General features: G+C 49.7%; 1 protein-coding gene across 1 annotated transcript; it reads left to right on the top strand.

The window, feature by feature from the left end:
- Window positions 1-12,792: 12,792 nt before the first annotated feature.
- On the top strand, window positions 12,793-49,963 carry LRRC38 (leucine rich repeat containing 38; the record flags this gene model as incomplete). The annotated part of the gene is made up of 2 exons (XM_082614490.1): window positions 12,793-13,435; window positions 49,710-49,963. The coding sequence occupies 2 exons, from the start codon at window positions 12,793-12,795 to the stop codon at window positions 49,961-49,963; spliced, it is 897 nt and encodes a 298-aa protein (XP_082470616.1).
- Between the last annotated feature and the right edge of the window lie 22,126 nt (window positions 49,964-72,089).

Genomic DNA, 72,089 nt, shown 5'->3' with positions numbered 1-72,089 from the left:
AAAATGCCATCAGCCAAGCAGTTGACAGGTAACTTCCAGCATCTCCCTGCATCTGTGTCTTCCTTTCCTGCCCCTACCTCCTGCCAGGGAGTGGGGGTCAGCCATAGGTACAGGTGAAGTAGGCAGTCACTGGAAATGCAGTGACCTCCAGGGACACCCAGGAGCTTCCAGCCCCCAATCCCCCCACCCCCTCATCACTGCTCCATCTTCATCTTCCACTGGCTCAGATTCTGCTGTTTCCAACTCCACTGGGCCAGTTAGAGTGCTGCTTCCCGAAGCTCCTGCTGCCCTTACCAGTGTCAATATTGGCCATTTCCTGCTATGTGCTTAACTATTTTCCTTACATAAACTCACACTTTTAAACCCGATTACCAACTTCTGCTTTGTGGTAAACAGTAAGATCTGTGAAATGCCTAACTTATCCATTGAGGATCAGGAAACGCAGGGCTGTGAGTATCTGGGGTTCAGAGCACAGGTCAGTGGGACTGTGGTGGGCAAATCCTCCCACCATCCTCTCCCTCATGGCTTTCTGTCCTCTCATCCTCCACGATCAAGACCCTAGCTCAGGACTCCATCATCACTCTTGTTTTAAATAACTTTATTCAACTATAACTTATATACCACCAAATTCACTCATTGTGACTGTCCAACTCAATGATTTTTAGTAAATTTATAAGTTGTGCAACCATCACCATGATCCAGTTTCAGACTATTTTCACGACTCCAAAAAGTTTCCTCATGCTTGTGTGTGTTAATCCCCACTCCTACCATTTTCTGTGGGCAGATCTGCTTACTGTCTGAAGATTTGCCTATTCTGGACAATTCATGTAAATGGAGTCATACAGTTGTGATCTTTTGTGTCTGGCTTCTTTCACTTAGCATAATGTGAGGTTCATCCATGTTGTAAAATGAACCAGTACATTATTTTTTAATTTTTTTTTTCTGTGAAGGGTCTTAGTTGTGGCATGCAGGATCTTCGTTGAGGCATGTGGGATCTTTTGTTGTGGTGCACGGGCTTCTCTCTAGTTGTGGCGTGTGGGTTTTCTCTCTCTAGTTGTGGCGTGTGGGCTTAGTTGCCCTGCAGCATGTGGGAATCTCAGTTCCCCGACCAGGGATCGAACCCGTGTCCCCTGCATTGGAAGGCAGATTCTTTACCACTGGACCACCAGGGAAGCCCCTCATTATTTTTTTATTGCTAAGTAGTATTCCATTGTATGGACATACTGCACTTTGTTTATCCATTTGCCAGTGGATGGACATTTGGGTTGTTTTCAGTTTGGGGCAATGATCAATAATGTTGCTGGGAGCATTAGCTTAGATGTTTGGGGGGTACACTTACCTTGCTCTTTCTCTTGGGTAGAGCCCTAGGAGTGCTGGTGATATCAACACCCCCTTGAATTGCTGTGAAAAAGCCTTGCCTCCCCCCAACTCAATCTCTATGCTGTTCCCACAGTCATCTCTCTAAAAGGCACACTCAGTTATGTCTCTTTCCAGGATAAAACCTTTCAAGACCTCAGAGCAAAGTCCAGACTACTGACCACAAAATATACAGTGGCCTTCCTGGTGCAGCTTGCTTTTCCATCTCAAGCCCCTCTCTCATGCTGGGGTTCAGGCCAGGTGGGGTTGTCACTGTGTCCCCAGCGTTCAAGTCCATTTAGAATGAATGCACTCAGCCAGTATTGTTGGGTGAATGCATGGAAATAGCAACTCTGTGATCAGAGCTTTTAAAATGCTTGTACAAAAACTCAGAGATTGACCACCAGACCCTGGGACAGCTTCAAAAGAAGATCCAAAACTAGTGTGGACTAGGAATCAGGAGGCCTGGGTTACTTTCCAGCCCTGATTTTAGAGGTTTAGTAAGCCTTTCTCAAACGTTCATGGCCAAATTCTAAATTATTTCATAAGACCTCTATGTCTTTATGTACACAGCTCCCTCTTGCTGGAACATATTTTCCTTACCTGGAACAGATTCCCAATCTGCTTGGAGAATTCCCGTTCATCTTTCAAAACCTTAGTCAGCTATATGTGTAGTAACTGAATCACTTTACTCTACACCTGAAACATTGTAAATCAATTATACTTCAATAAAAAAAACAAAAACAAAAAACCAAAACCTTAGTCAGGTGTCACCTCTTCTGTGATACCTTGACTGATCCTTTCCATCCAGGTAGAATTATCATTCTCTTCTTCTGCCATATGATTGTATTTTGTACACAGTTTTATCATTGTTTGCTTTACAAATCTTTTGCTTTTATGTCTGCATACAACACTAAGCTACCTGTCAAGGTATCTGAGGGAACCACGCCCCATTTGCCTTTTTAAAAATTTTTATTTATTAATTTATTAATTTATTAATTTTATTCTTGGCTGCGTCAGGCCTTAGTTGTGGCATGCAGGATTTTTCATTGTGGAGCACTGGCTCTTTGTTGCGGCGTGAGGGCATCTCTCTAGTTGTGCTCTGAAGGTTTTTTCTCTCTAGCTGTGGTGCGCGGGCTCCAGAGCGCATGGGCTCTGTAGTCTGTGGCACGTGGGCTCTCTAGTTGAGGCGCACAGGCTCAGTAGTTGTGGTGACGGGCTTAGTTGCCCCATGGCACGTGGGATCTTAGTTCCCCGACCAAGGATCGAACCTGCGTGCCCTGCATTGGAAAGCGGATTCTTTACCATTGGACCACCAGGGAAGTCCCCCCATTTGCCTTTTTATCCCAATTCCTTGGCACAAAGGAGTTCAATGTAGTTTACTTTCTAACTGAACTCATCATTCTCAAGTCTCAAGTTCCTCCATTGTCAAAGGGGGATGACAGTACCTGCCCTAACTACCTTAAAGGCCTTTTAAAAAGAGAGTAAGATGACTGATAAATAATAATACCTCAGTAAAAGGCATGAGGGACTCTATGAAGGTCAAATCCAATCAGCTCTTGCTTAGCCAGAGCCCCTGGTTTCTCAGCTGGACGTGAATTGACTTTGGTTCAGGGAGTGCTTGGAAGTCTCCTAAGCCTCACCCTCACTGCGAGCTCGGGTGTTTGTTAAGGAGAGTGATTAAGAGCTCATGACGGTCTAAAAACATGACCCTCCAGCCCCTTCCCCTGCTTTGTTTTTCTTCATTGTGCTCATCACTCTCTGACATTATCCAGTAGAGTCATTTGCTTGGTGGGTGTGGTTCCACGGCAAAGGCGGATGGTTGCCCACCCAGATCCATCCTCTCCTCCTCCTTGGTCCCCGGCCAGACCCTGATCCCTAGCCCCTCTTGAAGTTGGATGTGGCCAGGGGCTAGGCTTTCACTCCCAAAGAGGAAACGGAGCGATGGTTACATTCCCCTCCCCCACCCCCACCCCCAGCCTGGGCTTTAGCTGGGGTGGCCCCTGCATGTTCCCTTCCACCCTCCTTGACAGCTACACAGACGTGGCAGCAACCCAGCTCCACGCAAGCGGGAGAGGACAGCATCGTATGTGCTTAGCAGAGCAAGGACTTGGAAGGAACCTGGGTTCTCCCCAGTGACCAGGTGGAGTGGGGCTGCCCACCAGCCTGGGACACACATCTTAAATTACTACTGCTTGAGAGAGATTCACTTCTTTGTTCTTTAACTTTTTTCTTTTTTTAACTGTTTGGCTGCATCCCACGGCTTGCAGGATCTTAGTTTCCCGGCCAGGAATTGAACCCAGGCCCCAGCAGTGAAAGCACCGAGTCCCAACCACTGGGCCGCCAGGGAATTCCCTCTTTGTTCTTTAATTTAATGAATGTTGGGGTCTCTTTGTCCAGCAATCCAACCTCACCCTAACTAACATATCCTGATGCTTTCTAACAGCTGGGACTTTGTCTTCTTTGTTCACTGCAGTGTTCCCTGCAGTGTTCCCAGTGCTTAGAATAAAACCTGGCTCATAGGAGGTGCTCAAACTAATATTTGCTACAGAAACGAACCGAGCCAGACTGCCCGTGTTTGAGTCACTAACAAGACATTTGACCTTAACCCCATGGAACTCAGTCTCCTCACCTGTAAAATGGGGATAGTTATTGGACCTTTTTGATTACTGAGATTAATATATTTAGAGCTCCTAGAGCAGTGCTTAAGACACAGTAAGCACTCAGTATGTGTTAGATATTGTTAGCATGATTATTGCATAAATGTTGTGTTTTCCTTTGAGGTCTTCAGTAATTCTGAAAACAATTTCATGTTAAATTAGAAGAAACTTCAGGGATAAAGAAGCCATGGCAGCTTGGATAGTAGATGTGTCCATATCTGCCATTGGCTGGCACAGATGAAGTGGATTTACCCATTAATTGTTCATTTCATGAACAATTCATTTCACTTCATGAACTCAGTGTGATGGCTTTGGGAAATGCATGCAGGTATGTATGCAAATTACATGGAAATCCACATAAAAGTAGCCTGCTTTGTGCCTCTGCATTTACTAGAAAGAATTATGGTGGCTTTATACTCTGTTTGGGTTATGTCACGTTCCGTTCCTCATCTGCACTCTCAGAAAGACACACCTGGCTGGAAGGAGGGAGGTGTGTGCAGGTGGATGTATGCCTGTGGGGTTGTGTGCACGTCTGTGGGATGGAGGGCAGAGGTGGCTAGTGAGGGCAGCTGAAATACTGCTCTGCAATCAGATATATGTGGCTGGTCCAAAATAAACTTTAAAATTCCAGGCTCTGAGGCCCTATATCCAATCAGTCAGCGGTCCATGTAATCAGCAGCCATCTAACCACCACCCATTATTATTAAACAGCTCCCTTTAGACCACAAGAGCTGCAAAAGGAGCACAGGAAACTTGTCCCTGGAGCGGGAATGTCAAATATCTTTGGAGTTCCCCAGCCGTGCAATCTGAGTAATCAGTGAGTCATCTGAGGCTCGGTTTCTGTAAAATGGACACAATGACGCATGGCCTGCGTACCTGACAATTGCTTTGAGGATCAACTGAGATTATGGGTGTAAAGGGGCTTTGCAGTCCTGTGAATGGTTAATGAGAGGGCTTGGGATCACTATCATTATTACTGGGGGAGGGGGAGGATTTGCAAGGAGCAGCTGCCACGGGGCCATAGAACAGTGTTTAGTATTTATGGGGCTGAATGAACAGTTCTGTAGTATAATTACAGAGACTCATACCTCTTGAGCTTTCCAAAGCAATTCAGACTTCAAATAGTGTTCGCTCGATTATCATTCCACATGACAGAATCATTCATTCATACAGGCATGTACTCATTTGTTCATCTAGCAAAGACATTGAGCATCTGCCCTGGGCAGGGTCCTGTGCTGGGTTCCAAGATTAAAAGATGGAAAAGACACGATCTTTGCTCACAAGGACCTTTTCCTGCTGTCCTTGTTCCTAAGGACCTTTTTCTTACACAAGAGCTCACTAACCATCCAGCAGGGGATGACAGGGGAGACAAACATGTCATCGATAAATGCCACACCACATGCAGGGGGCAGTGATAGAAGCCTGGGGAGCAAGAGAGGGGAAGGGGGATGCACCTCGGAAGGTCAAGGCCCCCTGGAGAAATGCATGATGTCTTGAAGGGCAAGCAGGCGCCTGCCAGGTGGACCGGCAGAGGGAACGCTGCATGCCAGGGTACAGAGCATGAAGCCACATGGCCACGTGCTCCAAAATCGGATTTGGAAAACATGGTTAATGGTGTCGAGATGTACCTTTTCCAGTCACACCAGTCCAGGCATCTCTGACTCCTCCAAATGCCTGTGACATTTATAAACTCATAAGGCTTGTTGGCAGTTATCATACACAGTGAGTCCTTGAATTGTCTGCCCTCTGCTGCTGCTGTGTGTCCTGTCTCTTCAGAGAGATTGTGAGTCAGCTGACAAATGAGGCTTTCTATTCTATCTTTAGCTCCCCAGAACCCAGGTCAATGCCTTTCTTGTGAATATTAAGCAGGCAAAAGATGTTTGTTGCAGGAGGCATCCAAACGGATGACAATATCAGGATGCTGCTACTTTTGAGCACCCACCTGGATGTTGTGCCGCATGCTAATTTGTACATTATCTCATTTAATCCTCACAGTAACCCTAAGAGGTGGATACTATGAGTGTCTATTTTACAGATGAAGCAGCTGAGGCTTTGAGAGATTACTTGCAGAAGAGATGCAGTCTAGAAGTGATGGAAGTAGGATTTGAATGCAGGCCGACTGGCCCAAGAGCTGATGCTTTTAGCTCTGACTCTAGCCAAATTTACTGCCCCTATTTCAGTGTGCTTAATAAAGCGGCATGAATTGGAGTTTTCAGGCTGACAGGTAAGTCCTGAACTCTAACTAAATTGTGATTACCTCTTCCTATGGCTGCCTCCTAAGCCAGGGGCTCCTTGAGCATGGGGCTGTGCTTGCTTCATCCTTGTACCCCCATACCTAGCATAGCACGTATTCTCCTGGGATGGATAATAAGGGGACCAGGAATTTGTTCAGAGCAACTCTGGAAGGCTTCCTGGAGGAGGCCAAGTTTCCTTGAGTCAAACTTGGAACATGGTGAGAGGCAAGCTGGAAAGGGAGTGCGCGTGAAGGCTTGAAGGTGGATGTGTTAAAGCGATTTATGGGGTGCTGTGGGCTTGATGGAGTAGAGAGAAGCTAGAAATGTGTTGGGGGGAGCCCCAAACACCCAGGCTACTTCAGGGGTACAGCTGGCACACTTTGTGCTCCACACATGAATCCCTCCCCCTCCATGGGCCCAGAGCCAAGACCACCTTTGGAGGAATGAAGGTCCTTGCTCCCCCTAGGAGGTAGATAGGCATCTCCAGGTGAGATACCACTGGAAGCTGTTGAGATACTGGTGGCCTAGTTGAGAAGCATCATTTGTAGGTGGCAATTAGTTAATTAAACGTTTTTCAAATGCCTATTATATTTTTGGGGTGATTCTACGAACTGAGACAATGTAATGGTTCTCATAGAAGTTCTATTTTAGTGCCAGGAAGTAAAGCAAGTAAGTAAACTAACAAGCAAGCTAGATAATATCAGGTGGTAACAAATGTTCTGAAGAAAATAAAACAAGGTGGTAGCACAGAAGTGATGGGTGGGGGAGAGGGATGTCAGTGGAGGCCAGTCAGAGGAGGTGACATTTGGGCTGAGAAGAGCCGAATGACCAAATGGCACCAACCATGCCAAAAACTGGGGGAGGTGAGGGCGGGAAGTATTCCAGCCAGAGGGCACAGCACAGGCAAAGGTCCTGGGGTTGGCACAAACATGATGAATTAAATGTATGAAAAGACCAGAGTGGCTGGAGGGTGGTGAGCCAAGGGGAGAGGGGTCCAAAATAGGGTGAGAGAAACATGTGGGGCCAGAGGATGCAGGGTCTGGTGGGATGATTTTATTCCAAGTGCCGAGGTGTATTAGCTAGCTGTTGCTACGTAACAAATTCCCCAGAAATGTAGCAGCTTAAACAAAACACATTTTCAATCTCACAGTTTCTGTGGGTCAGGGGTCTGACAGGCCTTTGCTGGGTTCTCTGCTTGGGATCTCTCACAGGTTGCAACCAAAATGTTTGCTGGTCTTATGTGGTTGTTGGCAGGACACAGTTTCTCATGGGCTGTAGATCTGAGGCCACCTTCAGTTCCTCACCATGCAGGCCCCTCCAACACGGCAGCTTGCTTCATCAAAGCACACAAGCCAAAGAGGCAGCCGAGTCTGATAGCAAGATGGAAGTCACCCTCTCTTGTAACCTAATCATAGACATGGCATCCGTCACCTTCGCTAAATATGTTAGAAGCAAGTTACGGGTCCTGCCCTCACTCAGGGAGTACCAAGACGTGGGGATCATTGGGGGGTCATCTTAGAAGTCTGCCTACCACTCACAGGAAGCCACTGGGGGTGTCTGAACTGGGAGGTAACATATTTTCAAAGGCTCACTTTGGCTTTCTTGAGTGTTGGGAGCGTGAGTGGGGAGCATGAGTGTTCCCTTGTTGGGAACAAGGCTGGAAACAGGAAGGCCAGTGGGACTTCTGTAAAGGACGATGCCAGTTTGGACTAAGGAGGTCCCAGTGGAGGCAGAGACATAGCACCAAAGGGTCTTGCTAGTGGACAGGAGGTGGGTGTGAGGGAAGAGGAAGCGGGGGTGAGTCCCGAACTTGCTGGAGATCATGTGCCTCCTGCCTGTGGAATGGTGGTGCCCTTGACTCTTGGGACGTGCGCTCTGTGTTTTTCTCCTGGAGAGACAGGGTGGCAGTATCCCCATCCTCCTTACCCAAGGTCACTCATTTGCTGGATGGCTGGCCAGCATTAGGAACACCGGCTGTGAGCAGAGAACAGATGTCTCCTTGTGCCAGGCTGAGGGACTGACCCCATGTCCTTGGTCTCATTGGTGTGCCCACGCTCAGGCCAACCAAGCCAGGATGCTGGAAGCTGCTCACCTATAACTGTGCTCACAAGGTCAGCCAGAGCTGGAGAGGGCTAAAGGGGTGTGTGTGTGTGTGTGTGTGTGTCTGAGAAATGCTACATTTGGAATAAGGTTCAGGGCAGAGAGAGTTACTAAACCCACTCCTAGAATGTAGGGTATCCCTAGCAAATACATTCCAGATAAATACTTTAATTATTTACCTAAAGAATACCACTTCCATTAAAAAGTTACCTGCTATATGTGAAAAAACAAAGAAATAAATAATTATGTGGCCATTTATGATGTCAAGACTCACTGCTAAGCACTTGATAGATCTCATTTAATCCTCATAACCACCCAGTGAAATAGGCACTAGTATTATCCCATTTCATTGATGGGAAAACTGAGGCTTAGAGAAATTAAGCAACCTGCTCAAGGTGAGAGAGCCAGGGATCAAGAGAACCAGGTTTGTCCCAGGTCTGTCTGACTCCAAACCCATGTTCTTAAGCACGACTACCACCCTGACTCCATTGAGGCTGGTTAAGGATTCGTTTCCTAGTACCAGGGGTAAAACAGGGGCAGGAGCTTTTCTTCTAAAAAGTGGGTCCAGCCTTGCCAGAGGAGAGCAAAACAAAAGCAAGTTTTATGGGAGGAGACAGAGCTGCTGCCTTGAGAGAGGAAGGGTTCAGCTCTCACCTGTACAAGTGGCGGATGGTGCCCCCTGGTGGTGGTGGTGGAGAAGGGCAGTGGGTGGGAACAAATTGGAGCTTGGGGTTTGCCAGTTAGTGGGCGGATGGATACAGAGCAGTGTTGTCCGTGGAGCAGAGAGCCGGTTCCACTGAGTCATCCTGCCCCCAGGCAAAGGGCCAGAGCACATCTCCCTTCCTGGGGCCCACGGGGTGCCAGGTCAGCCAGGCACTCATCACAGGTGACACATGCCAGTAACCCAAATGACATCACCAAACACCATCCACAGTCTTATCATTCAAACCTAGCCTCTGCACCTAAATTCAGATTCCTGCACATACCATACTGGCATTATCTTGTTTACAATTTAGGGCCTAGGACTTGGGCTAATTTAGAGGCAACCAAAGGGGAGCCCTCATGCCCGGTTTGATTTTGCTTTTGCTTAGGGACCAGCCACCACGTGGGGGATTTCCTGCAGACCCCAACCATGTAGCTCCCCAAGACCCAACCTCAGGGGGAGTCAGACAGGGGCCACTTACAAGGTAAGACAGGAAGTGTTCTGTAGCTCGGGGAGCATAGAAGAGGGGTGAGGGATTCTGCTTGGTGATTTGGGGAAGGTTCCGAAAACATCAGGATACCTCCGGTATTTGTCCCACCCCTGTTTTGAACCTCTTGATCAGGCATCACAAAGTGTGTTGACTCTGGGAATAAATACAGAAAGGAAGCCGATAAACTGAGTCTCTGAAGGTGTCTCTCCACATCACCTGCAGTGTTTTTCCTCACGCTGTAAGAGGCCCCCTTCCCAGGGAGGCAGCAAGGTGAGTGGGGTGGCAGGGGAGTCAGGATGCCTGGGTTCTATTTCCAGCAGCTACCACTGACTCACGGTGTGACCTTGCCGAGGTCACAGCTATGTTTTCCTTGCTGGGGGAAAATCAGAGGTGGCAAAGCTTGCATTTTCCCAAGGCATGGGAGTCTTGGAATATGGGGGGCCTCCCTGCTCGCCACGAACCCCAGCCATGTCTGCTCCTTCTGCTATCCATGAAAAAAGCCTTTCGATTTGGATTCAAGGCACCTTGGGGGACACAAAGCAAGAAGCAAGGCGTTCCTGCCACAGCACGACTTACGGCCACTTTTATATGCAGTGTCTCTCCAAACACTTTTCAGCTCACGTTCCAAACCAACATTTCCCCACGTGGCCTTCACAGTGGCTGTGGAAGGGGAGAGGGAAGGTATTTTCTCTCTAGTTTCAAGATGAGGCAATCAAGGTCCAGAGTGTCATTTCTCAACATTTTCATTCCTGGGGACCCCTGTGATTATTTTACAACTGTGCAACCCCCTGTTTTGCAGCCCCTTGCTAAATGCTCTGAACTTATTAGGTAGACATTCATCTGTTTCCATTCATCAAAATCACCAGTTTCTGCTCAATACAAAAGACCTAGGGCTATCACGGAGTTCATTGCCAAGAACTGCGGCATTTGCTCTGGGTGACCTCCTTATAGGAAAATGCCCAATTTTCACCAGAGTTTTTGAAATTCTGAAAAGAGTTGACCCTCAGGTGGCCCAAGGATCCCCGACTGGGAAATATTTCCCTCGAGAGATCGAGTGGCCTGGGAAAGGTTCTGTGGCCAGTGGTAGGGCCAGGACCAGGTCCAGGGGCCTGACATGCAGGCCAGGGCTCCAGCCTACCAGACCACTTGGCAGGGAGGTATGGCGCTCTCAGACACACAGGCCCAGGGGGGCACGTGTGTAGGATGGCAGCCCAGCCAAACTCAGATGCCCTGAGCAACGATGCTGGGGGCTCAGACGGGTCAGGAATAGGTTCCCTCAGTACTAGAGCGAGGAACCAGAGCCAAGCCTGAGGCTGGAGGGGCGGAGGGTATAACAGATCGTTCCAGGGTGTACCCGGAGAGTTGTAATGCGGGGACCCGTTTGTTCAGCCACCTGCCTTTGCCTTGACACGGCAATAATGCATTATTTATGCAGCCTGGGGTGTTCACCCACTCCGGGACGATTCAGACGTTTCCCCGAGACCTGCCTTATCAAAGGGATGAGACCAGAATGGGGGCTGAGCCCTTGCAGCTGGGGATGACAAAGACAAACTGGGGACCCTGGGAGAGTGGGGACACAGACAGGAGACTCAGGAGGTCTGGTGTGGAGGCCTGGGGTGTAAGCAGGACCCCAAGTGTCTCAGAGCTTCCCTCAGGGCTCTGTACCCCTCCTCACCCAGGGCTCTGTTGAGCCCTTGGCTCGGTCCCAGAGGCTCAGGTTTTTGATCCATCGGAAGGCATCAAGCTGCGTGTACCTTTGGAAAAAGGCCAGGGCTTAGCTTTGTGGCTTCAGAATTCAAGGCTCCATCAATCTGCATGGGGCCAGGGGCCAGGGCAGGGGCTCTGGGGGCCTGCTGCCCAACAGCTGTTCCTGGGTTATTTTGGTCCAGGGGGAGTTTATCAATTCCAGGACACTTGGACCAAAATAGCCAACAGCAGGACAATCTCTTGGTGGCTCTGTGGGGACTTCTCCTTAGAAAAGTTTCTAAATGGGGTTGGGAAGGGAAAGGAGTTTGACTTGGGGGTTGGTGAAAGGTCTGAGGCTACACATACCATTCCTTGCTGTCCTTCCAGCCTTAGCACCGCCCTGACCACCTTCCTTGGGGACCAAAGCTGGGGGTTTGTTGAGGATAGAGTAGAAATTAGACGGAAAAGATCATTTTTAAACTTTGTTTCTTGACTCTGTGCTCCTCCTCCAAAGCTGGTGTCATGCATATTACCTTTTCCCATTTAACAGATGGGACACACGGGGTCTAGAGTGTGGAAGCACTGGAACTGAGGCCACACAGCTGGGAACCCTGGCCTCTGAGGCCTCTGAGGGTGCCTCTCGGCTGGGCCTTGGTTAGATCAGCAGCAGATCCGCGCCCGGGTGGCTGCCAGTTCCCCGACAAACTCAGGGCCAGCGTGGAAACTGCTGACTGGCCCCTGGCTTTCCTTCGGGCCACAGCGGGGGCCCTGGCAGCGCCCACGGGTTGACCCCGCCTGCCTCACTCAGATGGGTTAAGTGCCGGTGGGGGAAAGGAGGAAGGAAGACCAGCCACCCTGGAGCTCCCTGGAGCCCCGCCCACCCCCGGATCAACAGCCCCTGGCGCGGCCCCCGAGAGCCCGCCGGGAAAGCCCTGGCGCAGAGCCAGAGGGACCCAGGTCGCGCTCCCTTTTGCAAGGGGTGGCGCGCAGGGAGCGCGCTTTGGCACCAGGCGGGCGCGGAGGTGCGGGGCGCACGGCCGTGACACGCCCTCTGAAATCCACTGGGGCTGGGGGCGCTTGGTCACTGAACTTGGTTGTCGAGTGTTCCGCGCCAAGTCCGCGCGACAGATCTAATTGCCCGGTGTCGGAAATAAGCTGCCCGGGCGGGGCCGCGTTTGGGACGGCCACTCTGCCACCCCTGCCGCTCCCGCCTCTCTCCCGGGATTTTCCAGCGGGTTAATTTCTTGTTCGGGTAAATCCTTCGCGAGTCCCTCGGCCCTCCCTCCCCGGAGCTGCCCCCTCCGCCCGAGCCTCCCGGGCTCCCCTGGTCGGTCCGCGCTCCATCGCCCCCGCGCGCCCGGGCGCAAGCCCTCCCCGCCCCGGCAGCCCTCCGGCTCCCCGCGCCTGGCCTCCGGGACCCCGCGCGCCCGGGCGCAAGCCCTCTCCGCCCCGGCAGCCCTCCGGCTCCCCGCGCCCGTCCTCCGGGACCCCGCGCGCCGCCCCGCGCCAGGGCTCGGCCCCGGAGCCGCGTCCGCGTCGCCGCCGCTCGCGTGGGTCCCGGCTATGAGCCCCCGCGCCGCCCCCCGCGCCCCCGCCGGCGCCGCCGCCGCGCTGGGGCTCTGCAGCCTCCTGCTGCTGCTTCCGCCAGGAGCCGCGTGCCCCGCGGGCTGCGCCTGCACCGATCCGCACACCGTGGACTGCCGCGACCGCGGGCTGCCCAGCGTGCCCGACCCCTTCCCCCTGGACGTGCGCAAGCTCCTGGTGGCCGGTAACCGCATCCAGCACATCCCCGAGGGCTTCTTCATTTTCTACGGCGACCTGGTCTACCTGGACTTCAGGAACAACTCTCTGCGCTCTCTGGAGGAGGGCACGTTCAGCGGCTCGGCCAAGCTCGCCTTCCTCGACCTCAGCTACAACAACCTGACCCAGCTGGGCGCCGGCGCCTTCCGCTCGGCCGGGAGGCTGGTCAAGCTGAGCCTGGCCAACAACAACCTGGCGGGCGTGCACGAGGCCGCCTTCGAAACCCTGGAGTCGCTGCAGGTGCTGGAGCTCAACGACAACAACCTGCGCAGCCTCAACGTGGCCGCCCTGGCCGCGCTGCCTGCGCTGCGCACCCTGCGCCTGGACGGGAACCCCTGGCTCTGCGACTGCGACTTCGCCCACCTCTTCTCCTGGATCCAGGAGAACGTGTCCAAGCTGCCCAAAGGTGAGCCTGCCGGCCGGACCGGGAAGCGGGAAGGAGTGAGGGAGAGTGCGGGGAGAGGCCGACAAAGCCCGGGAGCCTAGGGCAGCGAGCGGCCTCGCGTTGAGCCTGGAAGGGGTGGCCTGGGCGCCCACGGCCACTGCCCTGGATGAGAGTTGCTCCCGGTGTAACCCTCCCAGGTTCCCAGTCTGAACTTTTCCTGGGACTCTGCTAGGGAAGGGGAGGGGGGAGGGACACATCTGGAATTCTCTGGAGATTCTGGGCCTGTTGCCCTGCTTTCCCCCCCTGTTTCTCCAACAGTGTTTGGGACCTGGATTTCCGAGACCATCCTGTGGGGCTTTGGGTCCTAGTACTGGTGGGTGTGGGTTATTTCTGGGCCCCTCCTAAGTGGAACACACCCTACTCTGTGGGTAGCATTTCGGCACCCACCTCACTACACTGAACATGGAGAGACAGCCGGCCGGTTCTAAGAGCTCCCCAAGGGCTTCTGTAACCTGAGTAGGTCTTCGTTTCTCAGCTCCCAGTTTGCCCTTCTGTCTAAAAGGGGTGAGGAATACTCCTGGTGAGGAAAAGCCGCAGCCTGCTAAGAGCCAGTAATGCAGTAAAGATTTGCCGTTCAGTAACTTTTCAGCCCAGACGTGAAATTGCTGAACAAAATCTTGTGGGCTGGGGCACCCTTTGCTTGCCTGGTGCACTTTTCTGGCAGTGACATGGACATACGTCCCCACCTGGCAGACAGGAACATAAGGGCACAGCAGGTAAGAGACCCTGTGAAGGCCAGTGGGAAGGAAGCAAAGGCAGAGCTGAGAAGAGGGGACCCCAGCATCCATAAAGATGAGCCCCAGGACGGGGAGCAGGTGAAATGCCCTTAGTTTCAGTAGATTCCAGGCTTCCACTGGTGAGCATGTGAGCGTGGGTCCCAGCAGCGACCTCTCAGAGCCAGACTCCACCTCCCACCTTGACCCCAAGGGTTTGTCAGAACAGGAACCAGAGCTGAAAGACCCACAGTCTAAAAGGTGACATAGATGTGGATTTATCATGGGTAAATATATATTTTTTCCATTTATTGAGAATTCAAAAATGCTGCTCATTTATGTCCGGAATGCCTGTGCTCACTTATTCATTCTGTGCTGTCACTAAGCACAAATCCCAGGCATTAGGGGCAGTCACTTCTCTGCTGACACGGGCCCCTGAGCTGGCAGGTGAAGCCCAGGCTGGCTCTCCCACATGAGCAAGTCCTAAAAAGATCTGACCTGCAAGGTACAGAGTCGCCTAACTTTAAACTTTGCCTTCATTCACTCCCCAGACCCTCCCCACCAGCAGACTGGAAGGTCCAGATGCAGGCCTCACTGCTGAACGGGGGTTCCCCTTGGTTCTGATGGCTTCTGCCTTTGCTTCTTGGTAGAGTTGGCATCATGAACCCCAGTTGTCAGTTGAGGTGCTGTCATTGGCTCCCACCATCATTCACTCGAGGGCTAGGGGTTACGGGTCAGGAGCTGTGGATTTCAGTCTCAGTTCTGCCATGGATGGCTGTGACCTTGACCAGGACAGGTATCCTGTCTGGGCTTCGGTTTCTTCATCTTTACAGTACTTTGATTGACGTCTGAGGCCTCTACAGAGCCCTGGATTGGAAGGTGTACACTGGAGTCCTGGCTTAAAAGCTGGGTGACTCTGGGAAAGTCCTTTGAACCTCCTCTTCCTCCTGTGTGAAACTGGGACACAGTGATGCTGACCCATCCATCTGACCAGTGATTGTCAGGATACTGTGGGTAAATTAAAGAACAAAGAATATAAAATGTTATCCTTCCTACTGTCTGTAATGCAGGAAAGTGAAGAGCCACCAGATGAGGATGTGTGGCTGGGGGGTAAGGATGGACAGGTCCAGAGCAAGGAACAGTGTCCAGGCCCTGGGGAAGGGTTGGTCTCATTCAGGGGGGAGAGGATGGAGGCAGCAGGGGGGCTTCCGGCGCCTCCTGGGCTGAAGCACCAAGAGCAGCTCTGACCTCACTGCCCACGTTCTGTGGCCAGAGCAGTGTCCCGAGCTCTGTGAACCGAAAGTGGGGCGGTTGTGGAGCACCTAGCCCAGGCCTTGATGTGGGAGAGCTGGGTTCCCATGTAGACTCAGATGATGACCCTGGACAAGTCCCTGACCTCTCTGTGCCTCTGTTTCCCTGCCTCTGACTTCAGACTGAAGATCAGAATCCCACAGCGTGTTTGCGGCGAGGGCTGTACGAAGTCAGCTCTGTCAAGGGTGTGGTCACCTTGGCAAGGAGTAGGTGATCGCTAGGTGTCAGTCACTCCCTTCCCTCCTCCTCCTGCATTTGGGCCTCTCATATGTTCACAGATGCAGCAGGCAAGGGGGCCAAGTGCCTAGACTCTGGCACAGAGCTGCTTGGTTCACATCTTGCCTCTACTTCTTACTAGTTGGAAGGATTCAAAGGGTATTATCTATAAAGTACTTAGAACAGAGCCTGACACACAGTGAGTACTAATAAGCATTAGCGCTGTTACTATTACCCCGTTTTCTCTGGGAGGCCCAGAGAGGTGATGCCAGTGACTGGCCCAAGGTCACACAGAGGCTTAGAAACAGCTGGGAGTGCACCAGGACCTCCTGGCTCCCCACCACCCGCCCCTGGCCATGCTGACTACCCACTTCCCACCAAGCAAAGCCAGGCACCATGGGGCACAAGCTCCAAGGCTTCCTAGGCAGGCACCCAGGGGAGGGAATTCAGAGGAAGGCGCACAGGGGACCCGCCCTCACTGTCTTTCCTTCACCTCCCCTGTCCCTCCTCCCCCAGAGAAGCAAACTGCATGGAGCAAGTGACCTTGACGAGCTCTGACAGCACAAAAAATGTGATCGTCTGCCAGTGAGCCTCCTTGCTGACGGGAGCACTCAGTCACCCGTCGAGGGCAGCCGGTCCCCTCTGCGCAGGCTCCTCAGGGCTCGATGGGGAAGCGGGGCACGGAGGCATCTGGGTCTGAGGACTCAGGGGGAGCCGGCCTGCTGGTGCTGGGTCTGAAGGAAGAGAGCAAGGGGGCGCCTGCCAGAATGCCCGCTGGCCAACTTAGCAACAACAGGCAAGCAAACAAACCCCAAACAAGAAAACAAACAAACAATACTCCAGGATGCCTGACTCGCTCTGAATTTCAGATAAAGGAGGCATAATGTTTTCGTATAAGTATGTCCCGTGCCATGTTTGGGATATTCTCACACACAGGATTACTTGTTGTTCTTCTGGAATCCACGTCACTGGCCGTCCTGTGTTTTACCCCGTGGCCCTGCCTTATGGTGGCGGTTTGTGGTTTCCAAGCGCCGTCTCTTGTAAGACAATACCTGAGCCTGGGCTTTACCCACAACTTACCTGACAAGAAGCACACGAGGTGCAAAGAAATGAAGTGGTTTGCACACGGTCACATCGTTAGTGACTGAGATGAGCTTGCACTCAGGAGTGTCTGACCCCACTCCTAATTCTTTCTGGAGGGTGAGAATAGCCCCGGCGCTGTCCTACCGTCCCCGACTCTCATGGGTGACAGCTGACCTTCCAGCCCCAGATTCTGCACCTGGTCTGGCGGTTCCCCCAGTAGACAGTAGGTCCTGGGCCAAGTGGGGCAGTATACCGTCAAGGGAACAGTGACCATCCCCCTTTCAGTAGAAGGGCTCCAGACCTGGAAGCAAGAGACCTGGGAAGTCGCTCAAGTAACCAGCAGGATAGAGAGGGAGAGATGGGGAAAGTGTGGGGAGACAGGGAAGCATTGGCACCTTCTCAGCAGACAGTGATCTTTAAAAAGCCCCCCAGTCCCTCCCACTGCCTTCCCTGTACAGCAGCCCAGTGAGGTGGGTAGGGAATGAAAACACACGGGTGATGAGAAACCAGTGTGCTAATCACCTAGGGCGCTTGTTTGACATGCAGATTCCTGGGCCCCCAGACCTACTGAATGTGTGCCTGGGGGGTGAGGCCCGGGGATCTGCATTTTAATTCCCCCCACCCTCAGCCCCTGAAAGGGGCTTGCAGTGCACACTCACTAAAGCTTGAAAACCACGCTGGAGGGGGACGTCATTTTGCTGCAGCTGTGGAAACGCTGTGTGACGTTATACGACTTTCCTGTCTCTCTGTGTCTCAGATTTTTCTTTGGTAAACAAAGGAGTATGGGTAGGAGGATTTTAAGGTTCCTTCCAACTCTAAAGTTCTATGGTTTCAAGGGAAGGGAAGACTGTCTGTGTCTTAAAGGTTGGGACGTTGAGGCCTGGGGAGACCAGGTCCCTCCAGAGACCCCTCTGCTGGAGTCCAGGTGGCTGTAGTCTCTGTGCGGTGGGGAGAGGGCGGAGCACACAGGCAGCCCGGGGCTCTGGGCTCCCAGGACATCTCCCGTGTCCCAGCCTTGAGCCTGGAGCCTCAGGCAGGAAAGGCCACTGGGTATAAGGAACCATAGCCGGCAGGCAAGGGGCTGTCTCTGTGCTCAGAGGTGCATGGAGCCAGCAGGCTTCCCCGGGGACACAGACCACACCGCGCCCTGAGAGTGTACTATGGGAGAAGCCCAAGCAGGAGCTGGGGCCTGGGGGTGAGGGGTGCCGAATAGTGAGGCACTTTCTGTCACCTCCCTTTGCAGCCGTGGCTTCGTGTGGCCTGCAGGACACAGCCCACAGCCCCAGAGGAGAGATCTGAGCTGCAACTGGGACCTTGACAAGGGAGGCTGTGGGGAGGGAAGGGCTGGGAGAAGCGGGGACTGGGGGAAAATTAAACACGGCTGCATGTCATGCCTTGAGTCTGTTCACCCAGGCCCCTTGGGTGGGTACCAGCCTTCGAGACAAGGTCCACTGTAGTGCCCGGAGCATCCGGGCATTCTGTGGCTCAGCCACTGCAGGGTGGACCCTGCAGGCAGAGTCCCGTTGAGGAGGGGGTTCATGGCAAGTGGGGTGCTCACCAGTTATATCACTAACCCTGCCTGCTTAGCAGGCCAGACTCGCAGCCTTCTGGGGGAGCCCGCCCCCCATCTCCCAGTAACTCCACCTCCCTTTCCTGATGTCAGATGCCATGAGGGCCTGGTTTGGTCAGATGAGTGGGGACTTGTTGTCATACTGACAAAAGAAACAGTAATTCAGCCAAAGGGACACAAGCTGATGCTTGCCTGGAGGTCACACAGGTCCTTTTCTCCCAGGTGACTCGTTTTCTTTGAAAATAAAAGCATTTTATTTTTCTGATTATAAAATAACAGGTCCTTTGTAGACTTGGGAAATGTAGATAAATATCATGAAGAGAATAAAAACCACCCAGAATCCCACTGCTACGAAAGTTTTACTGTGTTTAGTTCTGGTTTTATTCTTATGCACATATATATATATTTTAAACAAATTGATATTATACTATATATCTTATTACTGACTCTTTTCCTCTTACTGAGTTGTGAGTTACCTGTCATTATAGCTCTTTGAAAAGTTAACATTTTATGGTCATGGAAAAGGTCATTTTATGTCTAGTCATTGAACCTGTCTCCTGTTATTAGAAATGTGCATTGTTTTTTTTCTGTTTTTTCTGTTTTGTAACATACACGGTGCTGAACTGAACATCCTCATTCATGTAAATTTGTGGACATTTCCGGTTATTTCTCTGGGGTGGATTCTTTGAGGTGGAATCACCAGGTCAGAGTCTACGGTTATTTTAAACCTCTGCATACATTTTTACCTAATTGCACCCCAGACAGCAGGCTCTGTTGGCAAATAGAAAGTACCTGTCTCACCATGCCTCTCCCAGGTTTACGTATTATTATTTTTAAACATGCTTTCCAATTTAATAGACAGAACAATGACATCCCCTTACTGCTATAATTTGCATGATTTGCTCGCCAGCGGAGTGGACCACTCCCTTATGTTTATACGCTTAAGAGAACCACGTTCCTGGCAGAGGTTGGTTGAGGTCTTGCTCGCTCTTGCAAGGGGCCTCCTCCTCCTGCTGCAGTTGACAGGCCTGTACATGTCCTGGTGTCATAGGCTCATGTGTTTTTAACTTGTGTCTTAATTAGAGTTGGGTCCCCGTGTCACTTTTCTCACCATCCCCAGTGTCCCAGCCGGGTGTCAGCTTTTACAGACACCACGATCTGGAGTCCGGGGGAGAGTCAACTGCAAACAAGACCTGAGACAACTCTGCCCTGTGTCTCTTCTCCCTGGAGAGCCCCACCCGGTCCTGCTACCCTGTCCCAAACATTGGATCTTTCTGGACATGTCAGCTTCATCCTGCTGCTCTATCAATTAACTCAAAGGGCGACCTCATTGCCGGGCTAGTGGACAGAGGACCTGCCTTCCTGCCCAGCTAGGACAGCCCCGGGGGAGCACAGGCAGTTGGGGATTTGCTCTGGAGAGGCCAGTGTCACTGTTACCTGAAGCTGACAGGCTGCCATCTGACTCAGATACCCAAAGGCTTAGGCCTTTCAGCCAAGTGGCCGTCCAGTGCCCGCTGTCCCAGAATCCTGTGGTCTCCAAGGTAGCTGGGAATGAGGTGCTTGGCAGGCCTTGTCACCTTCGAGCTGGCAGTGTGATGATGGCCCAGAAGGACCTCCTCGTGGGGGGGTTGTCGTGAGGACCGGAATTGGGAATGTTCACGGTTACGTAGGCCAAAGCGCATCCTGAACTTGGTCACTGTAGGATAACAGCAGAGTGTGTCAGTCCAGTCCTGGGAGTGTTCTGGGCTCCTGCCCTCGGGTCTTTGCCCAAACGGTGCCAGCCAGGTCCCTGACTCTTCCCTCCCGCCCTTCCCCACCTCTACTTCTCTACCTTTCTGGTTTTTACTTGGCCTTCCAGCCTCCAACCCTCTGGGCCTCAAGGCTGGGTTGGGAGTCTGGCCTGTGTGATCTCATTGGATGCTGTGTTATCTCTATGGCCACTACTTGAGCTTGTCAGTTCACAGGTCTGGCCTGTCTTGAGGACACAAACTGTGTCTTTTTCTCCTTGAGTCCCCAGCAGCTGGTGCAGTCTATGGCATGTGTGGAAACCTTTTGATGGCTTCCATTGCACTTAGAACAAGCCAGCTCCCTCCTATGTCCCACGAGGCTCCATCCCCACACCAGCCACGCTGGCCTTCCTCTGTCCCATGAACACGCCAGGTGCCAGTGACCAACCAGGACCTCCTAACTTACGGCTCCCTCTCCTGCTAAGACGTTTCCCACCCCAAATGGCTGCGTCTTCCTCATCATCATGTCCCCAGGAGATGTCCCCTCCTCAGAGAGGCCTTCCTTGACCACCCCGCCCAATCAGTCCTGTCCCCACTCTCTCATCGTTGTCATATCTGCTTGTTTTGTCTGTGGCGTCTCGCTCACTGAGTCCACATTCTCTCGTTCACAAGTCTTGTCCCTCTAGAAACATGAGCGCCAGGTCAGCATGCTCCCTGCTGCGTCCCTAGCGCCTGGGGCCATGCCCAGTGTAGAAGGGGCTCTGTGGGGCAGTAGGCATATGTGAGTAAGTGGACAAATGCACACTCCCGAGGGCTGTGTCACAAGGGCCATTGGGGGGACAGGCCAACATCACTGGCCTTGGCTTTTGTCCCCACCAAATACCCCCTCTCCGACTTTGGTCAGCCAAGGCTATCCAGATCACCTTTTAGCAAAGACAGAGACCCAGAATGGGGGTTCTCTGAGCTCCTTCAGCAGATTCTGTGTGATCCTGGTCAAATCCTGAGCCTCAGGCTCCCCACCGTGAAGGCAGGAGGGAGCCAGCTGTGCCTGCCCCATCTGTTGGAGCAGCGTTGGCAAGATGGCGGGGCGGCCATTCGTCCTGGGAGTCCGTTAGCCTCTGCTCTGCAAGGTGCAGTGAGAATGGCTGGTGGGGGGAATTCAGGACACTGAGGCCGCCGATCTCAGTTTACCCCGATAAATCGGAAACCAGCTGCCTCTGACATTAAACAAACAGAAGGGTGTCTTGTAAGCATGTGCGTGTCACCAGGAACCCAAGTCCTGAACAGTCAGGCTTCAGGGAGCTCGTGGCTGAGACCCGAGTGGCTGCAGGGAACACAGCGCCTCCTTTTTTCACCATCTGCTTCTCACACTTTTTTTTACCCCCCTTCATATACTGATGGCCTTTCTGTATTTTTCCATCCATGTGGCCAAAAATACGCTGCTCCGTTCACAAGACCAGCTGAGGCTGGGCGAGACTGTGCTGTGTTGGTCCCAATGTCCAGGTCCCGGGAGGAGGCTCTGGGGGGCAGAGCTTAGGGATGGGGGCTGGGCAGGCCATGCACTAGACATCCAGCTAGGCAGCCGTGACCGTGGCCGAGCTTCCAGTGAACTGTCTGACGGCAGATAAATCCCCCGACATTCCTGGGCCCTGGTGTTCCCTCTGTCAAATGCAAGTGATAGCATCTGCCCTTTGACCTCGAGTGGTGTCATGTGAGGGTGCTCAGAGGGCAGCTTCCTCCAGCACTGCACATAGAAGCTGTTCTTTTCTTCCTTATCCAATTCATAGAAATGGGCAAACAGGCTTACAAATCCCACCGGATTTAAGCCTTTCCTGTCAAATCCCAGATGTCTACAATCCACATAGACGGGCATTATCTGTGTGTTCACAGCCCACCCTCCCAGTGGCTCTCAGCCTTTCCCCTCTGCTTCAGAGCCTGCCCATCCAGATACCCCCAGGTGCCTCATCTCTTCCATCCTCTGGGCTGGTCATGGGATAAATGCCAAGGGCAGGAGTCAGGACCTTGAGGGAGCTGCGGGTCACTCGGGATCCAGAGAGCTAGGAATCGGGGTCCCTGTCCCCACTTCCTTGTTAGCCAGCAGTCGACCTGTGCCATGTCCTCTTTCTCAGTTGCTCTAGATCATGAGTGGTGACCCCAGATGCCCCTGGGGGCTGTAGGTGGGAGTCATCAGAGAGGGTGGGGCAGGAGGAGAACCACATGCACATGAGAAACAACTTAGGGCACCGCGCTGGCCGGATTCCCCGAACACGGTGGTGGCTGCATTCCTCTCCCCAGCCACCCGCTTTAGACCCTGAGGCTAGATGACCTCAAAGGCCTCTTCTATCTCTGACTTTGGCTTGCTCCGTTCCCTCCCCAGCCAGCCTCCTCCGGGTCATGGGATGAGAGGGTCTGGAAGCCGCTCGCCCCCAGCTCCCAGCACAGGTTTCCTGGGTGGGTTCCCTTGGCATATAGACCCCATCACCCCGGTAGCTCTCTTTCAAATCAGTAGGTGCCAAAGTATGTTCCTCTCTTCTCCCTTTTCATGTGAAGAAAAGGCCCTCCCCTCACATTATTAGAAAGAATGGCATGGCTTTTGCCCAAGACACCAACGAGATGATGTCTCCTTTTAAACATAACCAACATAAATGATCGTCTGCATCAGACGTGAAGATGTCACATGGTCCCGTTGAGGGGCTGAGAGCTTAGAGCTGACAGTCAGGACACCCTGGACCTCCTGCCACCTCCTTGACCTGGGCAGGTCACCTGACTTGTCTGGGCTGTGGTTCCCTCATCTGTTACCTCGAGGTTTATTGGAAGATCAGGGAAATACTGATGTAAAAGAGCTTTAGAAGAAAATGGGGGCATGCAGAGTAACTGTCCTGAAGGATGAAGTTTTATACTCACAGATCTCTAGAAACAGGAAGAGTGGAAGCCATGCAGGGCCACACGGGGAAGCACTAGGGATGCTCAGGAGACAGAAGGAATGAAAGGAAAAACCGGTGAGAGTCTTTATTGTGGTTTTTGCAGGAAGGAATGGGCAAGGCAGGGTAAGCAGAGGAGGCAGGTTAAGGGTTGGCTAGTTTGAGTAATTTCAGGAGGCTCTGGCTAAAAGGGTGATCCTTAGCTGTCTAGTACCTGGCCCTGTGGTGATTTAGGGCAGGTAGGTAGTGTCTTGGACTGCAAGAACCTGATAAAAGGAGGTGGGTGGGGTATGGACTTGGGTTGGTAGCTTTGCATATCAAGCGTGTGTTCACTGGTGAGGGTTTACTGTCTCTAGGAACTGGCCAACCCCAGGAGGGACAGTCCATCCCCGGTGGCAAGGCCCCAAGATGCCAAAGCTAAATAAAATATAGAATGTAAAAATCATGATTAATACAAGGGTCATTGCACATATAATTGAGTAGGATGAGGTCATTAGGGTGGGCCCTAACCCAGTATGACTGGTGTCCTTATAAAAAAGAGGAGGGGCTTCCCTGGTGGCGCAGTGGTTGGGAGTCCGCCTGCCGATGCAGGGGACACGGGTTCGTGCCCCGGTCCGGGAACATCCTACATGCCGGAGCAGCTGGGCCCGTGAGCCATGGCCGCTGAGCCTGCGCGTCCGGAGCCTGTGCTCCGCGGCGGGAGAGGCCACAACAGTGAAAGGCCCGTGTACCGCAAAAGAAGAAATACAGAAAGAAAATTTAAAAAATAAAAAAAAAGAGGAGGTTTGGACACAGATGGACACAGAAAAAAACACCAGATGAAGGTGAAGGTTGAGCTCAGTGATGCCTCTACAAGCCAAGGAACGCCAAAAATTGCCAACAAACCACCAGATGCTAGGAGAGAGGAAGCAGCCTCTCTCTCGCAGCGCTCAGAAGGAACCAGCCCTGCCCACACCTTGATCTCAGACCTCTAGACTTCAGAACTATGAGACAATACATTTCCATTGTAAAGCCCCCAGTCTGTGGTGCTGTGTTACGGCAGCCCTGGGAAGATACTGCAGGGGATAATGATAACCACCCTCTTTGCCAGAGGCAGGGGGATGGATTCAGTAGCCTCCCAAATGGCATCCAGCCCTTGGATTTTATGATGTCAAGAACCAATTGCTTCACTTCCTTTGCATGTGGGAAAACAAGGTTCTAAAGGAACAAATCGGGCTCTTGTTTATGTGGTTGAGGGTTGTCCCTGCTTCCTGCCCTGAGCAGGCTGCTCCCATTGGCTCCATTTATTGCGTGTCTACTATGTTCCAGGCACTGAGCTAAGCACTCTAGGGCAGCTCCACTCAGTAGAAATAGAATTCAACGCACGTCTAGAATTTTAAATTTGCTAGTAGTCACATTTAAATAAATCAAACGAGTAGGTGAAATGAATTTCAGTATTTTATTTAACCCAGTGTATCCAAAATGTTATTCTTTCAACTTATCAATAGAAAACTCATTCATGAGATATTTTTCCATTCTTTGTTTCATAGAAAGTCTTCAAAATCTGGGTGTGTTCTATACGTACAGCACATCTAAGTCCAGACTGGCCATGATCAAGTTCTCAACATGTGGCTGGTGGCTACTGTAGTGGACAGTGTAGCTCTAAGTCTATGAGTGTCTTCCAAAGAGGTCAGTGCCAGGCGCACCCTATTTTACAGGTGAGAACTCCAAGGCACAGACAGGTTAATGTAACTTGGCCAAGGTCACTAGCCAAGAAGTGATAGAGGGAGGGGTGAGCCAGGGTCTTTGTCACCAACCATTGCATGGCTTCTTAGATATCATGTCAGAACCAGGTCCTTTATCTGCAAGCCCACCCTCTCAGGTCCACAGCTCCTGCTCTAGGTGCAGAACCAAACTTAGTGAGGCTTGCCAACTCAGAACCTTGACTTGGAGGAAATCAAAGCTGACTTGAACATATTCGTGGAAACCAGAGTAGACTAAACACCTGTTGAAAGCAAGTTCAACTCCTACTTTCTGCTCTTCTGAGAGCTTTATCTGGAACAATGACCCCTCCCTGCTTGCCAGAAAGATATCAAGTCACGTCCTTCCTCTGCTCAGAACTCTTCAGTAACTCCCATGTCACTGAGATTAGAAGCCAAGGTTCTTCCAGGGGCTTATAAGCAGCCCTCCACCCCCATGATCTGACCTCCTCCTTTCTTTCTGGCCTAATTTCCTACTCCTCCCCTTTCATTCACGCTGATCCAGGCACCCAGACCCCTTATTGTTCCCCAAACACACCAGGCATATTTCAACCTCAGGGCCTTTGCACTTGCTGCTCCCTCCACCTGGAGCACCCTTTCCTGATGTCCACATGACTTTCTCCCTCATTCCTTTTAGCCGCTTGCTCAAGTACCATTTTCTCACCAAGCCTTTCCTCCCAGCCCCACTGAATCCTGCGACCCGCCGCTTCCAGCTCTCCTTCCCTCCCCACTTTGCTTCTCTTTCTCCATAACACCTGTCACCATCTGCTGCATAATACATATTACTGATTTACTCATGGTCGGTCTGGTTTCCCTCACTAAATTGTAGTCACAAATGATTTTTTCACTGTTTTTACCCCAGAGCTGGCCTATATTAGGTGCTCGATATGTATTTGTTGACTGAATGAATGACTCAGTGATGGATGCTAACACAAGGTAAAGGAGAGAAGAGCAGAGAGGAGGTGGCCTCCAGAACCATCCCCCTTGCTTAGAGAAAACAGTTTGGTAAACTAATTCTCAGCAAAGTGGTAGTGACTTGAGGGCTAACCAGGAATAAATACAGTAAAGGCAGAAGGAAGGGATCTCTGCTCACTATGGAGGCACAGTCTGTGTAGAATTTCAGATGCGGGGAGGCCTGGAGGGAAGGTCGGAGCCCCCAGGCCTCATCAAACTGCAGCTTGTAAGCAGTTCCCTGGGCTTCCTGTCTGTTGGAAATTGCCAGAGGCTCTTTGTATTTGGAGAATAAGACCATACTGACATAGGAAAATGGATGTTTAACTAAGGACAGACGTGGAAGGACGTAGCCCCGTCTCCTGGTGTCTGAGGAGCTGTCACTGAATGTGACCAACTTGTTTTGGCCTCCGAAGATGGACCCATGGTTACGAACTACAAGGACACTGACTGTGACACTCTGTGAGGAGGGCCGGCCAGCTGTTGGGCTCCGCAAATGGCCTTGAGTTATTCTGATCTCTGTGTCCATCCTCACATCTCCTCTCTGACTCTGACCTTCCTCCCTCTTATAAGGACCCTTGTGACTACATTGGACCCACCTGGACAATCCATACCCTGAACTTAATCATATCTTCAAAGGTAACATTTTCTCAGATTCCAGGGATTAGGATGTGGTCATTTGGGGGGCATTTTTCTGTCACCACAGGGAAGTAACTTCACTTCCCCAGGCCGGCTTCTCCACCTGTGAAAGGAGAGGGTCAGATAACGGTGCATCCTCTCCACCTGCACAGGTTGTTTCTAACGACCCCCCCCCCCCAAACGCCGCACCTGAAGTCACTTCCCAAGAGCCCACAACTCTGGCCCCAGTGACAGCAGTTACCACAGTGCCAGGACCTGCTGAAAACTTCAGGGTGAAGGTGTCTGCCACCGGGATCCTGGGGCTCCCCCTGGTCCCCGCTGCCAGAGGAAGCATAAATCTGAAAAAAAAAAAAAAAACCAGCCTGGTTCCTGACTTCCCAGAAAAATCAGAATTTCTGTGTTGGTAAATTGTTTCGGAGCCATCCGGGGCATAGAGAGAGCTTTATGGGTTGAGAGGGAAGTGCCAGCCCTCGTGGGAAGACGTCCTGGAGTGGTTGTCATGAGCAGCACAGATGGGGCAGCCACCAGGTCACTCCAGAGAGAGGCAGGCAAGTGAAGTCCAACCAATGACCCATATGTGAGTGAGCCTGATCAAGACTGAGGGCACCGTGGTGTCGTGGAGAGAGGATGGGCTGTGGTGACAGCCAGGCTTGCCCTTAAGTCCAGACCCTCACAGACGAGTTGTATGACTTCAGGTAAGTCACACAGCTTCTTAGAGCCCCGGTCTCTGCATCTAAAACCTACCCCACATTTGCACCCATGTTCGTAGCAGCATTATTCACAATAGCCAAAAGCTGAGAGCAACACAAGTATCCATCGACGGATGAATGATAAACAAAATGTGGTCCGTCCATACAACAGAAGATTATTCAGCCTTAAAAGGAAGGAAATCCTGACACACACTGCAACATGGCTGAACCTGAGAACATGAGGCTAAGTGAAAGGGGCCAGTCATACAGGGACCAATACTGTATGGTCCCACTTATCTGAGGCACCTTGGAAGAGGCAAATTCATAGACACAGAACTGTGGTTGCCAGGGTCTGGGAGGAGGGAAGAATGGAGGATTCATGTTTAATGGGAACAGGGATTTAGTTTTGCAGAATGAAAAGAGTTCTAGAGATGGACGGTGGTGATAGCTGCACAGCAATGTGAATGTACTTTATGCCACAGAACTGCACACTTGAAAATGGTTAAGATGGCAAATTTTACCACAAAATTTAAATTAGAAAAATGCGACTACAGAAAAAATCCTCTGGGCTTCCCCGGTGGTGCAGTGGTTGGGAGTCCGCCTGCCAGTGCAGGGGACACAGGTTCGTGCCCCGGTCCGGGGGAGATCCCACATGCCGCGGAGCGGCTGGGCCCGTGAGCCATGGCCACTGAACCTGCGCGTCCGGAGCCTGTGCTCCTCAACGGAAGAGGCCACAACAGTGAGAGGCCCGCATACCACAAAAAAAAAAAAAAAAAAAAAAAATCCTCCAAAGCAGGCATCCCAGCCTCGGCATTACTGGCATTACGGGCTGGCTAATTCTTCGCCTTGGGGGTCACCCTGGCACTGTTGGGTGTTTAGTAACATCCCTCCTTCTACCCAGTAGATGCCAGTAGCATCCCACCTAGTGTGAGAACCAAAAATATCTCCAGACATCGTCAAATGCCCACTGAGAGGCAAAATCACCCTCAGATGAGAACCACTCTTCAAAAGGTCTGTGGAGAAAGAGGATTAAATGACACGGTAATGGTGAAGTACTTATCATAGTTCCTGGCAAATGATGAGCTTCAATAAATATTACTTCCCCGTAGAACGTCATCTCCACAGTGAAATCTGAGGTGGCCCGCTTAACACACACACCCCTGCCCACCCCCAGGACCACTTCTTCCAGCTGGCCAGTGAGCCCACTGACAGAGATTAACTTGGGACACTGGGTGCTCAGAGGGGCAGGTCTAAGGAGGGAGGCCCAGTGGGTGTCTCTGAGCAGTACGGAGCATCAATCACCATGAGTAGTGAGAGGTACCAGACTCACAAGGCCAGTCTTAGACGTCCTCATGCTGGCCTTGCTGGAAGGTTCTAACCAGTTCATCAGTTATAATAACTAGACACGGTTGGTATCCTCAGCCCAGGGCCCAACTTGTCACAAATGTCTGTAATGGATGATGGAGGTGGGCATCAGGGTGGAGATGGCGGACGTGGGGAGGTGGGCATCAGGGTGGAGATGGCGGACGTGGGGAGGTGGGCATCAGGGTGGAGATGGCGGACGTGGGGAGGTGGGCATCAGGGTGGAGATGGCGGACGTGGGGAGGTGGGCATCAGGGTGGAGATGGCGGACGTGGGGAGGTGGGCATCAGGGTGGAGATGGCGGACGTGGGGAGGTGGGCATCAGGGTGGAGATGGCGGACGTGGGGAGGTGGGCATCAGGGTGGAGATGGCGGACGTGGGGAGGTGGGCATCAGGGTGGAGATGGCGGACGTGGGGAGGTGGGCATCAGGGTGGAGATGGCGGACGTGGGGAGGTGGGCATCAGGGTGGAGATGGCGGACGTGGGGAGGTGGGCATCAGGGTGGAGATGGCGGACGTGGGGAGGTGGGCATCAGGGTGGAGATGGCGGACGTGGGGAGGTGGGCATCAGGGTGGAGATGACGGACGTGGGGAGGTGGGCATCAGGGTGGAGATGACGGACGTGGGGAGGTGGGCATCAGGGTGGAGATGACGGACGTGGGGAGGTGGGCATCAGGGTGGAGATGACGGACGTGGTGAGGTGGGCATCAGGGTGGAGATGGCAGATGTGGGGAGGTGGGCATCAGGGTGGAGATGGCGGACATGGTGAGGTGGGCATCAGGGTGGAGATGGCGGACATGGTGAGGTGGGCATCAGGGTGGAGATGGCGGACATGGGGAGGTGGGCATCAGGGTGGAGATGGCGGACATGGTGAGGTGGGCATCAGGGTTGAGATGGCGGACATGGGGAGGTGGGCATCAGGGTGGAGATGACGGACATGGGCAGGTGGGCATCAGGGTGGAGATGACGGACATGGGGAGGTGGGCATCAGGGTGGAGATGACGGACATGGGGAGGTGGGCATCAGGGTTGAGATGGCGGACATGGTGAGGTGGGCATCAGGGTGGAGATGGCAGACGTGGGGAGGTGGGCATCAGGGTGGAGATGGCAGACGTGGGGAGGTGGGCATCAGGGTGGAGATGGCGGACATGGTGAGGTGGGCATCAGGGTGGAGATGGCGGACATGGTGAGGTGGGCATCAGGGTGGAGATGGCGGACATGGGGAGGTGGGCATCAGGGTGGAGATGGCGGACGTGGTGAGGTGGGCATCAGGGTGGAGATGGCGGACGTGGGGAGGTGGGCATCAGGGTGGAGATGGCGGACGTGGGGAGGTGGGCATCAGGGTGGAGATGGCAGACGTGGTGAGGTGGGCATCAGGGTGGAGATGGCGGACATGGGGAGGTGGGCATCAGGGTGGAGATGGCAGACGTGGTGAGGTGGGCATCAGGGTGGAGATGCCGGACATGGGGAGGTGGGCATCAGGGTGGAGATGGCGGACGTGGGGAGGCGGGCATCAGGGTGGAGATGGCAGATGTGGGGAGGCGGGCATCAGGGTGGAGATGACGGACATGGTGAGGTGGGCATCAGGGTGAAGATGGCGGACATGGGGAGGTGGGCATCAGGGTGGAGATGGCGGACATGGGGAGGTGGGCATCAGGGTGGAGATGGCGGACATGGGGAGGTGGGCATCAGGGTTGAGATGGCGGACATGGTGAGGTGGGCATCAGGGTGGAGATGGCAGATGTGGGGAGGTGGGCATCAGGGTGGAGATGGCAGACGTGGTGAGGTGGGCATCAGGGTGGAGATGCCGGACATGGGGAGGTGGGCATCAGGGTGGAGATGGCGGACGTGGGGAGGTGGGCATCAGGGTGGAGATGGCAGATGTGGGGAGGTGGGCATCAGGGTGGAGATGGCAGACGTGGTGAGGTGGGCATCAGGGTGGAGATGCCGGACATGGGGAGGTGGGCATCAGGGTGGAGATGGCGGACGTGGGGAGGTGGGCATCAGGGTGGAGATGGCAGATGTGGGGAGGCGGGCATCAGGGTGGAGATGACGGACGTGGTGAGGTGGGCATCAGGGTGAAGATGGCGGACATGGGGAGGTGGGCATCAGGGTGGAGATGGCGGACATGGGGAGGTGGGCATCAGGGTGGAGATGGCGGACATGGGGAGGTGGGCATCAGGGTTGAGATGGCGGACGTGGTGAGGTGGGCATCAGGGTGGAGATGGCGGACGTGGTGAGGTGGGCATCAGGGTGGAGATGGCGGACATGGGGAGGTGGGCATCAGGGTGGAGATGGCAGACGTGGTGAGGTGGGCATCAGGGTGGAGATGCCGGACATGGGGAGGTGGGCATCAGGGTGGAGATGGCGGACGTGGGGAGGTGGGCATCAGGGTGGAGATGGCAGATGTGGGGAGGTGGGCATCAGGGTGGAGATGGCAGACGTGGGGAGGTGGGCATCAGGGTGGAGATGGCGGACATGGGGAGGTGGGCATCAGGTTGGAGATGGCGGATATGGGGAGGTGGGCATCAGGGTTGAGATGGCAGATGTGGGGAGGTGGGCATCAGGGTTGAGATGGCGGACGTGGGGAGGTGGGCATCAGGGTGGAGATGCCGGACATGGGGAGGTGGGCATCAGGGTGGAGATGGCGGACGTGGGGAGGTGGTCATCAGGGTGGAGATGGCAGATGTGGGGAGGCGGGCATCAGGGTGGAGATGACGGACATGGTGAGGTGGGCATCAGGGTGAAGATGGCGGACATGGGGAGGTGGGCATCAGGGTGAAGATGGCGGACATGGGGAGGTGGGCATCAGGGTTGAGATGGCGGACGTGGGGAGGTGGGCATCAGGGTTGAGATGGCGGACGTGGGGAGGTGGGCATCAGGGTGGAGATGGCGGACGTGGGGAGGTGGGCATCAGGGTTGAGATGGCGGACGTGGGGAGGTGGGCATCAGGGTGGAGATGGCGGACGTGGGGAGGTGGGCATCAGGGTGGAGATGGCGGACGTGGGGAGGTGGGCATCATGGTGGAGATGGCGGACGTGGGGAGGTGGGCATCAGGGTGGAGATGGCGGACGTGGGGAGGTGGGCATCAGGGTGGAGATGGCGGACGTGGGGAGGTGGGCATCAGGGTGGAGATGGCGGACGTGGGGAGGTGGGCATCAGGGTGGAGATGGCGGACGTGGGGAGGTGGGCATCAGGGTGGAGATGGCGGACGTGGGGAGGTGGGCATCATGGTGGAGATGGCGGACGTGGGGTGGTGGGCATCAGGGTGGAGATGGCGGACGTGGGGAGGTGGGCATCAGGGTGGAGATGGCGGATGTGGGGAGGTGGGCATCAGGGTGGAGATGGCGGATGTGGGGAGGTGGGCATCAGGGTGGAGATGACGGACATCGGGAGGTGGGCATAAGGGTGGAGATGACGGACGTGGGGAGGTGGGCATCAGGGTGGAGATGCCGGACATGGGGAGGTGGGCATCAGGGTGGACATGGCGGACATGGGGAGGTGGGCATCAGGGTGGAGATGGCGGACATGGGGAGGTGGGCATCAGGGTTGAGATGGCAGATGTGGGGAGGTGGGCATCAGGGTTGAGATGGCGGACGTGGGGAGGTGTGCATCAGGGTGGAGATGACGGACATGGTGAGGTGGGCGTCAGGGTTGAGATGGCGGATGTGGGGAGGTGGGCATCATGGTGGAGATGGCGGACATGGGGAGGTGGGCATCAGGGTGGAGATGGCGGACATGGGGAGGTGGGCATCAAGGTGGAGATGGCGGACGTGGGGAGGTGGGCATCAGGGTGGAGATGGTGGACATGGGGGAGGTAGAGATGGTGGACATGAGGACGCGGTCCTCAGGGTGTACGTGGAGGACATGGGGGAGTGGGCATCATTTTGGAAATGGTGGACTTGGCCAAGGTGGGCATCATGGCAGAGATGGTGGATGTAGCAGTGGTGGTGGTCAGGATGATGGCAGTGGTGGTGATAGTGGCAATTCTTGGAAGCTTCCCAGAGAATAAAGCGTAAGCTGTCAGGACCATCTCTGCTCATTTCTTACCGGGGGAGGACAGTGTGGGAAAACCGCATTGTGAGTCAGTCAGTTTTCCATGCTTGTGTGTGTGACTAATGTCAGTGTTCTGAGGTTCGGGGTGGGAGTCAGGCTGGAGTGGAGGACAGCAGAGACAAGTCTCAGCCCTGGTGCAGGATCCACTCTTCTGTGCTGCCCTTTCTACAGGACATGCTCTGCGGAGCCAGGACCAAGCAGGAACCCTTGACCCAATGCTGCAGATGCGTCTTCCTCTAGCAGAAATCAGCTGATTACATAATCAGATGAAGTATCTGCCGGCTGATACAGTGAGGAGAACTGGGAATTTTCCCCTATGTGGTGATACTTAATGAAAGTGGTGGTAGGGCGCAAAGGTCAGCACTATAAAAAATGAGAGCTGGTGTTCCCCGGCATCCTGCTCCCCAGAAGCATGAGCAAGCCCCGCCTGCCATCTGCGATGCCCCCGCATGCAGTCTTCCCGTGTAACAAGAAGTGGCTGCAGCAGGTGCCACGGCACATTCAACTGCAGGTGCTTGTAGTGAACTAAGAACCTGATGCCTCAAAAGAGTACTAAACGGGGAGTCAGGAGACCTGGGTTCTGTCTAGACTCCATGTGACCTTAGACAAGTTGCCTAACTTCTCTGGGCCTCTCATCTGTAAAGTAAAAGAGAGAGGTTGGGGAGGGGTATTAGCTGTCCAAGGCACCTTTAAGTCTAACTTTGTATGTTGCTGTGAAATCAGGAGGCTGAAAGTCTGGCTGTACATGTAAAAGAACCAAAGCTGCTGCTTTTTCCTGGTCCTTTGGGTTTGGGTTCTGGAAGGCTGGCAGGGAGGGCCTGGCTGGGTGTTTCACCAGCCCAGGCTGAGCCCTCTTACTGTAATGAGCAGAAGAGGAGAGTGGAAGAGGCAGTGGAGAACTCTGGCCAAGAGCAATGGGACCGACAGCTGTGGTCCTGGACGATGTCCTTCCACCCGGGTGTGGGACAGGGAACCCCCTTCCCTGGGAGTTGTAGCTCCAGCAGCGAGCTGGATGGAGGGGATCAGCCTGACTCTCCCCCCAGTGATTCTTGTCATCAGGGCCTTCTCATACCTTGGTAAGGCTTGAGAAGCTCTTAGCACAGGTCTTGGGCAGGCACTTTACAGAAAAACAACTCCAAGTGGGTGGTGAGCACACCATACAATGGTCAGCTCTCCTGGTCATCAGAGAAATGCAAATTCAATCACCAGTGTGCACGTTTATGGCTTATCAGGTGGGCAAAGATGGAAAAGTGACAAAATCCATTGTGGGCGTGAGTTCAGGGACTCTCACACAACCTCCCACTTGGCAGAATGTGTCTTGGGGAAATAACTTAAAATGGGTGCATGGTACTCATAACAGCTTTGCTTCTAGTAAGAAAAAAACTGGAAACATTCAGTGATTGGTCAAGTAAATCATGGCTCATCTGCGCAATAAAATACCTTGTAGCCATTACAACTGATGTTTGATAATTATATTGGTGGAATGAAAGATGTTCCCAGAATGGTTATCCACCAGAGTGGTGGAGTGTATTTCTACTCTGGGGATTTATGTACATGCACACACGGAAGAAAAAATCTAACAGGGTATAAGCCAGTGTGTTAAACATGCATTTGTGAGTTCTTTTATCCCGCTTCTTTTTGTTTACTTCTATTGTTTCAGTGTATACAGAGGCTTTGCATGATTAGTGGAATTAGGAAAGCAGAAATATATTTTTAATGACAAAAAGCGCTTAGGAGAGCCTGTCATTAGGCAGTTCCCAAGAGGCCAGATCAGGGGAAAGGCCCCAAGAGAGCCTCTGGCTGCAGCCCTGTTTGTTGGCATGGGCGAGAGATAAATCTTACTCTGCCTTCTGCTGTGTCACCATCTATTTCGGGAGAGTGGCAGCAATTCGCCCTCTCTGGCTCAGGTGTCAGCTGCCGGGGAAAAGTCATCAGTCAAGGGGAGAGGACCAGGAAGGGCGACAGCAGGCAGGCAGCCAAGCCACCCTCTGCACAAGGAACGGCCCATGTCTTCGGAGTGTGCCTGGTGGAAAAGAAAGAGGTGGTTCTGAAGCAAAGGAGCAGTGAACCACATTACGCCTGGACCCAAACGAGCCAGAGCCCACTTTGTTTTAGTGGAAGGTCAATCTGTGCTGGAGGAAGACCCCTAACAAGACAGAAGGTAGGAACTCAGCTCCCCATCAGTCGTGCCTGTTTGCTGAGTTGTCTCCCTAGGAGGGGAGATGGATTGCACAGAATCAATTACACTTCCTCGAGAGCCTGGAACCACCAAACACGTGGTTTTGTGGGACAGCAGAGCAGAGTGAGATGATGTGTGACTGTGGAACAGGGGCTGACCTGACTCTGTTTTCATATAATCCATTGGTTAATTGGGCCTCTTGACTGTAAACAACAGAAGCCAACTCTGGTTAATGTAAGCAAGAAAAGGACTCATTGCAGGTATGTCAGGTAATTCACAGAACTGAAGAGAAAGCTGGGGAAGCAGGCTCAGAAAAGAATGAGGCAGCCTGGGAGTCAGGAAAGCAAACACCAGTTGAGGAGTTCTCTGGGGCGGGGCTGCTGGATTGAACGGGCTCTGGCCATACTTTTTGGTCAGCCCACTCAAGATTCAGTGTACTGGGACAGAGAGACTCTGGTGAGGGGCCATGCATTTGAAGAAAGTCGCACTAGACGTACCCACGGGGTGAGAGGTGATTGCCCAAAATGAAATCTGGGAGCTGACCCCAAATGAGGAGAGATGGAGGTGAGAAGCTGAAGGATGACAAATGACTATTACACATAAGACACCTGGACTGGGTTGAATTGCATCCTTCAAAGGGATATGTCCAAGCCCTAATGCCTGGAACCTATGAAGGTGACCTCATTTGGAAAAAGAGTCTGTCCATATAACTGAGTTAAGGATCTCGAGGTGAGATCATCCTGGATTTAGGCTGGACCCTAAATCCAATGACAGGTGTCCTTGTAAGAGAAAGAGAGAGATAGGAAAGAGATACAGAGCAGAAAGCCACATGAAGACAGAGGCAGAGATCGGAGTGATGCTGCTATAAGCCAAGGAATGCCACAAGCCACCAGGAGCTGGAAGAGGCCAGGAAGGATCCTCCCCTCGAGCCCTCAGAGGGAGCCTGGCCCTCTGGCACTTTAAGTTTGGACTTCCGACCTCAGCAACTACAAGAGAACGAATTTGTCTTAAGCCACCTGGTTTGTGATTATTTGTTATTGTAGTCCTAGGAAATACGACAACACCCAGATCCTTTAGAATGACCTCTCCCTGCGGAGTACTCTGGGCTTGGGCCACCACTGGAGGTGACGTGGGTTCCAAACTGGGTTTACAAGTTTCCTGTGCAGCTTTGGCTTAAGTCTGTGACTCACTGGGTCTCAGTATCCCTACAATTACTTGTGCAAGCATTTTTAAGACAATAGGGGAGGGTAATGGCTAACAGCATAGGCTCTGGAGTCAGACCGCCTGACTCCAAATCCTGGCTCCATCATTTCTCAGCTGGAGAACCGGAAGCAGGTAACAGAAGTAGCATTCAGTTTCTTTGTCTGCTGACCGGGGTCACTATAGTACTAGCCACAGAGCTTTTTTTATGGATAAGAGGAGTGTAGACAGTGCAATGCTTAGAAGACTATCCAGCATGTGGTAACGCTGCAGGGGGTTAACTGATTTGCCCTCACTGTTTGTGGAGCTTCTTTGTTCTGCTCCACCTGTGTCCAAAGAGCGGTGAATGGGCTTCCCTGGTGGCGCAGTGGTTGAGAGTCCGCGTTGGAACACAGGTTCGTGCCCCGGTCCGGGAAGATCCCACATGCCGTGGAGCGGCTGGGCCCGTGAGCCATGGCCACTGAACCTGCGCGTCCAGAGCCTGTGCTCCGCATTGGGAGAGGCCACAACAGTGAGAGGCCCGCGTACTGCAAAAAAAAAAAAAAAAAAAAAAAAAGCAGTGAACGTTTCCACCTCCCAAGAGGGAAAAGCATGGGAGAAATACATACAGCTTCTTCCTCCTCCTAGCGAGCTGCAAGGTATATGGCGATGAATTTAGGGTAAAGGACTTCTGTCCTGCAAGGGAGGGACCTGTGCTTGTCCAGCACCATCAGCCATTAGGTGGGATGGACTGTCTGGGGAGGTGCTCTAGGAACCCCTCTGTAGCCACACAGCTAAGCCACACTCTCCAATCCTGTCTTTATTCATACATCATTCAAAAATACCTTTGAAAGTTCTAGGTACTAGGAATACAGCAGGGAACAAAACCAAAAGCCCAAACTCCCAGAGCTGACAATTGAGTGGAGAGGGGCAGGGAAGCAGGAAATAAACAGCTAGATACACATATACCATGTCAGGTGGTCTCATAGAGAAAAATAAAGCCAGGTACAGGGGATGGGGAGTGATCGTGGGGCTGGGGAGAGCATCTCTGATAAAGTGACATCATCTCTGATAAAGTGACATCTGAGCAGAGACCTTAAGAAAGTGGAGTGAGCCAGTCAGAGGGAACAGGCGCAAAGGCCCTGAGGTAGGCCTGTGCATGGGGTGTCTGAGGAATGGCAAGCAAGGTGGAGTGAGGGGTTTGCGGGAACAGTGGTAGGGATCGTGGATTTCACTTTGGGAAAGATGAGGAGCCTTAGTGGCGGCAGTGGTGGGAGGTGTTGAGCAGGAGAATGATGGGATATAAGTTTTTCTGTAAAAGACTCATTCTGGCTGCTGAAGGGAGAATTGGGACAGCCAGTAGGGTAGACAGAGGAAGACAGCATAGGCTCCTACAGTTTTATCAGTAACAAAACTGACGTTCTCACCTATTTCCTCTGAGTCCTGTGTCTCTCAATCATTCAGTTCTAAACTCAGGGCGGGAACTGAGTTATCTATTGAACCCACCAGCTATTACTAGTATTATTTCAGAAATCATGTGTAATAAATAGGAAGAGGTCTCCGCATCTTGGATGCACTTCACTGAAGAAGACAGAGAAATCACAAAAATTGAGAGCTCCCAACATTTTTGCCACTAAAGAACTTATTGTATTAATGTTTCCAGACCCTGAGTTTGAAAGATTTTGTCTACCAAATTGCATGTTTGAGTAAATAGCCCTGCGGCCTTCTCACAAACAAGTGACTGATTGGCCTTTTGACAACTAGTCCTTGCTTACAGAACCCTAGCCCACCTGCAGCACCCCAGCTGGGAACCATACACCAGGATCCTTCTCACCCAGATATTTCTGAGTTGTTTTAGATTTTCCCAGTTTTCCTGATGTTCGTGTGCTGTGTGCCAGGCCCTGAGCTGGCAGCTGTGTCTGCAGATGTGAGAGACACAGGCCACCCCATGGAGGAGTTGACTTTTTTGGAGGAGGTGTGGGGGGCCAAGAACGGAGGGGTCTGATTCAGGGGAAGGGGGAACACAGGAAGCAATCAGGGCAGGCTTCCCAGAGGAGGTGTTTCCTGGATTGAGTTTTGAACAGGAGTTGGCAAACTTTCTATGAAGGGCTGGATAGTAAATATTTTAGGCCTCGTGAGCCATAGAATCTCTTGCAACCACTCAAACTTGCCATTGTAGCTCGAAAGCAGCCTTAGATAATGTGTAAACCAGGGGGTCTGGCTGTGTTCCAGTAAGACTTTATTTACAAATACATATGGGAGAGGGAAGGAAGGGTCATTTGGGCCTGGAGCTGTAGTTTGCAGCTGTATCTCTGGTCTTGTAGAATAAGGAAACCGTCCCCGGGCTCTTGTTCCAGGTGGGATAGAAAGTACGGAATATGATGATGCTTCCCAAATGTGGCCCTTTATCAGTGGTCATTTTTTTCCAGGCAAAATGAGAGGAATGAGGGCACTGTGGGGAGTGTTTTTTAAGGCCAATGTATTAACTGATTTGCTGTTATCCTGCCTTTCTTAACTTTAATGGTGTACCAATGTTCTCTCTTTTATAAAATGATGATGGCGTGTGTGTGTTTAATGTCCTGAGAAGAATTATCAGCTGCAGCCCTGTGTCAGTCTCCTCTATTTCTTATTTTTAAAAAAATTTTTACCATTATGTAAAAGTCAAAAGCCTGAGGATCATAGCTGTAGGCTCTAGGTTTCCGAGAGATCTTAGTCACAGGCGGATGGTCTTACCCTAAACTTATGCCCATGCCTTGCAGTCCCTGGCTGCCTCTGGGATGCAGGACAGGCAGAAACCCACTGCCCCAGGGGGTTACAAACTCACATGCCTGCACAGGGGCCAGCAGGTGACATGAATGAGTGAGCAGGCTCACAGCATGTGTCCTGTCTCATTAGGGCAGCCTGACAGTTGTCTCCATGTGACAACATTGCCTTATCTGCTGATTTGAATGTTTTTTTAGATTCTTAAGATAAAAGACCACTATTGTTGCTTTGACAAAAAAAAAAAAAAAACTTTTGCAATCTGAGCCTGGCTCAGGGTTGCCATCCTTTAATCCCTTAATCCAGATTCTCAGATCCTGGCAATGATGCTCCATCGACTCCACACGCAGCCACTGGACATCAGCCAGTGGCAGCCATTTGGGGAGATATTGTATTTGGGGGGTGCTATTCTAGCCCAGGAGGGTGCCTCTAATGTCATTCTCACCCACACTTCCAGATTCCACCCGGGCCTCTTGCATGCAGTGCCTTTCTCATCCCTCCCCAGTAATCCCCTGAACTCAAAGGTATGTGTTCATTCCATAAATATGGATGAGTATTACCAGACCTTCCACACACCTGGCTCTTCATTCTCTGAATTTGTAAAGCCCAAAGTCGATTCTCAATCATATATTGTCTTCCTTCCCCATTGCTTGATGTATTTTAGTTTGGGCTCCTCTGTCAGATTATAAATTTCCCGAGGCTGAGGATGTCACTTTCTTTAGCATTACAGATAACATAGAGTGACGGGAAAAACACAGGCTTTGGAGTAAAGCAAAGGGAGAGGATAGTTTGAATTTGGGCTTCCCTATTTAACAATACGTGAATTGCCAAAGAGTTCTGAGACCCGCTTCCTCAGCTATGAATTAAGGATAATGCCTCTCACCTCCCAGATGGAGGTCAGCTATAAATGACGTGTGTTAAGGGGTGTGCACTGCATCAGAACATAACAGGTGCTCAATAAAGGCTACCCACCCCCTGCACACACATTCTTCCCAGTTTAGGGCATGGATGAAGGTGCAGGAAGTAGTAGGTGAATGATACTGGATTGGGAGATATGCCTAGTCTTCCTTTTCAGAAATCTGCCCCGTGTGCCTCTGGGTCTCCCCCAGGGTTTCTCAGCCCTGTTTTCAACCCAGGTTTGACTTACCTGGGACCAACCTTTTGCAACATGGCTGCTAATCCTTGATGAAATGCCCCATGCAGGCTGTTTAGGAGACTATGGCCTTCATTTAAAAAGAAGGAGCAGGCCAATAAACACATGAAAGGATGCTGGATATCACTAGTCAGTAGAGAAATGCAAATCAAAACCACCAAGAAAATGAATACTACTTCACTTCCATTAGGATGGCCATTTTTTTAAATGTAAAATAATACGTGTGGGCAAGGATATAGAGAAATTGGAACCCTTGTGCACTATTTTTGTTTTTTTTTTAATATTTATTTATTTATTTTTATTTTTGGGGTTGTGCCGGGTCTTAGTTGTGGCAGGCGGGCTCCCTAGTTGCAGCTCCAGGGCTCCTTAGTTGCGGCTCACCAGCTCCTTAGTTGCAGCACGTGGGCTCCTTAGTTGCAGCAGGCGGGCTCCTTAGTTTTGGCTCCAGGGCTCCTTAGTTGATGCTCACCAACTCCTTAGTTTCAGCACATGGGCTCCTTAGTTGCGGCAGGTGGGCTCCTTAACTGCGGCTCGTGGGCTCCTTAGATGCAGCTCACCAGCTCCTTAGTTGCGGCACAAGGCTCCTTAGTTGTGACATGCAAACTCTTAGTTGCGGCATGCATGTGGGATCTAGTTCCCTGACCAGGGATCGAACCCGGGCCCCCTGAATTGGGAGTGCAGAGTCTCATCCACTGCACCACCAGGGAAGACCCCCCTTGTGCACTGTTTATGGGAGTATAAACTGTGTAGCCATAGCGGAAATCACTATGGTGGTTCATCAAAAAATTAAATGTAGAATTACAATATGATCCCTCAATTCCACTTCTCAGTTACGTACCTAAAAGAATGAAAGCAGAGACTTCAACAAGTCTATTGTATGCCAAGGTTTATAAGCAGCATTATTTACAATAGCCAAAAGGTGGAGACAGCCCAAGTGCCCATTAGTAATGAATGGATAAACAAAATGTGGTGTCACCATACAATGGAATATTATTCAGCCTTAAAAAAGAAGGAACTTCTGGGGCTTCCCTGGTGGCACAGTGGTTGAGAGTCCACCTGCTGATGCAGGGGGCATGGGTTTGTGCCCCGGTCCGGGAAGATCCCACATGCCGTGGAGCGGCTGGGCCCGTGAGCCATGGCCACTGAGCCTGTGCGTCTGGAGCCTGTGCTCCGCAATGGGAGAGGCCACAACAGTGAGAGGCCCATGTACCACAAAAAAAAAAAAAAAAAGAAGGAACTTCTGATACATGCTACAACATGGCTGGACATCGCAGACATTATGCTAGGTGAAATAAGCCAGTCACAAAATGACAAATATTGTATGATTCTACTTATATGAGTAGGCAATTCATGGAGACAGAAAGGTAGGGAGTGGTCACCAGGGACTGGGAATGAGGCAAGGGGAGTTACTGTTTAATGGGTACAGAGTTTGGGGGATGACAGAGTTTTGGAAATAAATAGTGGTGATGGTCGTACATCATGGTATATGTACTTCATGCCAATGAATTTATACACTTAAAAATAGTTAAAATGATAACCATTATGTTATGCATATTTTACCAAAATTTTAAAAATACAAAGAATAAGACAGAGAAGGAAAGGGAAGGGAGGAGGAGGAGGGAGGATACGGAGGAAGAGCAGAGAAGGAGCCTCCACCAGCTCTGTAGTCAGGATGACTCTGGACATGCAGATCTTTCTGGCATTGTGAATCCTTAACGAGTTCCACCTCCCTATCTCAGATGTCTTGAGCAAGAAGAGGAAAGGAGAGTTTCATTTAAATTTCTGCCTCATCCTAATGTAATTAGAGAAGCAACTCTCCTGCTGCTGAAAGTATAAAGAGCACTGTGATGGTTGATTTTATGTGTCAACTTGACTGGGTCGTGGGTGCCCTGATATTTGGTCAGACATTATTCTGGGTGTGTCTGTGAGGGTGTTTGGGCATGGAATTAACACTTGAATCAGTAGACTGAGTAAAGCAGATGACATTTCCTAATGTGGGTGGACCTCATCTAATCAGTTAAAGGCCTGATTAGAGCAAAAAGGCTGACCCTCCTTCGAGTAGGGGGGAACCCCTCCTGCATGACTGCCTAGGGCTGGGACATCAGTTCCTTCTTGCCTTCGGATAGAACTGTAACACTGGCCCTCCCTGGGTCCTGAGCCAGTGGGCATTCGTACTGTAACTATACCACCAGCTTTCCTGGGTCTCCAGCTTCCCGACTGCAGATCTTGGGACTTGTCAGCTCCATAGTTCCATGAGCCAATTCCTTATAATAAGTATCTCCGTGTATACTCATCCTATTGGTTCTGTTTCTTTGGGGAACCCTGACTAAAAAAGGCACCCTCATCAGATACCTGGAGTCAGGCCTGGGCACAATTTGAAAACTTGAAAATCTGAATGATACTAACAGTGGCTTTTTCAAGCTTGAATGGTGGCCAGGCACCCTGGTAAGAGCTTTTCAGATATCCCCTCATTACATGCTCACAGCATCATCACAAGGCAGTGCGTGGGGAGACAGGGCCTGGGCCAGGATCATAGGATATCATGAGGTAGAGCCAGGGCCACCCTGGGGGTCTGTTTGAACACTCACAGGATAGTTTCCCTCCACATCTGCACTTCACAGTACCCATGGAGCACTTCCCCTGACCAGGGAGAGGCTATGCCAGCACCTTGACCTTTCCAGGCTATGCAAGGTCAGGGCCTGGGTACCAGGAGGGTTGCTGGAGAGTTCCAGAACATCTCTTTAAAAGACCATTGCAACAAAAAGAATATAATACCTAGGAATAAACCTACCTAAGGAGACAAAAACTGTATGCAGAAAACTATAAGACACTGATGAAAGAAATTAAAGATGATACAAACAGATGGAGAGATATACCATGTTCTTGGCTTGGAAGAAGCAACATTGTGAAAATGACTCTACTACCCAAAGCAATCTACAGATTCAGTGCAATCCCTATCAAACTACCAATGGCATTTTTCACAGAACTAGAACAAAAAATTGCACAATTTGTATGGAAACACAAAAGATCCCAGTTAGCCAAAGCAATCTTGAAAAAGAAAAACGGAGCTGGAGGAATCAGGCTTCCTGACTTCAGACTATACTACAAAGCTACAGTAATCCAGACAGTATGGTACTGGCACAAAAACAGAAATATAGATCAATGGAATAGGATAGAAAGCTCAGAGGTAAACCTATGCGCATATGGTCACCTTATCTTTGATAAAGGAGGCAGGAATATACAGTGGAGAAAAGGCAGCCTCTTCAATAAGTGGTGCTGGGAGAACTGGACAGCTACATGTAAAAGAATGAAATTAGAACACTCCCTAACACCATACACAAAAATAAACTCCAAATGGATTAGAGACCTAAATATAAGTCCAGACACTATAAAACTCTTAGAGCAGAACATAGGCAGAACACTCTATGACATAAATCACAGCAAGATCCTTTTTGACTCAGCTCCTAGAGAGATGGAAATGAAAACAAAAATAAACAAATGGACCTAAAAAGCTTTTGCACAGCAAAGGAAACCATAAACAATAAACCATAAACAAGACGAAAAGACAACCCTCAGAATGGGAGAAAATATTTGCAAATGAAGCAACTGACAAAGGATTAATCTCCAAAACTTGCAAGCAGCTCATGCAGCTCAATATCAAAAAAACAAACAACCCAATCCAAAAATGGGCAGAAGACCTAAATAGTCATTTCTCCAAAGAAGATATGCAGATTGACTACAAACACATGAAAGATTACTCAACATCCTTAGTCATTAGAGAAATGCAAGTCAAAACTACAGTGAGGTATCACCTCACACCAGTCACAATGGCCATAATGAAAAAATCTACAAACAATAAATTCTGGAGAGGGTGTGGAGAAAAGGGAACCCCTTGCACTGTTGGTGGGAATGTAAACTGATACAGCCACTATGGAGAACAGTATGGAGTTTCCTTAATAAACTAAAAATAGAACTACCATACGACCCAGCAATCCCACTACTGAGCATATACCCTGAGAAAACCATAATACAAAAAGAGTCATGCATGATGTTCATTGCAGCTCTATTTACAGTAGCCTGGACATGGAAGCAACCTAAGTGTCCATCGACAGATGAATGGATAAAGAAGATGTGGCACATATATACAATGGAATATTACTCAGCCATAAGAAGAAATGAAATTGAGTTATTTGTAGTGAGGTGGATGGACCTAGAGTCTGTCATACAGAGTGAAGTAAGTCAGAAAGAGAAAGACAAATAGCGTATGCTAACACATATATATGGAATCTAAAACAAAAAGAAAAATGGTCATGAAGAACCTAGGGGCAGGACAGGAATAAAGACGCAGACCTACTCGAGAATGGACTTGAGGACACAGGAGGGGGAAGGGTAAGCTCGGACAAAGTGAGAGAGTGGCATGGACATGCATACACTACCAAATGTAAAATCGATAGCTATTGGGAAGCAGCCACATAGCACAGAGAGATCAGCTCAGAGCTTTGTGACCACCTAGAGGAGTGGGATAGGGAGGGTGTGAGGGAGATGCAAGAGGGAGGAGATATGAGGATATATGTATATGTATAACTGATTCACTATGTTATAAAGCAGAAACTAACACACTATTGTAAAGCAATTATACTCCAATAAAGATGTTAAAAAAAAAAAAAAGGAAAGAAAGGAATGCTCTACACCATAAAAAAAAAAAAAGTCGCTGCCTGGAGGAGGGAACTTGTTCTGAGGCAGTGGGTGGGGCTGGTGCAGCCTTAGGTCTCCCTTCCCCGGGAAAGTGGGTGGGACCGCACAGTGGCTGGTGTCAGTCTAGGCTCTGTCTGTTTCCTGGTGGTCTGGCCTTGGGCAAGTCACTTGACTTCTCTGTGTCTCAGTTTGAACATCTGTAAAGTGGGGATGACTAGAGGTTCCTTTCTGGGTTGGCCTGAGGATTCAGTGAGCTAATGTGTATCAAGCCCTAAGAACAGGGCCTGGCACACATGAAGTTCCCTATAAATACTGGATCTTGTTCACTATTCTTAACTCAGACAGCTGAGGAGGTGGGCTCAGAAAAGGAGGGAGAACATTCCAAATCAAGTAGGGACATCACATGGCCTCCCCTGCTCCCCTCCACGTGCTCATGACCACCCATCCTCCCTCTGTCCCTCCGGGCCTCCCCCCAGAGACCCCTACCCCGCACTCTCCTCGCAACTTCTCTCCGGCTTTCACTGGACCTCTTGTGCGACTTCTCACTCTCGCTCCTAAAATGTCACTATTTACGCTTGTGTCCTGCTGCCCCTATTAGACCTAAGTTCCGTGAGGCCAGGACTGCGTCTTCCTCTTTTTTCCTCCTCCCTCTTTCCCTCCCTCCCTCACTCCCCCCCTTCCTGCCGTCTTTCTTTTGTCCTTTCTTTCTCTCTCTCCTTTCTTTTCTTTTCTTTTTTTTGGTATCTAACATTAAGCCTTGCCCATTTTGTTTAATGCATGAATTAAAAAGCTATTTAACAACTAAATGTCTGCCTAGTAGCCAAGAGCAGCCCTGCCTTAGAAGCTTACCTACTTAGCTGAGCATTTCAGTCTAAAGCAGCAGTTCTCAACCAGGGAATTCTGTCTCGTTCCCCGACCTCCTCCTGGGGACATGCGGCACTGTCTGTAGACATTATTGATTGTCACACTGGGTGGGGATGCTACTGGCATCTCGTGGGTAGAGGACAGGGATAATGATAAACATCCTGCGGTATATAGGACAGCCTCCTACCTCAAAGAATTATCCAGGCCCGAATGTTGGTAGTGCCGAGGTTGAGAAACCCTGGTCTAGAGTAGCTCCTGCAGGAGAGAAGAGGGGACCCCAAAGTCAGATTACTCCAACTCCTGAGTTCTGCCGTCGACCTTGACTGTGTCCTTAGAGCAGCTGGCAGCGGTGCCCTGCCGCCCTCTGCTGGGTCCTGCTGACTCATTTCTCTGCCCTTTGTGAGCTACGAAAATCCATTAAGTCAGTGTATCTTGTGACGGCTCCATTGATCGTGGGTCCAGAGCCTCCCACTCCTGATGGGCTTGTGTGTGGTGTTTTTCAAGCAAGCCTGTTTCCTCTAACCACAGAGAAATGTGAGATGACAGTTTCTAAAAGTGTCGCTTTGTAAAAATGCCAGGCGTAATCTCAAGGGACAAAGAACACCATAGAAATCAGAATCGACTTGAGGAGTCGTGGCCAGCAAAGGTTGGATTTAAATGGCGGACTCTGTGGGCTTGTGTTGTTTTGTTGGGGTGGTGTTTGCTAGTTAATACAGCTCATTGAAAAACTGACTTCTAGACCTTTTCTCTCGGTAATAATGACCTGTTACGGGTTTGAAAATGGCAAATATTATCTTCGTTTTAGAAACTGCCTGAGCTGCACGTAGTCCAATGGTGTCCATCGGTGTCCATCTTTTTTATTTTTGTAACATCTTTGGCTGACGGGGAGGGGTGGGGTGGATGTTAAGAAGAGGCAGGTCAGTTGATTTTCCTGGTTTTCCATTGAAAAAGTCATGTCTGCAAGGGAACCCCACAATAACTCTTCATAAATCTCTCCTGTTCTGTTCAAATGCATTTAAAATGCTCAGAAGTAAACAAAAGTTTGGCTTAAGAAAAGAAATAGTCAAAAACGTAGTCAAGTGTAAACTGGAGAAAGCTGCAGAGCTTTGGTCTAGCTAATTCCTTGGATATCTAAGGTAGGCATCCATTCAGGAAGAGGAGGAAACGTGAGTATGGTTGCTAAGCAACAGTTCCCATGGGGAGAAGAGCATCAGTGGGGTGGCTATAGACTGCATAAAAGATGGGTCAGGACAGAAGGAAGGAGGAAGCTCAGTCATTCTTCCTCCACCTTCTGTTTTCTGAGCTAGAAGGAAAGATACACAATAAAGACCCAAAGGGTGGTGGCAGGATTGCTGTGCAATTAGCAAGGCTGCTCTTTGCAGAACAGAAACCAGCTAATTAGTGAGGTGTGAGGAATCATTCTGACTTTCAGATTATGCTGGCTATGGGTTGAAGGCAGCTTTCTGAAACCAGGAAGCACTGAAAAAGAGAATAATTGAAGGTTTCCTGAGAACTGAAAGGACGCCAAAGATAAACAGAAATTGCAGGCAGGTGAGCTTGTCAAAACGGTGTCCTCACATCCCTGTGAAGCTGTGTTGCTGAAGGCAAGGTGTGTAAATTCTCTATGCTTCAGTTTTCTCATTCATAAAATGGGTGTAAAAATAGTTGTTGTGAGAATTAAGAGTTAATATGCATATAGAACTTAGAACAGTGTTTGCATGTAGTAAGTGCAATATGAATATTAGGTACTATTTATTTTTCTCTCCTCTTCCAGATCAAAAACAGGTCTGACCTTTTTATGCACTTTAATATCTTGCATTTTCTTATATTCGAAGTTTGTGAAATTATGACAGTAACTTGACTTTGTATGTAGTTCATATTGTATATCCATCAGGATGTGCAGATTATGCTTGATAACGAACAGTCTTTAGAGCTTAATACTAACAAAGTCTGTATCTTTTGTTCTTGTCCAGTGAGGATTGTTTTTAGTCTACAAGGGTTGCCATAACAAAATACCACAGATTGGGTGGCTTAAACAACAGAAATTTATTTTATCACAGTTCCAGAGGCTAGAAGTCCAAGATCAAGGTGTGTGCAGGCTTGGTTTCTGCTGAGGCCTTTTTTCCTGGCTTGCAGATGGCCACCTTCTCGCTGTTTCTTCACATGGCCTTTCCTCTGTGCACACACAGAGAGAAAGAGAGAGCTCTCTGTTATCTCTTCCTCTTCTTTTTTTTTTTTTTTTTTTTTGCGTTACGTGGGCCTCTCACTGTTGTGGCCTATCCCATTGCGGAGCACAGGCTCCGGACGTGCAGGCTCAGCGGCCATGGCTCATGGGCCCAGCTGCTCCACGGCATGTGGGATCTTCCTGGACCAGGGCACGAACCCGTGTTCCCTGCATCGGCAGGCGGACTCTCAACCACTGCGCCACCAGGGAAGCCCTCTTCCTCTTCTTATAAAGACACCAGTCCTATTGATCAGGGCCCCACCCTTAAGACCCCATTTAACCTTAATTACCTCCCTAGAAACCCTATGTCCAAATATAGTCACATTGGAGGTTAGGGCTTCAACATATGAATTTGGGGTGAGGGGAGATAAAATCCAGTCCATAACAGGATTGGGGGTGGAGGTGGGCCTTTCTTCATAGTAATTATTTGAAGACCCCTGTTCTCAGGGGCTTCATCTCAGCACATTCCCATCTCTCCTACCCCAACTCATGCTGAATTCCCCTTGGCTCACTCTGATGCCCCAGCTGCACGGTTCCCCGAACTCCGAGTCCTTTGCCAGCTTCCTTCTTCTCTACCTGGACTGTTCTTCCATAACTGCTTCCATCTCACCCTTTAGACCTTAGCTGACACCCTATCTACAGATGGTCCTTTGTCCCAGGCAAGCCTCAGCTTTAGGTTCCCACGAGTAAGTAGAAGAGGTTAAATTCACCAGCCTGCAATTCTCGTAGCTGCCCTCCCATTTCACCTGATGGCAGGTGGGGTACCCCGAGAGGAACAGCTAACTGATAAAGGAGCAGTCGTACAGCGGTATCTCTAACATGCCATAAATCCGTTACACTAGGAACATGTCCCTCACCCCCAGGTGACCAACAACTGCTGTCACCACCACTCCTCTTGGTGGCAGCCATGGGAAGACAGCGTTGGCTTCCTGTGCCCCTGGCCCCTCTCTTCCTGGCTTTCCTCTCCAGCCCCACACCTGCTTTCTGTTCCTTTTGGAGGCACAGTGGCTGCAGGCCAGGTCTCTGGAGGCAAATTGTTTGAGTTAGAGTCCAAGCTAGGCCACTTACTAGCTGTGCCACTTTGGACAAATTACTTTACCTCTCTGAGCCTGCTTCCTCATCTGTAAAATGGGGATGATGGCAGGACCTATCTCACGGTGTTGTGCGGATTAAACAATTTATTATGTGTGAAGTGCTTAGAACAGTGCCTGGCCCATGATAAGCTCTAGATGGCATTTAATGCTGTTGCTGTGAAGCACTGTCTCAGCACATACCCAGATGTAACATTTTTTTTTGACCTGTGGATTTGAAACTTCTTTTTAAATTAGCCAAACACTTTTCAAGTGAGATCTTAAAGGGAACCCCAATATATAAAACAGAGTTTACAAGGGCTCTTCTGGTTGTAGAGGGGTGGGTGTCCCAGGAACTTCTCTCAAACCCCTCAGTCTCTCTCACCGGCTAAAAGATAATGTTTCTCACGTGTGCCTCGTGGCCCAGCAGCATCAGAATCACTTGGATTTTAAAAATGCAGAGGCTCGGGTCCCAGTGCAGCCTGCTGAATTGGATTCTCCAGGGGGCGGAGCCTAGAATCTGGATTGCACTATAGTCTTCAGGTGATTCTGAAGCACAGAGGAGCTCATGCAAACATCATAACTACATATTTATTTTCCCCACTCCTGCCAAGGGAAAACCCTTCTAGGGTAGTGAGTGGAGTTTCTACAGCACTGCACTGATCCTCTGTTCAGTTTCTCCTGGGTGGCAGTGGAGAGGAGGCTGGCATTCTTCTTGGGGAGCTGCCTTACAAACCAGAGGGTACTGCCATTGGTTGGCACCGCCCCTCCGCACCCCACAGCCTTGCCCCGCCCTCTGCCCCGAGGGCGCTGGGTATTACCAGATCTGGATTATGGTCTACAGAGCTTCTAAACCCTAAAAAGATTATGCTCCCTTCCGTCACCACCTTGAGTGATTCAAAATCAAGAGTGCCACACCTTAAAGTAAGGGAGACCAGCACATTCTAGTTTCTTCCATGTGATTCCCCTGAGGCTTTTTGCAAACATTTAAATTGCATTGAAGTCAACTTTTTCCCCCTTTTGTGTTCGGGGGCACGCGCCTGCTTTCCACCTGGTAAGCACTCACCTTGCTAACTTGTAGGCAATCCTGGGCTGCAGCCTAAGCCTCTCTCTCATTCTGCCTGCCTTTCTCACAGGCCTTGACGAAATCCAGTGCTCCCTGCCCGTGGAGAACAGGAGGATATTCCTGCAAGAGCTGTCGGAGGCCAGCTTCAGCGAGTGCAAGTTCAGCCTCTCGCTCACAGACCTGTTCATCATCATCTTCTCCGGCGTGGCTGTGTCCATCGCCGCCATCATCTCCAGCTTCTTTCTGGCCACCGTGGTGCAGTGCTTCCAGAGGTGCGCCCCCAACAAAGACGCTGAGGACGAAGAGGAGGATGAGGACGACTGAGCCACCTGTACCCCTTCCTCGCTGTCCAGAACCCCAGCCGGTGGCTCTCCTCCGAGGGAAGTGCTGAAAACGGAGAAGAATTGACCATCAGTGACCAGAGCAGCACCTGTTCTGAGCCTTGCCCCGTGGGCGCACCCGCTGAGACCTCTGATCTCAGAGTTTAGAATCTGCAGAGCGAAGGAGCCCAGGAAGGATTCCCCGAGGAGAGCCTGCCTCTCGGCTCGAGGTGCGTGTGGGGAGAAGATGACCGAGTCAGGTTTCAGAGGTGACAGATGAAAACAGCGCAGGGCATGTGAAGACTGACGGCTCTCACCTGCAAAGATGGCTTTGTGCCGTCCATTTCTCTGACCTGGACCGCAGGAGCAGGCAGCTTCTCCTTCCTCCTGAGAGGCGGCAGCCTAGACAGTGGGGATTGGAGTTCAGGTCCGTCTCCATGGGAGCAGGACTTTTGCCCCTTCTGGAATAGACCTAGGCCACCTTAGGGTGTTACGCAGAGAACAACCCCACATCTGGCTAAAATGGCGCCGAGGCAAAGGCTAAGACCTGGCCAAAGGGTGTTTGTTGTTATATTTTGGTGAGCGGGTCAGGAAAACATTTGTTGACAGAATTCAAACCCTGATCCTTATCCTAAGAGGTAGCAACTGGTAAAACAAGAACAGTCGTTGTTGTACAATTGTGATGGCCTCTGCTGAGAGTCACTCTTCCCTCTGAAGCACAGCCAAGTTCTTTCCATCTTGCCCCGCCACCTCCTCCTCAACTGAATAACGCCTGTTCATTCTCTGTGCTGGCACCGTTCAGACTTGTCATCTCCAGAACTTGTGATAAACTTTCCTGGAGGCCAGGATTCCAAAAAGCAGGTTATATCGGACCAATAACATGTTAAAAAAAAAAAACCCAAAAAACAAAAAAACCTGGGACTTGGCTTCTGTTAAACCTCCATCAGTGGCCTTAGGGTGTGTGTGACATTCTTTGGAGCATAGGCTGTGCCAGGCAGTGTTTTCCAGGATGTGGACTGCAGCACTTTGGTTCAGAGACAGTATGAAACAATGCTATGCACCCAGCAGGTTGATGCAGGATGATGGGTATCAGCAGCGTCGGACCTTGCTGGGGACTGACACTTAGACGAGGGGCTGGTGAGAAGCTCCTGGGATATTTGGGGAAGCATCTCTCCATTGTTTCCCATAATATATTCCTTATGTTTCTTCCTCATTGCTCTCTTGCATCTTTGCCTCCACAAAGAATTACTGAGTGCTTGCTAAGTGTCCTGGTCCAGGAATTGTGGGTACACCTTCCAGAAGGAAGGTGGGGCCCTGGCTTGCTTGGGCCTCAATAATCTTATGGGTGGAATATAAAACAAACAAGTAAACAAAACTATAATTGCAGGTAGTGATGAGCGCCACGAAGGAAATAACTGAGGCCTTGTGACAAGAGTAAGCGGGAGGAACCAGTCAAGAGTGGATGGATGGGTGTATTAGGCAGGGCTCTCTAGAGAAACAGAATCAATAGGAGCTCTGTCTGTCTATCCATGTATCTGCATTATAAGGAATTGGCTCAGGCAGTTATGGGAACTCCAGCTAGCTGGAGGCCCAAGGAACACTGGTGGTACAGTTCTGGTCTGAGTCCAAAGGCCTGATAGCCAGGAGAGGCAATGGTTAAGTTCTAGTTTGAGGGCAGGAGAAAACTCAGCTCAAGTAGTCAGGCAGAGGGAGAGGGAGGGGGGAGGGAGAGGGAGGGAGAGATGGAGAGGGAGATGGAGATGGAGACAGAGAGAGAGAGAGAGAGAGAGAGAGAGAGAGAGAGAAATTCCTCCTTTCTCTGTCTTTTTGTTCTATTCAGGCCCCCATGGATTCAGTGCTGCCCACCCACTTTGGGGAGGGAGATCTGCTTTACTCAGTCTACAGATTCAAATCCTAATCTCATCCAGAAACACCCTCACAGACACACCCAGAAAGAATGTTTAACCAAATAACTGGGCACCCTATGACCCAGTCAAATTGATGCATAAAATCAGCTGTCACTCGGGGGCCTCTGATTGGGTCGTTCTGAGCTGAATCCTGCCTCCTTCTCCTACCTCCTTGCTTCCCTCGCCCCTTCTCTCCTTTCCTCCTCTTTCACTCTCTGTCTCTACTCTTCTCTCTCCTCTTCACCCTCGAGGAGACTCCCGGTCACCTTTCTAGCCCCCAGCATTGCTGGCTCCAGTGGAGGAGACCCCTGGCTCAGAGGGGCTGTCTTCTCAGAGTCGCTGGGCAAATGGAGAAGTGGGCCAGCATCTTCCCAGACTCCATGGCAACCTCCGTGGGCCCCACCCTCAGTGCAGGTAACGCTTCCATTGAGGAAACAATATAAGCAAACAAATTGGTCATCAGGAACCATTAGGTGCTGCTCGAATTCCTGTCGAAAGGCTCCAGTCATCATTTGTACCTTATTGTGAATGAAGGTTTCTGGAGACAGTTTTCAATCAGGAGAGAGAACTGCACTGATGTTGGGCCATCATAGGGGAGATAGAAAAGACCATGGGGTAGGGGGCCGAGGGCTCAGAGGACACGAAACAATCTAACACCAGCACCTCCCCAACCTGGCCACAGACTCAGCTGAGATTTGTGTGGGGTTGGAATTGCGATCTGTCATCACAGTCTCCAATCGCCATTCCCGGGAGCATCCTACCAGGGACACAACTAAAGGCCCTGGATCCAACTGGGCCCCCACCAAAGGCACACTGTGTTTCTCCCAGAATCCTAGGGAGGTGGTACCCCAAGTTGTGGAAACAGCACTAGACCCTTGTTATAATAGGTTCTGATAGATGAATTCCCTCTTAATGAGTCTATTTTAATCCTTCGGTCCACTTCAAGTGATTCACTGTGGTCAGCAGGCTCAGCTCTTTGCTCGGAAGACACACACCCTGCAGAGTGTAGGGGCCGGTGGTCATTTACTGAGTGAATGAGTGAGCAAGGGAGGGGCCCCAAGGCTTGCTGGGTGCCAATTAACCATCATTTCTGTGGACTGCAACCTAGAGTTTTGAAAAGAACATGATTTGAGGGAAGAAGAAGAGTTTTCAAGTATTGGCAGTTGAAACAGTCATCTCCTGGATGTAAGGAAAGTTCCCGTGAAACACTGGGGACATGGGGACCTTAGGGACATCTGTGGTCAAACCCAAGGAAATATACTGACCAGGAGCCACAGCTCAACTGGGGAAACGCCTTTGAGAAGTGACATTTCACAAGCAGCAGGAGAAGATTTCGTGCTCTCTGTGGCTGTAGCATCTCAAGTTATTATTAACAACAGTGGTTATGCTGCATACAGGTTGAGGGCCTCCTCTGCGCCGGACATCCCCCTCTCCCAGATCTCCACTAGTGTCATTTGGGTCTCGAGTGTCACCTCCTCAGAGCCACTCTCATCACGCCATCCTGTATTATTTTTTGCACAGCATGTACCATGGTGTGAAGTTATCCCACCTGTTCGTTTACTTGTTTATTGTCTACCTTTTCTGGACTAGAACATGAGCTCCCCAAGGGCAGGAACTCAGGCCCTTTGTGTCTCCAGCGTTTGAACAGTAGTGGCACGACCAATATGCATGTGGGGTGAAAGAGCAAACAAGTGAATTCCAGGCACAGTACTAGAAACTCTACAAACCTGAGCTCTACTTAAGCATCCTCACGACTCAAGTGGAGAGCTGCTATCATCCTCATTTTGTCGACTGAAAAAAACTGCACAACCTAAAAACTGAGGGTTATGTTTTATTCGGTGGGAATTTTTAGGACTTCAAGCCGACGAGGCAGCATCTCAAGTAGCCCTGAGAACTGCTCCAAGGAGGCAACGGTGGGGAGCTAGGATACGTAGGAATTTTGCAACAAAGGGTAGGTAGTCTGAACGTCAAAAGATTATTGTTGATTAAAGAAAACCAGACCTCTCAAGGAATTTAGTGCTTTTCTATATATGGGAAGATGCAAGAGTCTGGGCTCACTGAAATGATTCCTTTGATATGCACCTCACCTATCTGGGGCCAGTATCCTGTGTTTTCATATCCTGTGTTTCCTCGGGGCTCACCGAGGGGGAGTGGCTGCAGTCTGATGGCTGCTAGACAGCAGGTATTCTTTTCCTTCTTGAGTTCCGTCAGGGCTCACCGGCTCATCATCGGCAGTGGCTACAATCACTGATGACTGTGCATCCTTTTTTTTACTGATATGGCAGGCAATATTCCATTTCTCAGTTTCATAGGTGAGGAAACCAAAGCTCAGAGAAGGTGGTGGATGACAGGACATGGAAGAGCCAGAACAGATTTGTGGCCGTTGGACTCCAAAGCTGTGCTCTTGGTTATAATAATAATTTATGTGTATCGAGAGCACTGTCCATGCTAGGTGCTGAACCAAGCCCTTTGTACAACTCACCCCTGTAAGGCAGTATATTCATCAGGGTTCTCCAATAGGATGTGCATATATATATATATATGAGATTTATTTCAAGGAATTGGCTCGTGATTGTGGAGGCTCACAAGTCCACAGTCTGCAGGACGGGCCAGCAGGCTGGAGACCCAGGGAAGAGCCAATGTAGCAGTTCAAGTCTGGAGGCATCTGCTGCACACACCCTCTTCCCTAGGGGCAGTCAGTCTTTTATTCTATTAAGGCCTTCAACTTATTAGATGAGGCCCACCCACATTATGGAGGGCAATCTGCTTTACTCAAATTCCACTGATTGAAATGTTAATTTAATCTAAAAACACCCTCATAGAAACATCCAGAATAATGTTTGACCTCACGTCTGGGCACCGTGGCCCAGCCAACTTGACATGTAAAATAAACTATGACAGGCAGGTACCATTATTGTCTCACCTTTATGGATCCATCACCTCCATGTGGTCATTGAGAGATCTGATTTGGTCTTGGGAATAACTTATCTGGTGGGACAAAGCTAGTTAGTGATGGAGTAGGCTTTGTGCTCTGACCACTGCATGCCCTCTCTACACCCAACTGCATATTCCCTTCTCGGGTCAGCAGGAGCTGGCCTGGCAGGGACAGCACAGAATGGCACATTTCCTGGAGTTGTATGCGAGACTCCAGGAAAAGCAACCTGCACTTGCTAGATGCAGCCAGGATGAGTTTATTTTAAGCCTCAAATTCAACATCTCAGACCCATTCAGGAGAATCAAAACCACCAAAGTATCTTTTTTTTTTTTTCCAGCGAAGTATCTTGTCTTACCATCTTGCTCTCCTTAAGATCTGATGACCAGAAGGTTCTGGCAGCATCACAAATGAATTCATCTCATCGTGAACACAGCAGGAACCACCAGTGCGGCCCTTGGACCTGGGCAATGGGCCCTTATTTGGGTCCAGTGCTTTAGAGGACCCTGTTCCAGCTCTCTTCCAGTTGTCCTCTTCCTCTGGGGTAAAGAATCTGTGAGGCCAAGGGCACACACCCACCCAGTACCAGTGCCCTATTGTAGCACATCCTCAGGATCCCAGAATTCTCTGCACAAATGACCCCAAGCTCGGGGGTGGGCCCCTTCCCAGCATCCCTCCTCCAGGGTGAACTGAGTGGCCAGACAGTGGATGTTGGCTGGGCATGTGAACAGAGGCTGATGTGTAAGCTGGGATATCCACATATGGGTACACAAGACCCTTAGAGGCTCAGGAAGGAGCCAGGGCTGAGAAGAGAAAGGGGAAGGTCTTATACGGCTCAGCTCTCCCCACACTGCCATATTCTGGTGCAAATTTCCAGGAATTCAAGAATCATCATTTAAACCTAGTCTTCCAAGTCATTAAGAAGGTATTTTTGTCAAGGTAGCTGGGTGTAACGTTTTCTTAGCAGTTTATCTTTGTGACTTATGAATGATTAGATATGGGTGTGTGGAGGGTATTTGTACTCTGGTCCTGGCTTCACAGATGGTACAGGTAGGCCTGGGTACCACAGTAGAGACCAAAGGGTGGCCACACACTCTGGCTCTGGCCCTAGAACTGAATATTGCTTCTTCCCTATGGGAAGCCTTTATACAGAAAGGCTGAAAAATGCATGCATACTGATTGCTTTCACCAGTGATGGAGAGGTTTGCATTGAACATCCATGCTTCCCCCTCCCCGTCCACCCATCCTCCTCCTTCTCCCCCTCTCCCTCCCCCTCCTCCTTTCCTTGTCCTCTGCCCACCAATGCTATATAGGCTTGAACTCTAAGTGCAGTCAGTGGCTGGAGACAGGTGGTTTTTACACCCTTATTACACTTAACTGGACCCTGGAACACATCAAGGCTCTATTTCCTTAACATCTCACCACCACCAACTGAGTCAGCTGCAGGCCCTGGGCCTTGGCCATAAAATTCTTTTTAGTGGTCTCTAATGACCTTGAAGGTTAAGTGATTTATTATTTGCAAAGTGGTCTACTCTTACCGAAACCTCCCCAAAGCAGACCCCTGTGGATTTCATTTGCCTGCAACCAACAAGGTAGCCTTGTTCTTTAAGACTCCAGGCTAATGAACACACAACCAAACTTTACATTATTTTTCCACATAAAAGAATTTTTAAAAACAGAAAGGAACATTGTTCTCTGTTGTTTGCAAACGTGATCCATTTTCTGAAAACATGCCTTTCCAGGGTATAAGTGAGACAGCCTTGGAAAACATACAATGTGCTTTTCTGGTAAAATGTCACATGCATGTTCAGGACGTTAGTCATGAACTCAATTGCTCTCTGGAGATCTTTGGTACCAGAGCTGCGAGTGCTTTTGCAGTACAGATCCACCATCCCCAAGTGAGCCCCTGACTGAATAATCAGAGTGAGGCAACCACACGTCAACCAGCCTCAAAAGGAGCCCTCGGGGGTGGAGGCTCAGTCTCCAGTGGAGTGTCCACCTATCCTCATACCTGATGCCCTGGGCTGTGCCAGGGACCCTCTGGGAGCCTCAAGCCCTCCCTGTGAGCAGAGAAACACTGACTTGTTGGCAGAGTTGATGAGAATACAGTGAAACGGTGGGAGGGACACCTTCCCTCCTCTTCCAGAATCTTCCTCCAGAATCCTTGAGCATTCATAGAAGATGGTGCTATCTAAAGAGAACAGTAGGATCAGAGCTCGAATCCCAGCATCAGATAACAGGAGCCGAGTTCCAGCAGTCTGAAGACCTCAGCAGGTATCACAGGAGCTCAGTTCTCATTTCTACATGTTGTAATCAGCCCCCAGCCCCGCTGCCAGTGACCTAACAGTCCCAGCTGTATCTGAGGCTCACGAACCTGCATAAATGTCAGAGGCCACTTTTTCTTGCATGTCCCCAGGGTCCACTCACCGGGAATACACATGTGGCCACATCAATACTCAGATTATGTTGTCCTGGTGGATCCTGCCAGCCTGACTGCAAGTCAGCAGAAGTACCACCACCCCAGCCTATCTCCCAGCCCACAGACACTATGTATTTATGGGAATGGAGAGCCTCATTCAGGCTCGAAATTTAGCATGAACTGGCATCCGCCAAGCATCCATCACATCTGCTGAGGGTTCACGCTTGCCTTGGGCAGTGTGGCCTCCACCAGCCATGTGGTGGCTCCTTGTGGGGCCCCTCCCCACACCATCCCTGCCCTGTCCAGGATTTTAATCCCAGACTGCCATCCCTCACTCCCCCTGCAGAACCACAGTGTATTTCCCATGGAAATGGGGACAACATCCCAGGTGTGGGGTCAGACTAGACCATAGGCCAGGCTTAGAACCAGACTCGCTAAGAGCCTTCCAGTTTCCCCATCTCTCCAGCCTCCTCCCTCAGGTTTCCACTCAGGTTTATCAACATGAGCAAATAGATTCCCTGGGAAGGGCTGCCACCACCTGCAGCCACAGCAACCAGCCAGCTAATGAACCAGAGAAGGCTCAGGTAGGATGGGGATATGGACATCAAAGCCATTCAGCACCTTTGTTCCTTCCTGATTGATGGGGGACGGTGCGGATTCTGCTGAGACTGGGGGAAGTGCTGGGCTCTCCACACCCTAAGAGCTGCTTGAGAAGGTAAGAAATGCAGGGGCAGTTTAAGAAAATTGAAATTGTATCAAGTATCTTTTCTGACCACAACACTATGAGACTAGATATCAATTACTGGAAAAAATCTGTAAAAAAATACAAACACCTGGAGGCTAAGCAATACACTACTTAATAACCAAGAGATCACTGAAGAAATCAAACAGGAAATCAAAAAAATCTAGAAAAAAATGACAGTGAAAACACAATGACCCAAAACCTATGGGATGCGGCAAAAGCAGTTCTAAGAGGGAAGTTTATAGCAATACACTCCTACCACAAGAAACAAGAAACATCTCAAATAAACAACCTAACCTTACACCTAAAGCAATTAGAGAAAGAAGAACAAAGAAACCCCAAAGTTAGCAGAAGGAAAGAAATCATAAAGATCAGATCAGAAATAAATGAAAAAGAAATGAAGGAAACAATAGCAAAGATCAATAATACTAACAGCTGGTTCTTTGAGAAGATAAACAAATTGATAAACCATTAGCCAAACTCATCAAGAAAAAAAAGAAGACTCAAATTAACAGAATTAGAAATGAAAAAGGAGAAGTAACAACTGACACAGCAGAAATACAAAGGATCATGAGGGATTACTACAAGGAACTCTATGCCAATAAAATGGACAATCTGGAAGAAATGGACACATTCTTAGAAAAGCACAACCTTCTGAGACTGAACCAGGAAGAAATAGAAAATATAAACAGACCAATCACAAGCACTGAAATTGATACTGTGATTGAAAATCTTCCAACAAACAGAAGCCCAGGACCAGATGACTTCACAGGCGAATTCTATCAAATATTTAGAGAAGAGCTAACACCTATCCTTCTCAAACTCTTCCAAAATATACCAGAGAGAGGAACTCTCTCCAACTCATCCTACAAGGCCACCATCGCCCTGATACCAAAACCAGACCAAGATGTCACAAAGAAAGAACACTACAGGCCAATATCACTGATGAACATAGATGCAAAAATTCTCAACAAAATACTAGCAAACAGAATCCAACAGCACATTAAAAGGATCATACACCATGATCAAGTGGGGTTCATACCAGGAATGCAAAGATTCTTCAATATACTCAAACCAATCAATGTGATACATCATATTAACAAGTTGAAGGAGAAAAACAATATGATCACCTCAATAGATGCTGAAAAAACTTATGACAAAATTCAACACCCATTTATGATAAAAACCCTCCAGAAAGTAGACATAGAGGGAAACTTACCTCAACATAATAAAGGCCATATATGACAAACCCACAGCCAACATCGGCCTCAATGGTGAAAAACTGAAACCATTTCCACTAAGATCAGGAACAAGACAAGTTTGCCCACTCTCACCTCTATTATGCAACATAGTTTTGGAAGTTTTAGCCACAGCAATGAGAAAAGAAAAATAAAAGGAATCCAAATTGGAAAAGAAGAAGTAAAACTGTCACTGTTTGCAGATGACATGATACTATATGCACAGAATCCTAAAGACGCTACCAGAAAAGTATTAGAGCTAATCAATGAATTTGGTAAAGTAGCAGGATACAAAATTAATGCACAGAAATCTCTGGCATTCCTATACACTAATGATGAAAAATCTGAAAGTGAAATCAAGGAAACACTCCCATTTACCACTGCAACAAAAAGAATAAAATACCTAGGAATAAACCTACCTAAGGAGACAAAAGACCTATATGCAGAAAACTATAAGACACTGATGAAAGAAATTAAAGATGATACAAACAGATGGAGAGATATACCATGTTCTTGGATTGGAAGAATCAACATTGTGAAAATGACTATACTACCCAAAGCAATCTACAGATTCAGTGCGATCCCTATCAAACTACCAATGGCATTTTTCACAGAACTAGAACAAAAAATTGCACAATTTGTGGAAACACAAAAGACCCTGAATAGCCAGAGCAATCTTGAGAAAGAAAAACGGAGCTGGAAGAATCAGACTCCCTGACTTAGACTATACTACAAAGCTACAGTAATCAAGACAGTATGGTACTGGCACAAAAACAGAAATATAGATCAATGGAACAGGATAGAAAGCCCAGAGATAAACCCACACACATATGGTCACCTTATTTTGATAAAGGAGGCAAGAATATACAATGGAGAAAAGACAGCCTCTTCAATACGTGGTGCTGGGAAAACTGGACAGCTACATGTAAAAGAATGAAATTAGAACACTTCCTAACACCATACACAAAAGTAAACTCAAAATGGATTAAAGACCTAAATGTGAGGCCAGACACTATAAAACTCTTAGAGGAAAACATAGGCAGAACACACTATGACATAAATCACAGCAAGATCCTTTTTGACCCACCTCCTAGAGAAATGGAAATGAAAACAAAAATAAACAAGTGGGACCTAATGAAACTTAAAAGCTTTTGCACAGCCAAATAAACCATAAACAAGACAAAAAGACAACCCTCAGAATGGGAGGACATATTTGCAAATGAAGCAACTGACCAAGGATTAATCTCCAAAATTTACAAGCAGCTCATGCAGCTCAATATCAAAAAAGCAACCCAATCCAAAAATGGGCAGAAGACCTAAATAAGCATTTCTCCAAAGAAGATATACAGATTGCCAACAAACACATGAAAGAATTTTCAACACCACTAATCATTAGAGAAATGCAAATCAAAGCTGCAATGAGGTATCACTTCACACCCGTCAGAATGGCCATCATGAAAAAATCTGTAAACCATGAATGCTGGAGAGGGTGTGGAGAAAAGGGAACCCTCTTGCACTGTCGGTGGGAATGTAAATTGATACAGCCTCTATGGAGAACAGTATGGAGGTTCCTTAAAAAACTAAAAATAGAACTACCATACGACCCAGTAATCCCACTACTGGGCATGTACCCTGAGAAAACCATAATTCAAGAAGAGTCATGTACCACAATGTTCATTGCACCTCTATTCACATCCTCCGTGGGAGGATGGAATCCTGAATTCCATAGCTGTCGGCTAGCAGACACAGCTTTCCTAACCGCATGCACACTGACCAACCCAAGAAAACCAGACATCTCAAGTTAATGAATTTAGCACTTTTCTATGTGCGGGAAGATGCAAGAGTCTGGGCTTACTGAAATTATTCCTTTGATATGCACCTTAATTATCTAGGGCCAGTATCCTGTTTTTCTCCATCCTGAATACCCTCAGAGTGCACTGTTGGGGATGGCTGCAGAGGCTGGTGGCTTGATGGCCTCAACATCTTTTGTTTACTGAAATGGCAGGCAACATTCTTTGTTCACACCGACATTGCAATGGGTTGGGGAGGGACACAGGCTGTGGCATCACTAGATGCATTTTCGGGTTAGTTAGGCTTTGCCCATCCTTACATTCCTGCTGGAGCTTCGCCTAACAGCTATAGCCTTCTCTAGTGCTTACAGTTGTACTGGTTTTTTAATTAATTAATTAATTAGGTTGCACCAGCTCTTAGTTGAGTCTTGCCAGCTCCTTAGTTGTGGCACGTTGAAGCCACCACCTGGGAGTCACACAGCCCTCTCCCCAGGGGTGTGCTGGAACAAGGGCTCATGGAAAAAAGTACTGGTTTGTATCATTTGCCAATTTTCCCAGTGTAAATATTCCCCCCTTGGCCAATTTCAGGCTCCCAATGTGATGTCACTGAACTAGTGCAGTTGGTCTCACCAGCTGATAGGAGTTGGCAACAGCACATCACTGCTTTCCTCCCCAGGGTCCCCCAGGCCAACAGCAGTGACTGATGGGGAGAAGGTAGTCAGGGGTACAGAAGCCCCCCTCCTTTGCCTCAAGGTGGGAAGGGTCCCGGGGGGCAGGTTGTGCTCCCTGAGGACATGCCATAGCTAAACTTCTGCTGAAACCAGACTTGTGTTCCTTCCCCTTACTACTTCTGCTTCCCTCACTCCCTTACTGGTTTCTTCCAAGGGCTCTCACTCGATAAATCACATGCCCACAGACCCTGGTCTCAGGCTCAGCTTCTAGGGGTCCCAACCCATGACAGGCCTCTTTGCCAAGCGGTGGCCCAGATCAGGCTCTGTCCTGAGGTTGGCCGGGAGGTCTCCCCACCTGCATGCTGGTTTCTGAGAGTGTCCCGGAGGGAGGACATGACCATCCCTGATATTTGTGAGGTGGTCAGAATAGCCCTGTACTAGGAAGCTGGAAATCTGGGTCCTGCTCCACTGCTGGCCCTGGACAAGTTCCTTCCACTGGATCTTCTTAATTCTCACCAGGAGAAGGACGGGTGCTGACTTCATCGTGCCAAGAAGCTTTGAAATTCTTCATTAGGCCCCATTAGTGGAAACTCGAGTTCCTTATGCCAGGTTGGGGTGCTTTCTTCTTTAACAAACACCTCTGGACAGTCTGTTATCAGGTGAGGGGGGAAACTGTATTCTCGGGTAGGATTTCTCAGCCTTGGCACCACTGAAATTTGGGCTGGATCATTCTTTGTCGTGGAGTCTGTCCTGTGCCCTACAGGAGATGCTGAGCAGCATCCCTGGGCTGTACCCACTAGATGCCAGCAGCACCCTCCTCAGTTGTGACAACCAAAAATACCTCCAGACTCTGCCAAGACATCCCCTGGGGGCCAAAATCATACCCGAAAATCTATGAACCTTGAACTGTCATGGCCACTTGTTACACTATGGTAAGGAGACCATATGGATTGAATTCCCCACAAACCTCTTTATCCTGAAAAAAAAGTCTACTTATATTATACTTTCCAATTATATGTGTGTAGAAGTGTGCAAATATATTTTCTCTTATTTTTCTTAAAGTTTCCAGTACTATCATTATTATTTTAAGGGAAGGAAAGGAAAACTACATCGAATTCTTTTTCTGGGGACACATCAGTTTTGCTTTACCTCCCTCCCCTTCATAACTGTGTCCCCTCTCAATCACTGTCTTTAGATGGAGGCAGTTCCCTCTGAATCCCTCTGTTTGTTCTCACTGCTATAAGCAGAAGCTCCTACAAGACCTAAGGGTGGGAGAAGCAAGCAGAAGCAGCAGAAATGTGGGAGGGGGCAGCAAGTCACCATTCCTTGGGGGAGAGGCTCATAACCAACCCCATCAGTGGCACAGCACTTTCAGCAGGTCCTAGTTGAGTGGCAGGTTCCAAAAGGTCCTTCAACATGGGGGAACCCCAGAGCCAGAGTGCCTGGCAACCCTCAAAAGATGGCCCATTATAAGCAGTCACTTTACATCCCAAATAGAGTCCCTGAAAGCCAGACAGAGGAGTTTGGGCTCATTATGTAATGCAGTAGGGAGTCATTGAAAGTTCTTCATCAAGGGCATGGTGACACCGGCTAACATGCTCCAAAGCAGGAAAGATGCTGACATTTGCTGAATCTCTAGGCTTTCTGATGCCTCTCCAGCTTACAGCAAACTTTCCTGACAGTAATGAGAGGGTAATTAGAGGAGGAAGAGCTCCCGGGCCACCCATCAACTAGACAGAGATGATCATGTAGTCAGTTCCTGGGAATTTCCTGAACGTCACATTTGTATTGTAAAGTCCTTTCCCAACCAGGGCAGAGTCTAGGGGAGCAGGTGCTCTTAGCAATGGGGGTTCTAAGGGAGCAGGCAGCTCACTACAGGTGGAAGTGCTGATGGGCGCTCTTGGTCAGTGTCTGTCTGGACTGTGGCAGGCTGGCCGTTCCCCACTGTGAACAGCATAAGCTTTGCAACCCCGGCTCTGCCGTTCCAACCAGTGCCTTCCCAGCACTCTGATGCATGGGGTCCAGGGACTTTCTCTGTAAGGAGAGGATTTCCTCAGACTAACCCAAAGAGACAGGCATAAGTGGCACCCTGGATGAGGCTTTTGGGAGGACATCTCTGCCTTCCTGAGGCATAGTCTACATTCTACTGGATCCTCCTGAGTGACAGGGAGGTTGCTTCAAACAACTACACACACACACACACCTTATTTAATCCTCACAATATTCCCATGAAGGAGGGATCATTAGGCTCATTTGACAGATGTGAAAACCAGCTCAGAGAGGTTAAGTGGCTCCTCCAAAGCTGCACAGTCAGAAAGTGAGCTTGAATTCACTTCTGTCCTGAATTCAACCCCAGTTTTCCCTCTTGCCCCATCCAGGCAGAATAGAGAGAGTTGGAGTTAAGACGAAAACCAGGATGGAGGTGGCAGGGGAGAAAATTATGCTCAGAGAGGTCATGCATCCAGCTCCGCTGAGCAGAGGAGCCCAGAGCCCCCCTCCTACCCTCTCTGGCGCCACAATCTGCCGAGGGGCCTCAGGAAAAGTGAACAGGCCTGCTGCCTGCGGCCTCTAGGCTGAGCTGCAGAGTGGGTGGTCGGCATGGGGCTGGCTCCGCTGCGCGTGAACAGTTATATATAACCAAGGATTGATTGCCACTGTCTCCCTGCCCTCCGTCTGCCTTACTGAAGACTGGCATCCTTCATCTTTACACAAATCCAGCAGCTGGCAGCCTCACCCTGCACCACTGCCCTAAGCCCCAGGTACTGGCCAGCGAGTCCCTTCACACGGTGAAGGGTGAAGGGTGCTGACCACGGTAAAAAGAAGAGGAAGACATTCACCTTTGGAAAAATATAAAAACAGCAGACAGCGAAGGCAGAAAGAGCTTATGTTGTTTCACAGGGAAAAGGAAGACTTGGAGGAAACACTGAGATAGAAGCAAAATTAACATAGCTGTGGGACCCTCAGAGCCAGCAGGTAGAAAATAATGGCTTTAAATGATTCTAAGTATTTCTTATCATTGGTATTTTGCCCCCCATGTGGAATGGGCTGCCTTGCCCATTGGATTTCCCATGGGGTTTGACCATCGATGATTGGTGATGTGGCAGGGTCCCTGTTGGAGCATCACTAGCAACATTTTGCAAGGCAACATCCATTCTATTTGGGCCCCGTTCTAATTGTTAGAAACCACTCTTGCTTGTAGGGAGAGGAAGGGGAGTCGTGGACTAAGAATTCACATGGCTCAGATCCCTTCCAGCCCTGGGATGCTTCAAGCAAAATGGCTACAAAGGTATGTCCTAGGGTGATGCTGGCCCTGAATGGAGAGGATGAAAAGAATAATGATAATAATTACCTTTTGAGCTCTTAACCACGTGCCAGGTACTTTCCATACATTTTTCAAATCTCTGTGACTGACAGGTCACATTATCTGTGACATAGATATTATTGTGTTTTTCCCTTGGGGACACTGATGCTCAGATGGAAAGCCATGTGTCCAGTGAGATGCAAGAGTCAGTGGCCATGTCTTTCCCATTATGCTGCCCCGCCATCAACATCAAGAACCATCCAGAAGCTAATAGCTCTGGATTGGATGGGTAGGGAGACAATTCCTCTGTAACAGTGAGTTCTTGATTAGAAACAATTCCTTGGGCTTCTTGGGATGAAAGGGGGACCATGTCATCTCTACCAATGATTTTCAACTGTATTTAGTTTTAGCAAAAAATAATAATAATTAAAAAAAATTTTTTAATCTTCAAATAGAACCTGACACGGAACCCTTGATGCAAGTGGGCTGTGAAGAAGCCCAACAGTGTGGGATGCCCTGTGATGGGCCGCCCAACACATCCTTGTCTCCTGGCAGGTGTGTTCATCACCGTTTTCTCCCTGATATTGAAGAAATCAGCAGTATCACCCATGAATGGTTCTGGTGGGGCTCATTTGTGTACCCACTACCTCCCTAGCACAAGCTCACCCTTCTGAGCACCTGGCTGACTAGGGCCACCCCTTACCTGTTCTCCTGCCTCCTCTCTCCTCCCACATCCTATTTCCCCAGGTCCTGTCCCCAGATCACCATTTGTCAAGCACAGAGAGGCACACAAGAACCTCCTAAGACTCTTTCTGTAAAGGGTCAGGCAGTCAACATTTTAGGCTTTTCCAGCCACTTGCTGCCTCTGTTGTATAACTTTCTTGTTTTTGTTTCTTTTGTTTTTACAACTCTTCAGAAATGTAAAAACCATCATCAGTCCACAGGCCAGGCCTGAGAACAAGTGTGGGCTAGATTTGGGCTGTGAACCATAGTTTGTTGACCCCTGGCTTAGAGAATAAATTACAGTTTGAACTTGGCATTCGAGGCCTCCTGTGATCTTCTTCAAGCCCCTTTTTGAGCCTTATCCCATACTACTGCCCTTCCCTTTCCTACACACCAGCCAAACTAGAGCGCTCACACTGGACCACACAAACACTCCCACCTCTGTAGTGCTCCCTTACATCTTCTACCTGGATATCCATCTACCAATCTCTTCCACCTATCGAAATACTACATCTCAAATGCTATCTCCTCCATGAAGCTTTCTGGATCCTCCTCCACAGGGCGTGTTGCATATGTGAATGTCATCCCCCAGAATTGTACAGTGTACAACCTGGGCAACCAAATGTAGTAGGCTGCCCTGCCCCCAGATGAAAATTACTTCTCCTTTCTCTGAACTTAAAAAAATATACTTTTATTTTATGAAGTATTGTTTCTACCTAGATTCGGAGTTTTCCACACAGGGGTGTTCAAATCTCTAGCTCTTCTGTCTTTTACTACACTATTCTCTTACTGAGTTTACCTCCTAAGAGAAAAAAGTACCTGGGATGTGTCCACTTCTCTCTTCTCCACTTCCCATGTGGCTGATGGCAGTTTCTGAAAATGGCTGCAATGACATCTCCCACCTTATATGGCCTTCTGCAATGTGACTTTGTCATGCTTCCATCAAGAGGTGGGGTCCATCAAGAATGTGAGGGACCTTGAGAGCTCTGAGGAATAGACTATGGGGAAGTCATGCTGGGCTAGTTTCTGGAGAGGAACTTAATTGGTCTGGCAGGCTCTGCTTCCTGCCTCTGTTGAAGCAAGCATCATATAGAAGTTCAAATCGCCTAGGACCACCAAGCGGTGGGAAGCCCAGCCATGGGGGGGGGGGGAACTGGTGGGTCACATGGATAGAGAGAGAGGAAGAGGCCAGGAGCACCAAGGAGCCACACAGGGGAAACAAGGAACCATCTGGACATTCCAGCACCATGGACACCTCATGGCGATACTAGGCCACAGACACTTGGTCCCAGTTGCGCTGATCAAAGCTCCCCAGATGAGACTCGGGGAAGCAGAGACAGTGGTTCCTGCTCTACCCACCTGAATTCCTGAATAATGAACACCAAAAAAATGGCTGTTGATTTGACAATGGCCGTTGATTTGAGCTTTAGTTTGCTACACAACCACAGCCAGCTGGCACATCCCCCGTCCTAACCCGCGCCAGCATCACCTTTGGGCCTTCCAGAGCCAATTAACTGGGCTCCCCTCCAATCTGTCTTCCACTGAGGCGCCAGAGCCATCTTAATAATCGGGTCACACTGCTTCCTGCTTAGAAACCTCAAAACCTTTCAAAGCTTTTCCACTAGTCTTAGAGCAAACCTGAACCCTTTACCATGGCCCCCGAGGGCTGGGGAGTCTGCTGCCCCTCCAACTCACCCCTCTTGTGCCAAGAACTGCCCCAGCCACATTCTATCAGGTCCTGGAATATGCTGGGGTTTTCCTGCTCCAGGGTTTCAGTACAAGCTCTTCTCCTGGCCTGGACTGCTCTCCCCAGGTGCTGAGAGGGCTGGCTTCTCATCAGTCAGCTTGAGCAGCACGTCCCCAGAGAGGTCTTCCCTGGCCACCGGATCCAAAGTAGATCCTCCCGTCTGCCCCCCTCATATCCTCTGCCTTACGAGTTCCTCATCTCATCCCCCCTGAGCTCTTTCCCACATCTTGTGATTGCCTTGATTTTGATTTGCTTGATAGTCTGTCTCACTTGGTAGAATATAAGCTTGTGAGTACAGGAACAGCATTTAACTTGACCACTTGCAGCCTGAGTTCTGGACACAATGCTGGTCAAGGAGCGGATGCTCAGTTTGTAGAATAAATAAATGAATGAATGACAATCCTCAAGGCCTGGCTCTGGCCTAACCCATCTCTGGAATCCCGCAGGGCTTAGCCGGTACCTGACTCTCAGCAGATATTTGCTGAACAGACGTGGTGATGCCCTCATATAGATTCTACAAGTGCCCCTTCTGTGGGAGCTGGGTGGGCAGAGGGGTGGGGAAGTGGAAGACAGTCCTCATTTTCCCACCCCTTGGGGTAACCTGAGGGGGCATCTCAGTCTACAGAAGGGTCCTAGGTGAGGCGACAGAGAGCTAAAAGTAGTGGTACGCCTCCATTCAATGAAACCTGGGGGAAAAGAATGAGTGATGCGATCAGCCTAGGCTACTCTTGAAACCCACATTGTGACATGAGTAAGACAGACAAATGCTTCCAGCCCCAGGTCCAACACCAGAGAGATCCATAAAGAATTACTGAATTACTATTTACAGTAGCCAAGACATGGAAGCCACCTAAATGCCCATCAACAGATGCATGCATAAAGAAGAGGTGGTATATATATACAATGGAACATTACTCAGCCATAAAAAAGAATGAAATAATGCCATTTGCAGCAACAGGGATGGACCTAGAGATTAGTGAAGTAAGTCAGAAAGAGAGACAAATACCACACAATATCACTTATATGTGGAATCTAAAATATGACACAAATGAAAAAGAAACAGACTCACAGATATAAAGAACAGACTTGTGGTTGCCAAGCAGGAGGAGAGATGGGGGAAGGATGGAGTGGGAGTTTGGGATTAGCAGATGCAAACTAGTATACATAGAATGGTCCTACTGTATAGTACAAGGAACTATATTCAATATCTTGTGATAAACTATAATAGAAAAGATAAAAGAAAGAATTGCTGAATTGAAGGTTCTCAAATCATCATGTGTTTGGCCACTTGATCAAGGTTGACAGGAGAGAGCCCAGAAGTGGGAAGACTGCCCTCTCCCAGATCCTCAGGTTTCCTGGAGGAGGACATTGGCTCTCCACACCTTTGGCCCACACTTCCTCCCCTTTCCCCTCCCTCCTCTACCTCCCCTCCTTACGTTGCCTTCTCCCTCCATCACCTCCACCCTCATCCTCAAAGCCTGCAACTCAGTTTGCGTGGGTCAGTTCAAGTGGAGAGGGTGGCCTGGAGTGCCCGTCTGGCCATAGATCCAAGGCACAGTCTCTGGTCATAGTGTTATCAGAACAAAGCCAACATTTGGACGTGCAGTCTCCTAGCTCCTGCATCTTCTCACTCAGTTCTGAATATGGGGGGAGGGGGAAGAGGCATGACCCCTCGAGTTGTTACCCCTCAAGTATCAACAGCATCAGCAATATGTATTGAGCCTCTACATGGGCCAGACATGGGGTCACTGCTGGGTCAGCATTGATGAATAAGATGGGTGAGGTCTTATGCCCTCCTGGAGCTGGCCTTCTAGAAGAAACAAGAATGCACATCATTTCAAATTATGATATGTTTGTTCTGTGGAGGAAACCAATAGGGAGAGTGATGGGGAACAGCAGAGGTGCTCAGGGAAGGCTTCTTTGAGGAGCTGACATTGAAGCTGAGACCTGGAGGATGAGAAGGAGCAGGTCTAGTAAAAGGGGAAGGGGGTGGGGGAGGTGTAGGAGAAGATTCCAGACAGAGAGGAGAGGTCTCCTGCCTGTCTCCTTCCACTGCCCCCACCTGCCAGAGCCAAGGTTATGCAGTCCATTGAAGGTCCTGCACCAACTCCCACCCAGCCTCTGGCAGTGGGAGATTTTACCCAGAGACAGAAAGGCCACCTCTGTCTTGTTTGGAGGTGAGTTAATGTCCCCTACAATGTGCCGTGGAAGAAGATGACAGTTCTTTGATTTCTCTTTCGCTGACATTCCTCCCAATCTGTGACAAGGCAGCACCTAAATAGACCTGAAGTGCATTTGGAGAAGCCCACTTGCATACGTATTTACTCAGGAAGCAGAAACTGCTCTGGACAAAGAAGAAACGATGCGATAGCAAAATGAATTGTTGAGAAACTGAAAGGGTTTGGCCAAATCCATGTACAGAGGATGGATGCAGGACAAGCTGCCAGCTTGATTACTTATTTATCACATGACTAGATTCTCTTCAAGACAGCCTCAGTGAATAATAATATGGAAGATCAATTTTGAGCTTCTCTGCAAAACAAAAACAAAAGAATAAAAACCCACCACCTTTAATTGGTATTTTATAAATAATGTTCCTTGATTATACCAGAATACAGATTTGAACCTCCACTGCTATCTGAATTAGGAAAAATTAAGTGATTTTTAATGCTTGTTTATATGGAGCACTAGAGTAACATTCTAAAGTGCCTTCAATTTTTATCTTTCCCTCTGACCTTGGAAATAGCCTTTGCTTCCTCAAAGCTAACTTTTCCTTTTGACTTTCCTGCATGACCCTGGCAGATAAAATATATACAATGGAATATTACTCAGCCATAAAAAGAAATGAAATTGAGCTATTTGTAATGAGGTGGATAGACCTGGAGTCTGTCATACAGAGTGAAGTAAGTCAGAAAGAGAAAGACAAATACCGTATGCTAACACATATATATGGAATTTAAGGAAAAAAATGTCATGAAGAACCTAGGGGTAAGACAGGAATAAAGACACAGACCTACTAGAGAATGGACTTGAGGATATGGGGAGGGGCAAGGGTAAGCTGTGACAAAGCGAGAGAGTGGCATGGACATACACTACCAAACGTAAAATAGATAGCTAGTGGGAAGCAGCCGCATAGCACAGGGAGATCAGCTCGGTGCTCTGTGACCACCTAGAGGAGTGGGATAGGGAGGGTGGGAAGGAGGGAGACGCAAGAGGGAAGAGATATGGGAACACATGTATACGTATAACTGATTCACTTTGTTATAAAGCAGAAACTAATACACCATTGTAAAGCAATTATACTCCAATAAAGATGTAAAAAAAAACAAAATCACCTTATACCTTCTCTTTCTCTTCTTTGTCTTGCTCACTATCTTGGATTTACTACTTTGTCCCAAATAGAGACAATCACAAGAAAAACTGAAGGACTCATACCAGACTTGGTGAATTTGTGGGTTATGCTCTGTGTTAAGCAAAGGATTAAAAATAATGTCACTTTGCCTCACTTAAGGAAAGAACAAAGGGAGAAAATGTAGTAAATCTTTAAAATGACTCTCCTTTTGTTATCATGTCTTTTTTCTGAGGGGAAAAGGGGTCTTACGAGGTTGAAGACTTTTCAGAGAAGTACAGCGGCCATCATTAAAGCCAACGCAGTTTCTGCACTAACTTTCTCCCTCAAGGGAGCAAAGAGGGATTTGAATTTTCAAGGAGGTTGAGCCCTCCATCTGTAACCACATCAAAGTGGGTCACAGATCTGCTCTAACAGATTTCACTGTCAAATAGGAAGCTGGCGCCAGGCCCAGCATGATGGAAAGTTAATAGGATAGTTCTCATCCTGGAGCATTTGGATCGCGTGGAGATGTTGGGGACATGAAAGCAGGCCACAGTGTTAAGTGGAAGAAAAAAATGTCATGTTTTGACAGCGAGTTAACTATCAGACAACCTCTCCCACTGCCCGCTCATGAATATGTATATGTTTAAAGAGCAGTTGAGTGAGAAGTAATTACTTCCAGTACATTCCTCGGGTTTCTTAAAGTGTCTTCTTGAAATGCCGTCACCCGTTGGCACTTCACAGCTTTCTCCAACAGGCTGAGTGCCCAGGTCCTAAATTCCTGGAGCAATGCTGACTATTGGCATTGTTGTCATAGTCTTTTGTCCTGTGAATCCGATGTCTACCTCTCGGTCACTCAGCAGTGCCCTCAACTAGAAGCAGGTTTGGTTAGGTGTAGTGGACTGTTAGAGTCCCATCCAGACCCCCGTGCTGGGCACACTCATCCCCAGCTGCTGTGAGGGTTGATGACCTATGGCTCCTGCTTCTTCTAGAGAACCACCCCCAGCAGAAGTGGAGCCCTCTTGACAGCCCTGACCCAGGCATCCCACAGCCATGACTCACTGACACAGGAGAACAAAAGGCAGCCCCCTGGCCTCCAGTTGGGATCCACACTGTGATACGCTCCCAGCTCCAAATCACCCCCACGCACTGCGGGGGGTGGGAGGGTGGAGGTCAGGTGGAATCGTGCTCCAGCTAAGACCTTGTCCTTGCTTGGCTCTTCCCCTGTGTTGTCCCGTGTACCTCATGCTCTTCTCCTCCCCCAGTCAATCCTGTGTGTCTTCATCCCTGTATTAATCTCTGCTTCTAGGGAACGGGACCTAAGACATT

Source organism: Mesoplodon mirus (assembly GCF_964341445.2).
Source record: "Mesoplodon mirus genome assembly, chromosome: 3".
Classification (NCBI taxonomy): Eukaryota; Metazoa; Chordata; class Mammalia; order Artiodactyla; family Ziphiidae; genus Mesoplodon; species Mesoplodon mirus.
The sequence above is the reverse complement of the archived record's forward strand: the minus strand, read 5'-3'. Positions and strand labels throughout refer to the sequence as shown.